This window comes from Lissotriton helveticus, chromosome 9, assembly GCF_964261635.1.
Source record: "Lissotriton helveticus chromosome 9, aLisHel1.1, whole genome shotgun sequence".
Taxonomy (NCBI): Eukaryota; Metazoa; Chordata; class Amphibia; order Caudata; family Salamandridae; genus Lissotriton; species Lissotriton helveticus.
In genome coordinates, this window is record NC_136070.1 from 1166064543 (window position 1) to 1166136631 (window position 72089).

Below are 72089 nucleotides of genomic sequence, written 5' to 3' on the forward strand. Positions count from 1 at the left end.
TCATAAATAATATTGTAAAGTGTAAGAAATGGGGTTATTAGTTGAGAGCAGTGAAAGCCCCACTCAAATAATAAACACAATCCTTGTCAGGGTGAGCCACAAAAGGCAATAAATATATTTGTGAGTATCCCACTGGTAGATTGGCATAAAAGCCACCAGGCTAAACTTGAAAGCAATGTGTAAAATAATTATGCAGCACTTCAGCAGTAATAAAGTGAAACACAATTCCAATTCCAAATCAATTTACAAAATGGAGCAAATTTGAATTAATAAAATGATAAAATCCAATTAGTAGAACCTAAGATGGGTCTAAGGTTCACATGACAAACTCACAGTGAGGACTGGTCTTAAAATTGAGTAGCGTTAAGGCAGGTGCCCAGTTAACTCAATCCCACTATCTGTATATTGAATAGAATGTATATTTGTCCTTAAAATTGTTTCTGATGACAATTTGTGCATAATTTGAGAATTGCTAATTTGGGCTGGTTTTGGGGCTGAAACTGGTCTTATTGGGCTTATTTTGGGCATATATTTGAGCGGCTTGGGACGGGTTTAAAAATCTGCAAAACACTGAGCTCAGTAGGTGTGCAGCTGGCCCGCTTGCACTCTTGTGAAATAAGCACCTCTGGACCAAAGAACACTTCACCACGCCCTACAATCTTGGGCAAATGAAGAAAATCGATACAGGTGCTACCTCAGAGGCATGAAAAGTAGTCACTCAAGTGACACAGTCTGTAAAATACTGATTGCCCCATAACTGCGGCCTGCTTGTTAGGGTTGCCCCTACCCCATTGTGCTATACAAGTATATTACTTGTGAGCTTCTTGCATACACACTACTGTCATGGCGAAATGCAGCGGCCCTCTTGATGTGGCCTACAACCAGGACTTTGATGAAGAATACCTAAACTTATGATGCTTCAGTCAACCACTCCGAGAATAGAGCCCTCGCAGTGGCCCGCCACGTCAGCTACAGAAACACACCTTACACATACCCCTGGCGGTTCCCCCAGTCGAACCTGTCCTAACTCCCAAAAACAAATCAGTAGCAAAGTTGGGTATTTGACCCAACACAGCTACAATGACACGCTTCTCACAGTCTCTGCTCCCTGACCACGTCCACAGTAGACCATTCCACCAGCTACCCCTATAATGCCAAAAGATGACAATACTGACGACTCTGATATTCAACACCCCAAGCGCTGAAAACAGAACTCGCTAGGCTTATCAAGATAAGATTCATCTACGTAATTCTCCTCCTCGGGATCCCACAAAACCCCTTAACTTTGACCCGGACACTATTGCCCATCCTCATTCCTCTGACTGGGCCCGCTGCCAGCCGTTGCTGACTATGTCAATTCCCAAATCCGAAAGAGCTATGACAATATGCACAGCTGTCTCCGCTCCAACATCCCTGACAAAGTGGTGGAAACAATCGAACATGATCCAAACCTGGCTGCCTTCCTCAAATAATCCTCTAAAGACCCTAAAAAAGGGATGTACAGGTCCTGAAAGGCCTGTCAGAACAAAAGTTCTTGACCTGACTGAGTCTCTGTGCAAAATCCTAGAAATGGCGGTACTTGCCAAAGAGACAGGCTTGCAATTAGACCCCAACAGGCACACATATGATGGATATAATGCAAAGCAAATCAAACATTCACCCCCAGTGAAGAGATCTGGGTTAAATCCATCATTCTTTTGCTCACCATGCCACCCCAGTTTAGACTCAGCTATATGCAAATCAGTCTTGACCCTGTTCCTCATGTAAACAGTCCAGCCTGAACTGCCAAGCCAGGTCCTCCCTGGACCGGCAATAAGCATCCTGGGACAGGTTTCGGGCATTACCCCTCATCAGCCAGGCTAGCTTGAATCCAGTGACACATTGAGCTCGGGACCCACGTCTGGGCATATCCGGTGCACGTGAGAAAGCAAAAGACATGCAGATGAATGACAGAATGCAGAGCAAATCAAACATTCACCCCCGTCAAGAGATCTGGGTTAGATCCATTGTTCTTTGGCTCACCATTCCACCCCAGTTTAGACTCAACCATTTGCAAATCAGCCTTGACCCTGTTCCTCATGGGAACAGTCCAGCCCAAACTGCCAAGCCTGGTCCTCTCTAGACCAGAAACAAGCATCCTGGGACCGGTTTTGAGGCATTACCCCATATCAGCAAGGCTAGCTTGAATCCAGTGACAGTGAGCGTGATGGGCCGTAAGAGCATTATGTTTACTAGAGAACTCAAACTGCGCCCTGTCAGTTGAATACAAGAGAAATGTCCTAGCAGGCAGGTCGCTCCCCACGCCACCACAAGGCCACCAGCTGCTTCGTGCCTGTTCTCTGCCGCCCACCTTTTTTCCCGTCGTTCTCGCTCCTCCCGCCGCTGCGTCCCTGCGGCCCCGCCCCCCCTGCTTCCCATTGGCCACCCCGCTCCCGCCTCCCAGCTGCTCCTCCCTCCCTCTTCCCCTCTTAAGGAGGCCGTGCAGTGGTGAAGGAGCGAACTCTGACCCTGCTCGCAGGCAGGTTGCTCCCCACGCCATCACACGGCCGCCAGCTGCTTCGTGCCTGTTCTCTGCTGCCAGCCTTTTTTCCCGCCATTCCCGCTCCTCCTGCCGCTGCGTCCCTGTGGCCCCGCCCCCCTGCTTCCCATTGGCCACCCCGCTCCCGCCTTCCAGCTGCTCCTCCCTCCCTCTCCCCTCTTATGGAGGCTGCGCAGCAGGCGCACCACTGGCGCGCCAATGGCTCACCAAAGGCAAGCCCGTCTGCGCCTGGACTGTGCCAGGCGCCAGAACCCCTGGGCCCTGCGAACGCCACTACACCAGACTCCGCTATGACGCCAGCACCCTCTACGCACTCAACACCGGCTGAAACCACACCTGCTTCCAAGCCGCCCCGAAACAGACACACGGACATTTCTCCTGCCACACCTGCAGCTTCACCTGCGACAGAACCACCAAACCTCCTAGGACTGGACCAACCACCTCTGCTGCATACTCCTCAACACCCGCTCTGCGAGAAAACACGCCGTCGAGCTCTGGGATCTGCTCGACGCCTCCGCCCCAGACGTGGCCTTCCTGACCGAGACCTGGTGGAACGATTCCTTGGCACCCGACATCGCCATAGCCATCCCGGGCGGCTACAAGATCACCCGCAGGGATCGCGCCAACGGAATCGGAGGAGGAATAGCCATCGTCCACAAGTCCACCCTCAAGGTCGCCACCCACGCAGACGACACCCTCAACACCGCCAAACACCTGCACTTCCGGATCCACACCGACCCCAACACCACCCTCAGAGGAACACTCATCTACAGAGCCCCCGGACCCCGTGCTCAGTTCAGCGACTCCATCGCTGACCTCGCCAGCACCCACGCACTCGCCTCCATGGACTACATCCTCCTCGGGGACCTGAATTTCCACCTCGAGAACAACAACGATGCCAACTCCACCACCCTGATCGACAACCTCGCCAACCTCGGCCTCAGACAACTCGTCACCGCACCCACCCACGCCGCCGGCCACACGCTGGGCCCCGTCTTCTTCTCAGGCACCCACGTCGCCTTCAACCACACCACCGAACTCCACTGGACCAACCACCGCTGCATCCATTTCACCTTCAAGAAACCAACCACGCACCACCGCACCCAACAGCTACCTCACCGCTGCTGGAGCAAAGTCACCGAAGACCAGCTGATCACCACCCTCGCCCAAAACCCACCCACTGACCCCACCACCCAGACACCGCAGCCCGCAACCTCAGACAGTGGATCGTCGACTGCGCCAACACCCATGCCCTGCTCAAGAAACCCTCCAACAACCACGCCAGCAAAAGAGCCACCAGGTTCACGGACGAGCTGCAGACCTCCAAAGGCGCATGCCGGAAACGGGAGAAGATATAGTTCCACGAACGCACTCCGGACAACCACGCAGCCCACAAGGACGCCACCCGCAGACATCACCACCTCATCAGATTAGCCAAGAGATCCTCCTTCAAAGACTGCCTGGATAACAATGCACACGACAGCAAAGAGCTCTTCACCATCGTAAAGGAACTCTTCAACCCCAGCGCCAACACCAACGACATACCGCCCTCACAAGAACTGAGCAACTCACTAGCCATCTTCTTCCACCGCAAGATCGATGACATCCATGACAGCTTCAACACCATGACCGCCCCGACTACGCCAGACCCCACCTCCCCTGTGAACACCACCAGCGCGAACCACCTGACCTTCTGGTCCAATGTCAACGACGACGAGACACCCAAGGTCATGAACTCCATCCACTCAAGATCTCCGTCAGACCCGTACCCACACCACATATTCAACAAAGCAGACGCAGCCATCGCACCCCAACTAGGGAAGGTCATCAACATCTCCTTCGAAACAGCAACATTCCCGGAAAGCTGGAAACACGCCAAAATCAACGCCCTCCTCGAGAAGCCCAAGGCGGACCCCAAGGACCTCAAGAACTTCCGGCACATCTCCCTGCTCCCGTTCCCAGCGAAGGTCATCGAGAAAATCGTAAACATGCAACTGGCCCGCCACCTGGAAGACAACAACATCTTGGGCCCATCCCTGTCCGGGTTCAGACGAAACCACAGCACCGAGACAGCCCTCACAGATGCCATCAGGCGCCAACTAGACAACGGCGAAACATTAGCCCTCATCCTCCCGGACCTGTCAGCCGCCTTTGACACGGTCGGCCATCGCACTCTAAAGACACGCCTCCTAGAAGCCGGAATCCAAGAGAAGGCCCTTGACTGGACCACGCCCTTCCTCTCGGGCAGAACCCAGTGCGTCCGCCTCCCGCCCTTCCGATCCAAAGCGACCGACATCTTCTGCGGCGTCCCCCAGGGCTCATCCCTCAGCCCGACGCTGTTCAACGTCTACATGGCTCCCTCGCACAAGTGGCCCGCCAACACGACCTCAACATCATCTCCTACACCGACGACACCCAGCTCATCCTCTCCCTCACCAAGGACCCGCACACCACCAAAACCAACCTCCACGAGGGAATGAAGGCCGTCGCCAACTGAATGAGCAACAGCCGTCTGAAGCTAAACTCGGACAAGATAGAGGTACTCATCCTCGGACCCACCCACTCAGCCTGGGACGACTCCTGGTGGCCGACCACACTGGGAACAGCACCAACACCCACCGACCATGCCCGCAAGCTAGGATTCATCCATGTCTAAACAGGTCAACGCCGTCTCCTCCTCCTGCTACAACACCCTCCGCATGCTCCGCAGGATCTACAAGTGGATCACGACCGAAACAAGAAGAACGGTGACACAGGCCCTCGTCAGCAGCAGACTGAACTACGGCAACGCACTCTACGCAGGAATCCCAGCCAAACACCTACGACGACTACAACGCATCCAAAACGCTTCTGCCCGACTGATCGTCAACGCCCCCGCCGCAGCCACATCACCCCCACCTGAGAGCCCTACACTGGCTACCCGTTGACAAGAGGATCACCTTCAATCTCCTCACCCACGCACACAAAGTGCTCCACAACACCGGACCAGCCTACCTGAACAGCAGACTCAGCTTCTACACCCCCACCCGCCAGCTCCGCTCCACCAGCCTCGCCCTCACCCCTGTCCCCCGCATCCAACGAACAACCTCCGGCGGCAGATCCTTCTCCTACCTCACCGCCAAGACCCGGAACACCCTCCCGACCCACCTACGGCAGACCCAAGACCTACTCGCCTTCAGAAGACTCCTCAAGACCTGGCTCTTCGAGCAGTAGTGGCACCCCCTCCCCTCAGCGCCTTGAGACCCTCACGGGTAAGTAGCGTGCTTTACAAGTACTCTGATTGATCATAAGGACAGACCCTAAACTAGCCGAACTTGCCACCACAAAGCCAGGGCCCATGGCCAACAGACTGGTTTTCGGGAACAACTTTGTGAGGGACTTGGGCAACTACAGGACAACAGATCTTTTTGCCTCTCGCCTGTCCAGTCAGTTAAGAGGTTCTTCTCCTGCAGACGAGATCTGGTGGTCTTAGTTATGGATGCCTTTCTCCAAGAATGGTACGGACCACTGCAGGTACGCTTTTCTCCAGTTCCTACTGATTCACAGAGTATCAGCCCAAACTCGAAACAAGAAAGCAGAATTGATCCTTAACACCCCTTTGTGAAGAGCTCAGCCATGATTCCTGTCCTTCTGGAGATGTCTTGGGACTTTGCAGTCCAGCTTCCTCTGTTCCCAGATCTCCTCTTATACTGAATTGGCCTTCAACATCCCTTGATACTACCAGGCCTACTACACTTCTTGGCTTGGCGCATTTCAGGAGCTAATGTTTCTTGCCAGGCCTTATGGAAAAATATGAATGTTTCGTCTCACATTATTGGTCCAACACCACTTATAATCAATACTCCTCAGCATGGCGGAGATGGTTGGGTTGGCGTGATGAAGGTGTCTGGATCCCTTGATGGCTTGAATTACCTTTGCCATCAACTTCTTGGCCGAATAAGCCTTTAAGGGCCTAACCTATTTTTCGGTCAACAATTACCACTCAGTGATCTCAGCAGGTCATTAATTGGTTGATGGAAAACCAATAGGTGATCATCTTTTGGTCAATAGAGTTATGAGAAGTATTCGCATAGCTAGCCCTCCTCAACTGAAGTACACCTCCCTCTTGGGTGTGCATATCATTCTCAACTTCTTGCAGAGATGGCTGACTAACTAAGATTTATCTAGGAACCAACTTTCTGCAAAGCTAACAATGCCCTTCTGTTTAGTATTCGGCAGGAGACTGCGTTATGTAAAAGCTTTTGACTTAACCAGTAGGGTCCTTTTCCCAAACCAGATATCCTTTACGTTTTTTAGCATAACAAAAATATTTTCAAAATAGATTAAGTACCCCAGTTTCCCTGATATCTCGAAACTTTGTATTGTACAATGTCTGAAGGATTATGAAGACCGCTCAAGATAATTGAGACATTCCAATATCAGTCAACTATTAATCTCCCTTCAGAAACCTTTTAACCCTGTATCATCAGCCACATTAGCATGATGGGTAAAATGGCTGATGGCGGAGACCAGTGTTGACACAAGTAAGTTTGGCGTTCACTCAGTAAGGGGAGCTATGGTCTCCAAATCCTACCTCTGAGGTTCCCAGTTGCATGACATAATGTGAGCAGCAGACTGGTCTACAGAATCCACTTTCAAGAAGTTCTATTACAAACCAATATTAATTTTTGCCTCAGTGGTGTTGGAACAACTTTAAAAAAGCATAATCTGAAGCCTCCAGTCCTGACATAGAATTTTTTTTCTAGCTAACGCATCTAGATTCTTCAATTCTATTAATGAATCGGTGCATGAGTCCTTTTACCCAATCATCAGGGTAGCCTCTGTATGCAGTACAACCGGTGGTGGTACTCCTCTCTGCATCACTTTCATGTTCGTGTACCTTCATCTCTTTCAGCCCTGAACAAAGATTCCACCCTCTTTCCCCCGCTTTTCTCCTTCCTCAGTCAGATACCATGTTACTGTTCGCGTCACTTCTGTCTAGTCTGACATATCCTGTCATGCATAGTTTTAAGATAAAGAATCTCCAATACCTGTGTGACAGAGGAATACAATGACAGAGGGGTTCTGCAGGTACCTCAGCACAATATGATACAGATATTGTGAGAGCCACAATTTTACAGTCATTCAGTGAGTGGAGTAAACGCTTGGCACTAGTTCCTAAAGATTAGGAACTGTTTCCCTCCAAGAGTGTGGAAATAAAAGCTCAAGAGTTGCATTTCGAAGAGCAACGGGTGCGCCAACATAGCACTAAGACCCTAGAATTAGCCACTGAAATAGCCAATGCTTTTGCAGGAGCTCAGAAGGGATGAGGTGGTTTCTTTCAAAAAGAACAATTTCCATCTAAAGGGAAGCCAGAAACGTTTGACCTATCCAGGGGATGTGGGGTGCAGGAATAATCGACCCAGTACTTTGAATGTGGAGAGTGGGAGCAGAATGTCTGATTTTGTCCAAAAAGAAAATAAGAATTCCCTCATGCCCATGCAGATCAACCTTACTAAAAAATATCCATATATTTCTCTGGCAAGGTACCCTTTAGCTCTCCTATCCAGGAGAATGAGAAAAAGACAACAGGCCTGCTCCATAAGAGCTGCCACCAATCTGTAGTTCAAAGTCGCTTTGTGACACCCCTGCAGATTCATTGAAAAGGTAGTGATAAAATGTGTCTATGGAGATAAGAAGACCGATCCTGTAGCTTACATTTATTTACAAAAGAGCCTCTTTGTTAATCAAAAAGCCACATTTATGGTAGTGCCCAGTTTTGGTGCGTTGTCCATGGTGCATGATTAAATAAGTGAAAGGTGAGAGGAATCTAAATATGACCGATATAAGAAGGTGGCAAAGCTTGAGCAGGTCAAGGGTAAAATTATGAACATAGGCATGGGACGAACATAAGGGATATTGTAGGGTGAGACAGGTCTGGTTTGTTGTGAAAGTGATTCAAAATGTAATCCTCTTCATAGATTTGTGTTAGGAAGAACTGTGTGTGGGTCAAAGCAGAGAAGTGTTGGAATTCCAACCATACTACTAACCACAGGCAGGGGCACAATGCGAATATGATGGATCTACAGTATGGTATTAATTTTATTTGTTTTTAAGAAATGTAAAATGTATAAATGTGAATTGGTTTGTTTTTTGTCATTTTAATAAATGTTTTTGTACCTTTTGAAATACACTGTATGCTTCTGTGATTATAGTAACGAATGCTCCATAGCCTGATTGTAGCTAGATCTAGTATATGTTCCAAGGGAATGGTCTCATTTCTTTACACTAACTTGTACAACATAGAGAGGGCTGGGAGTTTTTTGTGAGATAGTTACATGTTTCTCCTTCCTGTGCCAGGATGTGCCTTAGCTTCCGCCTGTTGCCATTAATTGTTGTGTCATGTTCAGTGGGGCACACAAATAGTGGAGGACTCACTAACTTCTGGGGCACAGAATGAGCACAGATTGAAAGCAAGGCACATGGCCTCGGCGAACATGCGCCAACCAACACAATGATATACCTAAGCTGATAAAGTCGTTTGTTCTCATAAATAATACTTGCTGCTGCAGTCCAGTGTCCGTGTTACTTTGGCCCGCAATAAAATGACAACAAGGATCTGCTGTGATTGGTTTGCCCCAGAAGTTGCCTGGTGCTGCCTGGCAGTCATGTATTCATCAGAAGATTCGGTCAGACTTAACAATTACAGTGTGGTCCAGTCATTAGTCTTGGCCTTCCCATAAGGGTGCCTGAAACCTGAAGTAGTAACACTTCACTGCCAGAGTTTGGGGACAACAGGGAAAGGAGTAAAAAGAGAGAGAATTGCCCCATAGTCCTTTACACAAACAAATAATAGTCATTGGGGTTAAGGAAGCAAAACATTTCACATTGATATTTGAATAGGAAAGTATGACAGTTTGGATACAAGCATGTAAATGAAAAAAACAAGTGGGAAAACGGCAAAACAAGGCATAACCACACAGACTAAAACCTACAGCAAAGGAAACTAAAAGGGGACGAAAACAACAAAGATGGGGGAACGAAGATCTGGACGATGAACAGGAGTAAAATGCAAAGAGCATCTGAGGGCACTGAGTGAACTTCCTTTTTCTGCTGACTCTGCTGAGGAAGCGAAACAATCCGGCCCGGATGTCCTGTGGTCTGTGACTCGACAAGCACCACAAACACATTCTCATTCTTCTAGTCTGTTAAACCTAACGGCATTACAGGCGTAATACGGTATGGAGTAGATTGCGTAGGAAATGTATAAGATCTTGTGTTGCTTTAATAGTCGGAGTAACATATGTAAATTAATCTTTCATGCCTCAACCTGAACCTGAGAAGTGACCGTTTCTGAAGTAAGCTTTGATCCTAACCTTGAACATGCATTTTCGAACACCGGTGGTGGTGGCCTTGACTGATGCCATGGTACCGAGTGGGTCCCTATTTCAATATCAGAGACTCTCAGAACCTGGGTACTCGAGGACCTGGTGAATTATATTCTTTGACATATAGGTGACAACATGAGGACTCAGGGATGCAAAGATGGCTCCTGGTGCTCTAAACAGGCCGGAAAAAAAAACTTTTAGCAGTCTTTAGATTTTCTGACTTGACACTTATGAAAGCCTCAAGGACATAACTGTGAAATAATTCCAAGAAAAACATGAACTTAGCGAGTTACTTGTTTCTTGAGTTGTAGATTGGTGTCTTTGTCATACAACTGAAGGCCAGAGTGAAAGACTGATGTTTACAAATGCAATGCCAATGAAGTCCTGAAATCTCAAATCATCTTAGGCTAAGTTTGACATTCAGGAAAAATGTATTGCAAACACCATGGGACCAGTTGACTTTCTCGCTAGCACCTACTAACGTTTAGCGAGTCATCATAAGGACTCAGACTAGCTACAACATCACATCTCATGAAGGATAACTGTGCTGCACAGAAAACGTATGAAAAGGAGTACAAACTTTGTATTTACCAACTGCTGCACACGAGTGATGGTTTGTACCATTGAAGTGATTGCAATGCATGTAGCAAGAGAGATAATTTTCCAAGGGTGTGAAAATCCATTATTGCAATTGAGGCAGGGTGGGTTCTTTCTCACAACTTCCCCAAGCATTCCCAAACTCTAGAGTGCAAACTTGACCGTCCCAGCAAAAGGTACATTAAATTGGTTTTGGAAGAAATTCCTCAAGCAAATCTTGTGAATGTCCTGCTCGCATAATTAAGGAAGGTCCTTATAGGCTTATCTGCAAGTGCCATCACAGAAGATGATGATGTCATGGAACTTGTGCTGGATATTTTTCTGCATGGTGTAAAAATGATGCGTCCTTCGATTTGTTGAGATGCTGATTTTGCTCAGTTATGCAGAGACATCTCTTTGAAAATGGCAAATGTCACAATTTGTGCCTTTGGTTGCTGAAAGCCCTTTACCTAAAATGTCTGTTTCTGTCCATCACTTTCACATGAAGAACGTAATAGTGACTTCCATATTTATGTGGAGGAAACCTCAGAAGACACTGAATGCATGCAGATTTTTTAAACCACAGTGAAGCATGGTCTGCTGCAAATACTCTATCCTCTTTTTATCAGAATAAGTTTTGAAATTGCAGACGTGATAAGTCTCTTCCTGAAGCTTTTCCCAAAGTCTGGTAAAACTATAAAATCGAAAAGTATATCTACACATAGAGGAGGACATCAACCCTATTTTTTGTACAGAAGTCTAATTGTGTCTAGTTCAATTAAGAGAAACAAGTTGAAGCTGACATTTCAAATACTATGCATTAAAACATCATTGCACATGTACCAGGGCCCACCCCTTGGGTTTCCATGATTGATTCAGTCTCCAAGAAGCAGTGTGATAGCCAGATATAGATCTATATGGACATTTGCCAATATAAGCTGTCCAATTAAAACTTCAGACAAGATTCACCTGCTCTCAAAACACTGTAATAATGAAGGCTATCATCAGATCAACCAGGAAGATTTCTAGAGGTCCACATCCAATCACATGGGTTTGTTCACTTATGAAAGACTGAACTTAGGGGTGTTGTCAGCAGCTGAGCGTTTTCTGATGGAGACATTGAAAGTGATCGAGGGCTCAAACTATCTACATAACAGTGGCACTATTGTCTTTAATAAATCTCTTCAGAAACATGACGGGTTGTTTGTAATAATGTAATTGGCCTTGACAGACGGAACCTGACTCAAGATGGACAAGTGTTAATTATCGCGGGTGGCTCTGAAATGATATGGATACATCTTTTCCAAAAAAGCCATGAGACATTATCCAGACAAAGTGTCTGCCCTCACCTTTGTACAGTCCCCAGAAAAATTGCCAGCACTTTGCTCATTTCTTGGTAATGGCATTTTTGGGGCATTCAAAAAGTTATATACAAACCTATGTAGTTCAATTATCCCTACTCCTCTCACCAAAATAGATGATTATCTTAACTCATGCGACCCTACACAAATAGCACCTGGGCGAGGACTTCATACGTCTGGTCAAGGCCCTCTATGCAGACCCAACAGTTAGGTTAGGAGTCAATGGCCACTTATCCCAATTCTTCTCTCTCACCCAAGGTACCCGCCAAGGATGCCTCTCTCTTAACTAATTTCCCTATTGGTCATTGAGCCACCCACTCATTGGCTTCTTTAGGGATAATCTAAAGATTCCAGGCGTCAACTTTGCCTCTGGCAGACAAGTTGTTGCAGCCTACGCGGACGACGCTCTGCTGTTTACTGAAGAGCCACGTGAGCCATTCAAATCATCATGGACGAAATAAAAGATATGCACAGGTTGCAGGCTACTCTCTCAAGACAAAACTGAGGTTTTTCCTCTAAATATCCATTCTGCAGCCATTGGTGAATCAGGCCTGAGAAGGCAACAGACCGATATTAAATACCTTTGCGTGAGGTTCTCCCTGGACCTCAAACACTCTGTGGCATTTAACGTGTAAAAGACACTGATCAAAATTAAAGAACTCCTCTCCACATGGTCCCCGAAAAACATCACCTGGTGGGGTTGAGTGGGTTCAGTGAAGATGATGATAGCTCCCCTGATTAATTTCATATGCAGCATGCTCCTGGTGTCCTTATCCCGTCTCCTTTACATTTGTGGACATCGCCATCTCAGAATTCATATGGGAAGGGAAACAACTGAGGATCTCCATGAAGGTCCTGAAGAGGAATACAACCTCTGAAGGTATAAACATCTTGGAGTACTCACGCTATCAAAATGCTTACTTGATTGCTCAGGATGTGGGGTGGCTGAACCCAAAAGAACCCAACCCTTCTCCATGGCTTAACATTTAGACTTACGTTATCACACCACTTCCCCTTAGCTCTGCCCTTACAGTCCATAACATCTCGAAACTCCCTCATACACTCCAACTAACTCATACTGGACACTGTAAAAGCACTTCTCCTTGGCAAACGATTACAAAACCGAACAGGTGGCTCTACTCTAGACTCCTTATGGTGTAACTGCTCAGTTAAACTAGATGGGAAAATCCTCTTTTGGGACACATTGGCACAAAAGGGGATACATACCATACTCAGCCTCGGACCCCAAGCCAATCCAATCCCCTTCTCCACTCTACTGAAAGACTTCAATTTACATAATATTGACTTCTATAAATTCCTAAGACTCCAAAGCGTGCTCGGTAAACTTAAACCTCCCCATGATCCAGACCTTCCAACTTTGTTAGGCACACTTTAAAAGGCCACACCGCTTCCCACCTCTATGAATTACTCAACCTGCATATTGGACAGGCCCTGAGATTATTTAACAGGAAATGGGAACCTCACTTGCACTTGATGGGCTCTCCCCGTATTGATGAAAATGCCTGGCAAAAAATGTGGAGCTTCCCCTTCAAAGCCAAAATCACCCCCGCCCAGGAACAGTCCAGATTCTGGTCCATCCACAGAATTTACTAGACTCCATCCAGAGTACACAAATTAGGGTTGATGGATTCATCCTTATGCTGGCGTTGTGAGGAAGGACCCGAGGAACTACAACACCTGCGTTACCACTGTAAGAAGTCCTTAACATTATGGATACAAATTCAAGACCTGCTGCACCAAAGTACCAAAACATCAATAGAAATCGATTTCTTAACAGCAGCCTTAGGTCTATATGCCAACACCCAAGCGGGAGATCTTGACCCGCACAGCTCTTCGTTTGTAGACCTCCTCCTCCTCTCCCTAGGCACCAAAATTGTTCTCTCGGACTGGAATTCCAACTCCCTAAGCACCTTTGATAAGTTGTGGAACCTACTTGAATCAACCAGGGGAGCTGATAACATCCTACAATCCAAATTCCATGGCCACTCGAGCCCCCGACGACTATGGGAATCCTTTGACGAGTGCCTACAGAAGAAAAATACACAATAAATCCCGCAATTCTCCCACCTGTATGGTAGCATTCACTCTGAACTTACTCTGCATTGGATATTTCTCTTACACTTAATCCTGCGCTGCTCAGTGTAGCCTAACCCTGCTTCCCTCTCCCCCCTCTTTTCTCTCATTCGTTTCCTTCATGAGCCAAAAGATTTGGTTTGAGGTACACCCCAGGTATACCCCAGTCTACATGTCTCTATTGTGACAGATTCGATCCATTAATACCATATGTAACTCCTTCCAGCGCTGCACACACCGCAAACACAAATGCGTCCACCATGCAGACTTAGTCTGCCATGCCATGACTCTAGTGCATTCAGCTCCATGCACGATCACTCTGCAAACACGCCGCGGATATCTGGGGCACGTTCTCATCCCTCTCCCCGGACGTCATCTTCCTCACCGAGACCTGGCTGAACCTCGCTTCCACGCCAGACATCGCAATCGCCACCCCCTAGTGGTCTCATTAAACCAAGCTGAGGGGTCGTCTAGCACTCTGAGGGGTCGTCTAGCACTCTGGGTCCCTGTCTTGAGGCAGTAGCCAGATGGATGAAACTCTCCTGCCTTAGGCTAAATGGGGAAAAAACAGAAATTATGTTGCTCGGCAATCCATCGCCCAACATTCTCGTCCCCCTATGGCCAACCTGTCTGGGACCTCCCCCAAGACACAGATAAAAAGCCTGGGAATTTGGTTGGACAGTTCCCTCGATTTTACTTTTCAGGCCACTAAAACCTCATCCACCTGGTATGGTCTGATGAGAATGCTCCGGAAGATTCTCCCTTTGCTGCCGTTTCAGGCAAGGAGAATCATGGTCCAGGCCTTGATACTCTCTCGCCTGGACTACGGTAATGCTCTCTATCTGGGAGGCCCCCAGGCTGCAATTAATAAGCTTCAGGTCACCCAGAACTGCGCAGCCCGACTACTCTATCAAATACCTCGCTGGCGGTCTGCCAAACCTGCCCTGAAGAAACTGCATTGGCTTCCTATTGCAGCCAGGATACAGTTTAAAGCCATGTGTCTGACTCAGAAAGCTATATGGAGGACTGGTCCAGCTATATTGCATTCTCTAGTCACTCCCTATTTCCCCCACAGAGCCTTGCACTCCAGCTCATTACACCTGGCCACCTCCAATAAGATAAACAAGGCTCGTTGGGGTGGCCGCCTGTTCTCTTTCAATGCTGCAAAAACCTGGAACTCCCTTCCCCTCACCCTTAGAAAGAATAGTAATCTGTTGGCATTTAGAAAGCTTCTAAAAACTCATCTGTTTGGAATCACCTGCGAGCGCCTGCCCTGTTGCTTCTCTGATTCTAGCCATCAGCGCTGAGAGGCCTGAGGGTAGTTTATGCACTTTATAAATATAATTTTCATTTCATTTCATTTCATTTCACCCCAGAAGGTTTAAAGATAACACACCAAACCAACAAACATGGAGGGGGAATTGCCATCATCTACAAGGACACCATCCCCTGCACGACCTCCCCATACAACTCAACCCCGATAATGGACCATCACAACTTTCAACTACACACAGATGGAAAAAACCTCTATCTGAGGCACCCTCGTCTACGCCCCAGCTTCTGCAACGCTATCCCTGACATCATCGCCCAGATTACCATGGACTCCAAACACTACATACTCCCAGGGGATCTCAACCTCCACCTCTATGACCCTAGCGACACCAACACAACCGACCTCCTGGAAAGCATGAGCAACATCGGCCTCGAGCAACTTGTCACTAACCCTACCCATATTGCAGGACACACGCTCGACCCCATTTTTATGTCCAGCAACAGAGTCAAGTGCAACGACGTCTCACAGCTCATCTGGACGGACCACTACAGCGTCCACTTCACCATCTCAGGACCTACCAACACCGGCACCATGCCCCCCAGCTCCATGTGTAGAAACTGGAAAAAGATATCAGAAGACCAGTAGAACAACGCTTTCAACTCCCACCTCCCAGCCTAAAACAGGCTGAAAAGAACTTCTTCCAATGGATCACAGAATGTTCTGACACAAGTGCCCCTGCCAAGCCAGCCAAATCCAGAGGACCTGCCAGAAGAACCAGCTGGTGTACAGCTGAGCTAAAATCCATCGAATTTCACTGCTGGTGACTTGAAAGGAAGTAGCGCACCAGCAAAGAGACAGGAGACTATACCACCTTCAAGACAGCACTCAACAAAGTACCACCGCCTCCTGAAAGAAACAAAGAGCACCCTAGAAGATGGCATAGAAGCCAGCACAAACCGCAGCAAGGAGAGCTTCACCATCATGAAGGAGTTCTCCAACCCTGCAGCTGCAGAGAATGACATCACCCCCTCCCAAGAACTGCATTACACCCTGGCGGACTTCTTCCAAGACAAGATCTCGGTCATTTACGAAAACTGAAGCCGACAACATCAGCCTGCTCACACCCGCGAACTCTGACCCCCAAAAACCGACTCACCCTTTGAGACCCTCTCACAACTCAAGCCACAATCTCCATCATGAACTCCGTGCACTCTGGAGCACCCACGGACCCCTGTCCCCACCATGTCTTCAACTACGGGAGCAAGACAAATTGTCGACAAGCTCAAGAAAGTCCTGAACACCTCTATCACCTTAGCCTCTTTCCCTGAGGACTGGAAACACGCTGAAGTGAAGCCCCTCCTGAAGAAACCATCCGCCGACCCAGCAGAATCGAAGAACTACTGACCTATCTCCCTGCTCCCCTTTCCAGCAAAGGTTCACAAGAAGGCAATCAACCAGCAACTCACAGAACACCTGGAACACAACAACCTCCAGGGCCCCTCTCAATCTAGATTTTGAGCCAACCACAGCACTGAGACCGCCCTAATCGCAGCCACTGATGACATCGGAGCCCTTCTCAACTGCAGCAAAACAGCAGCCCTAATCCTTCTGGGCCTGCCAGCAGCCTTCGACTCAGTCTCCCATCACATCTTGATCAATAGACTCCACCACATCAGAATCCAGGGAGACACCCTCATACCTCACCGGGAGGACCTAGAGAATCTGTCTCCCACCATTCACCTCAGAACCCAAGACGATCATCTGCAGAGCCCTCCCAAGGAACATCCTTCAGCCTCTCCCTCTTCAACACGTACATGGACCCCTTGGCGAACACCGTCAGATCGCTCTTACTCCAACGACACCCAGCTCATCATCTCACTGTCAGAAGACCCCTCCACCACCAGAGGCAGCTTTCACAGTTGTATGATGAATGTCGACGACTAGATGAAGGATAACTGTCTCAAGCTCAACTCGGAGAAGAATGAAGTCCTCATCTTTGGGAACAACACTTTCCCATGGAATGACGCATGATAGCCTGCTGAACTCGGCCAATCCCCTGCCCCGACAGACCACACCTCCATCCTTGGCATCATCCTACACAGCAAGTTATCTATGAAGAAACAGGTAAACACAGTCTCATCCGCCTGCTTCCACACCGTCCACATGATTTGCAGGTGGCTCCCAGTCACCACCAGAAGGACTGTCACGCAGGCCCTCATCACCAGCAGGCTGGACTACAGGAACACACTGTACGTAGGAATCCCCGCACGCCTCCTGAAGAGACTACAGACAATACAAAACGCAGCTGCAAAGGCTCATCCTCGACCTCCTCAGACAGAACCAGATCACACCCCATCTCAAGAAGCTACACTGGCTCCTGAACCAGATGATATGCCAGTTCAAGATGCTGACTTACGCATACACAGCCCTGCACAATCAAGGACCAGCATACATCAAGAAATGCATGACCTTCAACCAACCGACCAGAAACTTAAGATCCGCCTATCTCTTCCTCACAGATACCCCAACCCCTCGAAGCAAAGGTGGCCAAAGCATTAAACAGCCTTCCCCTGCACCTCAGCACTGTCCCATCGATCTGGCAATTCAGGAAAGGACCCCAGGCTTGGCTGTGCGACTGAACAGATGACCACAAAGCAGCTAACGACTCCAATACCTTGAGACCCTCACAGGTGATTTGCCATGCTTTACAAATCCTTGATTGATTGAACAGTCTGTTCATGCCCTCCCTCAAGAATGGCTGGGCTTTCTCCAAGTGCACTACAAAGCATGCCTAAGGCGTAAGAATTCAGAGTTGGATCTCAAGGGGGAAGAGACGTCTCCGATGGATAGAGACAGAGCTAAGCACACCTAGCTGGAGCAGCCTAACTACTGACCATTGGCAAGTTAGAGAACAATTGAAACCATCTAAGTAACCACAGCACATACTTAAAGTAAAAAATAAGTTAAATCCACTCTGACAGACTCTTGGTCTCATGCTCACTGTCTCCTTAATGTTTCTCTTCTTTACTCCCCCATAAAGATTGGGGAGTCAACAAATTAACAAGCAGTGCCAGAGCCAAGCCAAGAGTCTTTCTTGGCTCTAAGAGCCCATGCGCGAGCCGATGCATGAAAAATATTTGTCATGTAAATTATACAACATAATGTAAAAATATGATAAAGTCTCTTCAAAAAATAAAAAAAGAGTAGTTCTCTAATATGCAGAAGATATTTGCGTTAGAACATACCAAACTATATCACTAAATTGAGAGGTATTCATTAAAAGTGATAGCTTTTCAGCATGAAATTTGATACATTTGTGCCCTCCGTCCTGATGATAATGCCAGTACTGAACAATAAAGTCAGTTGTCATATGCACCCTACATGTGGTATAGAATCTTATTATACATGGAGCACTATATAGGCCTTGATTACGAGTTTGGTGATAAACATCACCAAACTTCAACACATAGTAAATACCGATACCACGAGGTTCACTAAATAACACGTGTTAAATAACAATGTTTATGAGCTGGATTACGAGTAAAGGTGCTATTTACTGCACTTGGTAAATAATGATACCATAGGTTTTGTTATATATCGGGTGCAATAAATAGCACCTACTATAAGTTTCTGGGGAATAACGTGGATTTTGGTGTTTAACGTACCAAAATCTGTATGATACTGTAATTACTGTATGGTTATCCTCTGTTACATTTCGGCAGATTTTAACTGCCCAAATTTAACGAAGGTTGGGTTTTTAACACATTCGATAATTGTGGGATGTGTTAAATAACACTCAACTTCTAATTCTGACCTGTGTGTAAACAGAGGTTCACGCACAGGTCAGAAAAAAAGACTCGTAATCAGTCCAAATGAGTTTTACCATGCACTGTATCAAGCCTGCGTATCCGCTGTATCTCAGCCGGACCCATGTTTATAGGTTCCAGCCTTACTCGTTCAATCCAGGCTTTTATCCATTCTTGCTGCACCATTTGGGGTCACTGATTGGTGGCGTGGTTTTCATCCTCTGGCTGCTTCCATGAAGAAGATGGATTTGGCATAGCATGCTATAGTGGCCTAACAGCGCTACATCCATTTCAGTGGACTGTAGAATGGAAGTGTGAGCTGCTGCAATCAACCAGTGAGAGCTTCACCTGTCCCTGGCTGTTAATGTATGTCTAGCCCTGTGTGCAGGTGAATGTTACATTCATATATTTTCAACTCAAACAGTGCATGTACTGTGTTTTTTGCATTATTGTGTTGTTCTTGATTTTACAGCTTTTCGTTCATTCTTTACACCTTCATGAATTTTTACTACCTGCTTTTGACTGGAGTTATTTTAAGGTGCTATTTTCCGCTGGTTTTTAATGACCTCTCATAATTGTAATCGGGTGTGATTTACCACATGTTATTTCTCACATGTGGCAGATAGCGCATACATTAAATAGCTCATGCATTCAATGTTGCACATGCACTACTGACATGCGGTATTTAGCATATATGCTAAATAATGCATGTTTTTTACCTCGTGATAAAAATATATGTTAAAGTTATATGCTATTTTCCACAGCATGTGGTAATTATCACAGCACCCAACTCATAATCAGCGCCATAGACGTTTATATCAAACACAAAATGTTTTTGTACACCACACATCTTAAACGTATGTACTTTAAGATGCTCTCATATGTGGTGATAAAAAAGGAGGCTTGGCGAAATAACCTTTGTCTAGGATCACACAATGTGGTCAAGGGAGGAAGACATAATTCATATCAGGTTTCCTAATTTCACATTGAGCAATTCAGCCACTAGATGGTTATCTCTTTATCTCATGTTTTACATCTAACTTTACTGTGTTGTTTTCAATTAGTGGAACATGAGGTTAGGGCGTGGTTGCAGGCAAAAGCCTTAAAAACGTAGCTTGTTTGGGCTCCAGGGTCCAAGTGAGCCTTAAGCTGAGCCAGGCATCTGGCTCATGTTTTCAGGAGCACACCCACCTCTACTTGCCCATTCATCTTTTGGGCCGTCAATTCTTTTTATCACCTCCTTCTGTCTCTTGCTTTCTTCCTTTTTCTTTCCTCGTGTCCTCCTATTCCCTGGCATCAAACTCCCTCCTCTTTCTCCAGTTGTGCATTTCTCTGTTTTCACTTTTAATAAAATAAAAACACTTTCTCAAGTTCTCTCGCTGTCCTCTTAAATTATTTCTCACCCCATCCTTCCTCTGTATGCCCCCTTTCTTGTTCAGTGTTTTTTAATTCAATGTCTCGCGCCCTATCTTACAGGAGCAAAGCTGACATAAGTACAGCACTGGATCTCACAGGTGTGAGGGACCACTGCCCTACTGTTTTAGCTGCCTTTTAATATGCTGTAGGCATGGCGGAGCCTTTCTTCGTGCTGGAATTTGGGCCCATGGTAAACTTTCTACACCACTTCAGTCTCACGCTGTTTCACAGCCCTCTAGATCTCACTTGGTCACCTTCGCCAACGGTCCGACTGTCTTTCCTTCCCTTTCTTTGCTCTTTTTTTCTCTTCCCTGTTCTATTCTCTCCCGGTTCCCATCATGTCCCTAGTTTCTTTCTCACCCATTTCTTTTTATCTTTCTCCTTACAGGCCCCACTGTACTACTCAAGCCCTCGGTCTGATTTGAGACCTGGTAACCGCGCTTAGCTTAATTTGGGTAATTGCAATAATGCTGGAGAGGCTTGGCACTGAGGGCATGTACCCAATCCCAACATATTCGAAGAGGGCTTTTATATATGTTCTGTCCACATACAGTAAAGCAGGCAGCAGAATGTTAGCCCATGGGGAAGAATGGATAGTGCACTCCTGCCCCACTTGAAGGTGGTTGTGGCTCTGTACTGTCTGCAGTACTCAAGTCTAACACAGTTCTGCAGTACTCAAGTCTAACACAGTATGTACAGAGAGCCCCATTTGAAAGAATATTCCGGCTCTGCAGTACTCCCTCCTCAGTGCTGTCAGAAGTGTGCATGGTGAGTGGGTGCTCAGGAGTCTCAAATTTGCTGTGACAGTTCCAGTTTTTCACCACTTGACCTTGCAGATTTCAATAAACTCAGCACATATCCCCGTTTTCAAAGAGGATTAACAGAACATTGGGGGAGACAAATTTTCATGTGTTCCATTTTAAGATAAGTTAGCAGCCCTTATCAGAAATCAATGTAATTATAACTGGGATGTCACTGTGTTTAAAAGTTGCATTCAATTACCCTTCGTGCCTCTTTGTATTATATGTGGATGAGCGATCTCAATTAAGTTATTCTGTGCACACAAATGATATAATACTGTAGTCCTGCTTCAATCTTTGTGGAATGCCCCAGGTTTTCATTTTCAAAATTAATCTGGTCACTTGTCACCAAGGAATAGGGGGCATGTGAATATGGGAAATGCAGGATGGATTCTTGCTATACTAATACTTTAAATGGAGTGCCGGTACTCATTAATTAGACTCGGTGAGCCGTTAGGGGCGTTTCTGGAGGCGTGGCTATGAGCCAGGAATTTAACAATAGCCTCATAAGTAAGCTTTAATGCAAATGTTCTGATAGTTATTTAAGCGATACAAAAGGGGATGATGGACGGAGCGTTTGAGCAAATCAAACACTCACCCCCAGTCAACTGATCTGGGTTTAATCCATCACCATTCTTTAGCCCACTCAGCCACCCCATTTCAGACATGGTTATATGCAAATCAGTCTGACCCTGTGCCTCATGGGAACAGTCCAGCCCGAACTGCCAAGCCATGTCTTCCATGGACCGGAAACAAGCATCCTGGGACCGGTTTCGGATTCATAATCCTCATCAGCCAGGCTATCTTGAATCCAGTGGCCAAGTGAGCAAGGGACTCACGTCTGAGCATACCCTGCCACACTTAGGGCGAACAAAGCGATACAAAAGGGGATGATGGACGGAGCATTTGAGCAAATCAAACACTCACCCCCAGTCAACCGATCTGGGTTTAATCCATCACCATTCTTTAGCCCACTCAGCCACCCCATTTCAGACATGGCCATATGCAAATCAGTCTGACCCTGTGCCTCATGGGAACAGTCCAGCCCGAACTGCCAAGCCATGTCTTCCATGGACCGGAAATAAGCATCCTGGGACCGGTTTCGGACTCATAATCCTCATCAGCCAGGCTATCTTGAATCCAGTGGCCAAGTGAGCAAGGAACTCACGTCTGAGCATACCCTGCCACACTTAGGGCGAACAAAGCGATACAAAAGGGGATGATGGACGGAGCATTTGAGCAAATCAAACACTCACCCCCAGTCAACTGATCTGGGTTTAATCCATCACCATTCTTTAGCCCACTCAGCCACCCCATTTCAGACATGGCCATATGCAAATCAGTCTGACCCTGTGCCTCATGGGAACAGTCCAGCCCGAACTGCCAAGCCATGTCTTCCATGGACCGGAAACAAGCATCCTGGGACCGGTTTCGGATTCATAATCCTCATCAGCCAGGCTATCTTGAATCCAGTGGCCAAGTGAGCAAGGGACTCACGTCTGAGCATACCCTGCCACACTTAGGGCGAACAAAGCGATACAAAAGGGGATGATGGACGGAGCGTTTGAGCAAATCAAACACTCACCCCCAGTCAACTGATCTGGGTTTAATCCATCACCCTTCTTTAGCCCACTCAGCCACCCCATTTCAGACATGGCCATATGCAAATCAGTCTGACCCTGTGCCTCATGGGAACAGTCCAGCCCGAACTGCCAAGCCATGTCTTCCATGGACCGGAAACAAGCATCCTGGGACCGGTTTCGGATTCATAATCCTCATCAGCCAGGCTATCTTGAATCCAGTGGCCAAGTGAGCAAGGGACTCACGTCTGAGCATACCCTGCCACACTTAGGGCGAACAAAGCGATTCAAAAGGTGGCTGAGTGAACTAAAGAATGGTGATGGCAGTTCGGGCTGTACTGTCCCCATGAGGCACAGGGTCAGACTGATTTGCATATAGCCATGTCTGAACTGGGGTGGCTGAGTGAACTAAAGAATGGTGATGGATTAAACCCAGATCAGTTGACTGGGGGTGAGTGTTTGATTTGTTCAAACGCTCCGTCCATCATCCCCTTTTGTATCGCTTTGTTCGCCCTAAGTGTGGCAGGGTATGCTCAGACGTGAGTCCCTTGTTCACTTGGCCACTGGATTCAAGATAGCCTGGCTGATGAGGATTATGAATCCGAAACCGGTCCCAGGATGCTTCTTTCCGGTCCAGGGAAGACATGGCTTGGCCGTTCGGGCTGTACTGTTCCCATGAGGCACAGGGTCAGACTGATTTGCATATAGCCATGTCTGAACTGGGGTGGCTGAGTGAACTAAAGAATGGTGATGGATTAAACCCAGATCAGTTGACTGGGGGTGAGTGTTTGATTTGTTCAAACGCTCCGTCCATCATCCCCTTTTGTATCGCTTTGTTCGCCCTAAGTGTGGCAGGGTATGCTCAGACGTGAGTCCCTTGTTCACTTGGCCACTGGATTGAAGATAGCCTGGCTGATGAGGATTATGAATCCGAAACCGGTCCCAGGATGCTTCTTTCCGGTCCAGGGAAGACATGGCTTGGCAGTTCGGGCTGTACTGTTCCCATGAGGCACAGGGTCAGACTGATTTGCATATAGCCATGTCTGAACTGGGGTGGCTGAGTGAACTAAAGAATGGTGATGGATTAAACCCAGATCAGTTGACTGGGGGTGAGTGTTTGATTTGTTCAAACGCTCCGTCCATCATCCCCTTTTGTATCGCTTTGTTCGCCCTAAGTGTGGCAGGGTATGGTCAGATGTGAGTCCCTTGTTCACTTGGCCACTGGATTCAAGATAGCCTGGCTGATGAGGATTATGAATCCGAAACCGGTCCCAGGATGCTTCTTTCCGGTCCAGGGAAGACATGGCTTGGCAGTTCGGGCTGTACTGTTCCCATGAGGCATACGGTCAGACTGATTTGCATATAGCCATGTCTGAACTGGGGTGGCTGAGTGAACTAAAGAATGGTGATGGATTAAATCCAGATCAGTTGACTGGGGGTGAGTGTTTGATTTGTTCAAACGCTCCGTCCATCATCCCCTTTTGTATCGCTCTGATAGTTATTTAAAGCACTTGAATGCTCATGGGCCAAATGTGCGCAATATCAAACTGCCTCTTTACATAGGAGACATGGCAAGCATCAGCTTCTATGTCATAGATGCAGGGCCTAATTTTTGGCAGCTTGAGATTGCGTGAATTTGGGCCATGGGCATTTAAGCACTCTACATGACAGTCGGAACATTTGCATTAAAGCCTACTTCTTTTTTTTAAGCACCATTGCTTAGGTGAGTTGCCCAGAATAACAGGGTGCTGAGCCGACGTTGGGATTCGAACCTGTTTCCCCAGTTCCACTGTCGGCGTTTCTGGTCACATCCTCAATTCCATTCTTCATCTTTATTCGGTCAAAAATATATTCGACCATAAAAGCACACTTGGCAATGACAAGCACATATAGTAATAAAACAGTACATTTTCAATCCAATTTCATTAATATTTCGTTATCAATAAAATGTACACATATAATATTTAAAGGAATGCTAAATAATTAAAAATCATGTATCATATATAGAACCAGTTTATTCTGGCCACCTCCTCCATCTTGTTGCGATGCCAATTAGAACCTATCACTGCAGGAGCACCCCAGCCCAGGAATACACTGCCTGCCAGAGCACACATAAACAAGCTCCATCTGAAAGGGTCATTATCAGTAGTTTTTGCGTTGCACGTACCCATACTCCAGGGCCTGAGCCCTGCTGCTTCTGGGAGTACCGGTACTCTCCTTGCCCAAAACAAGTTCCGGTACTCAGGGAGAGAAAACAGAGAAGTGCCGGTACTCAGTACTGGTGAGTACCGGCTCATTTAAAGCACTGGCTATACTGACACCTCATTCCATCATTGGTGTGTCACTATTTCGCTTGTTCAGGGGTAGAGTTCCTAACAGTGAAATTGTTCCAGATTGGGTAAACAGGAAGCAGAACAAAGTCAATGACAAGGCAGGAGATGCGGAAGTTTGGCGTGAAAGGGAAGAATGTAAGAAATGTCGAGAGAAAGAATTATATGACAGGCGCAAAGCTGTTAAGAAAACTGTAGTAGGTATATAGGATTGGATTAAAATAAAATCTCCAAGAAAAGATGGTGGTAAGTTTTCCAAGTTCAGTCGACCATTCCAGGTTCTAAAAGTATTTAAGAATGCTGTAAAAACTTCTGATCACAAGATCTGGAACTTGAACACAGTAGCCAATTGTACCCCGGTGGAAGTACTTTTTTATGCTCCTATTAGGAAGGATAATAAAATCTACAGTCGGTTCTGTTGGGTAAACCAATTGCTTAGTGCTCAATACTTGATATATTTATTTCTTTATTTAGAATCTTATATAGCGCACAGCTACCCCCAACGGGGCGTCCCAGCGCTGAAAGCAGCAGACATTCGTAAGTGTCACTATGCAACTAAAGGTAGGTAAACAGACAGGTTTTTAAAATGCGTCACAATAAGCATTTCGATTCTGTCAGTGACAGTGGCAGGTTGTTCCAAGCTTGGGTCGAGATAAGAGCAAATGCTCTTCCCCCCACTCTGGAGTGGCGGAAACAGGGAGTACGTAGAAGGAAAAGATGGTTTGATCTAAGGGAGCGAGACGACTGGGCATGCTTCAGTCTGGCTCTAAGGTAGGCCAGCCCCTGACCCTGCAATGCTCTAAATGCTAGTACCAGGGATTTAAACCGAATGAGGCTAGTCACAGGCAGCCAGTGTAATTTTTAGGTCTCGCCTACACAGCGCGCATGCGCTGCTTAGGCAAAAAGACCTTTAGCAATTGCTACCGCTTTTCAGCCAAAAAAGTGCACACGTTCCATTGCCTTCAATGGCAACACCTGCACATTTGGCGATTCACTAGCGGGAGCGCGCGGTGCCATATGATAGCAATTATCACTCTTGGCGCTGCTCGCTCTCAGAAGTGAAATACTTTCACTTTTTTTATTTACTTTTAGCGTGCGCTTCTTTTGCTTCGTGTATGATCTGGTGCTGCCAACTTCAGACTTTGATCTCACTTGTATGTAGTTGTTCCAAATCAAATTTAGGACACCACGTTTGCCAGAGAGTGTTTGGCACCAAGTTGAGACAGATGCTTCGGTTTTTCTTACCAGTCTTTCTGTTTTCTCTTATTTTGTACTTTGAAGTTCCTCCTTGAATGTCTATCGGCCCCTAGTGGCTATTGTAGTGTTAATCCCACCCTTTCCTTTACAAACTCCTACTGCCAGAGGAGTGCATTGGTCAGAATCGGCCTTGTACCTCCCTGTCTGTAGTAGTGCTGGCCTCTTCATGGTAATTCTCCCAAGGGGGGCAGTAAGTACAGAGACCGTTCTGGGTTTGTCTAGGCTCCACTGCCTTGAGGGCATCTTCCTTGAGTGCAAGAAACTAACTTCTGACATCAGTTACATTCCCCACACCAATCTGCCTCGCACTTGCCAAACAGGTCTCTTCTGCTCCTCCCCTGTGGGAGAAGCCACCCAGTTTAAATGTGTGCATCAGCCAATTACTGGTGAGTTCAATGCCCTTGGTCCAGCCTGAATCTGTACATTGTAGAGCTGCTTGCACACGGTGGCAGAACTCCTTTACACAGTGGCTGTGTCATGCCATCAGCTGCTTCATGAGGGTGGTCCCCAGAGAGTTCTAACTGTGAAAAGGAAGTGGAGCAACTTATTAAACAACTGTATAATCTGGAAATCCTAATGGCACGTGGCTTCCCAAAAGACAGTTCATAAAAATGGGCTTATAGTTTTGGAATTTCATGTCTTTAATGAGAGTAGGGATGGATCTGTGGCTGCAAGATCTCAGGAAATCAAGTATCACTATAATTATTTAAACATACAGACGATTTGAGCAACGTTGCTTCTGCCTCCACCCTTCACTACTGAATCTATATGTGCTTGTCCTTTGGGATGGCCGCACCTTTGCACCAGCTGTTAACAAGGAACTACGTAATGTATGTAAAAGTACAAAGTATACTTAAGCCCCAATAGCGATGACCTCACTAGGCGCTGGAAACGCCTTTGGTTTCACAGAAAGGGAAGAAATGTACATTTTTGGACTGTGTCATGATTGGCCACTTATCAAACAAGCATTGGCATAGCCAACAAGTCTTGCTTTTGGGACCTTATAAGTGTTTTGCCATGCAACAGTTGATGGCGTTGCACCAAGGATATTGTGCTGCATAACGAAATACTTTTAAGGTCCCAAAGGCGAGACCTATTGGCTATGCCAATGCTTGTTTTAAGTGAGGTGAAATTGAGTGACGATATGAATTGTTACTGATCATTCTTGCCACCGCATTCTGCACTATCTGCAGATGTTTGATCAGATAGGCAGGTGCTCCGGCATACAGGCTGTTTGCGTAATCCAGATGAGATGTTATGAGGGAGTGGATAATGGTTCGTCGAGCATCCACAGGAAGAATTTTCCGGACTATGCAGAGTTTACCAAATCAAGCAGATGTGACCTTATTTATTTGAGCCTTACAGGATAGTTCATTGTCAAATAAGAATCCCAGATTCTTGGCCGAAGCCACCGGATCAGGAGGGGGATTCAATTCAGGGGGCCACCACAGTAGGGAAGGGGGGGGGGGGGATTTTTTTGATTAAAAAACAACACCTTGGTTTTGTCTGAGTTGAGCTTGAGAGTGTTGAGTAACATCCAGGCTGAGATATTGCTGAGACAGCGGCGGAAGTTCAAAAAAGCTGGCGTCAGAGTGATCTTGAAATGAAAACACTAATTGTGTGTCATCAGCATAAAAGCTCACTCTGACACCACAAGATTCTTCCACTGAAGCCAGTGGTGAGACATAGACATTGAAAAACAGTGGGCTCAGGGCAGAGCCCTGAGGAACACCACAACTAAGCAGTTTCTTCTCCGAGACAAAAGGTTGGAGGAAGACCTGTTGGGTACGATCACTTAAAAAAGATCTAATCCAAGACAGAGGGGTGCCCTGAGTCCCGAGATAGTACAGTCTCTCAATCAGTATATCATGAGAGACCGTATCGAATGCCAGGGACAGGTCGAGCAGCACTAACATTGCTGCCTCACCTGCTTGCACGCATTCGCGAATGGTCTCTGAAGCCTCCAGAAGTGCAGTCTCTGTACTATAGTTGTATCTAAAACCGGACTGTGAATCGTGGAGAAGTTGGCAGGACTCAATGTAGCTGGGGAGTTGTTGTTGCACAACTTTCTCCAGGATTTTGGCTGGTTTAGGCAGGAGGGAAATGGGTCTGTAATTGCTAAATATCGAAGGGTCGGCTTCAGTTTTTTTTAAGATGGGGATAACCAAGGCCTGTTTCCAGGACACGGGGTAATAGCCAGTTTGTAAGGAGGTATTCCAGATCAGGTTCAGCGGAGAAGTGATAAGAGGTGCAAGATTGTTGAACAATTGTGCTGGACAGGGTTCTAGAGGAGAAATACATCATGGGAAACATACCAAAAGTACTTTATTTCAAAAATTCATATTTACTGTTTTCATAGTATATGGCTGTCACACAAACAGTTTCAACAACAAAAAATTAAAGTGACTTACGTGAGTCAAGTGTAATAAAATGACACTGTGATATTGTGAGAGAAATATATACAAAAACAAATGAATGACAAAACAAATCATATGGCTCAATATGGTCTGTCCTTTCACAATTTTTCTCCCACGTTTTCACAAACACCCTAACAAAATTCTTATTTCTAGCTTTGGGGTGTTAAAACTGATGGGCATGAGTTAAAAACAGCATCAACGTTTCGACACAGATGTATGCGCTATTCGACAAGCGTCGCAGCAGGTCTTGCTCAGGACTGAAAACACAGGTGTGGACAGACAGATCCCACTATGGATTGAATTTCCACAACAACTCTTGTAGATAGCGTCAAACAGCAATAATGCCACAAGTATATGTCTGGACTCCACCATCCGGTTGGAATCTTTATGTTGGTAGAAGGGAGTATACAAGAGGAATGCTTTGATTTAACTTTTAGTACATGGGTGTCTTTATGTTGAGGTTGAAACAATAACAACAGCTTGACCAGTACTTAATTAAGTTAAAAACCACCATCTGGTTAGAGCCTTCACTGTGGTACTGCAGTGAGTCCTATAATTGGACTTTGCATTTAATGCAGTGGGGCAGCAAGTAGTTTAATTAATTCTTTACTTAGAATCCACCATCCCAGTTGGAATCTACGGCAAGATCCCGCAGGGAATGCAATGACCGCGAAACGCATCTGAGGGACATAGGTTCACCCCATTATTACTATTGCCCTATTAAGAAGGAGGATGCTATTCTTAGACCACAACGTATGAAGAGACGACCCATGCGTTTGCAAGATTTGGAATGAAGTCATGTAATTGTTGTACACATGTAATGTATGTTTATATTTGTTTAATTACATTAAGTAGAGAAGGTATGTGGTATTCTGTATCTAGGTTTACTGTTACTATAAGCAACAATGGAGTTCTGTTTCCATGTGGTGATAATATGGCTATTGCAAGAGCTATATCATCACTACAATCTTATTGTTGGAATTGTGGGTAGTTAGGATGAAGAAACAGACCATGTGGTCACCGGTTTACCTGTACAAAAATAAATAAGATGGTAATTTCCTCATCTGATGCTGCCTACGCTTAATCATACAACTTAACACAACCATGTGTGAAACTGCTTTTATGGTTTTTTACATGATAAAAACCGAATAAAGAAATAGTTACTTACTTACACAACCCATAGTGATGTGCTCTCTTAGGCGAGACCGAAAAACTAATGGAGCCTAGGGTCATGATGCCTGCTTCTCCTACATTTGAAATCGATGCCTGGCAATTCTAACCTTTTCCTGACTAAGCACTTAGTTGCATTAAAGTAGAGCTATTTTTGCACTCCAGTGTGTAGTTTGCCCCTGACGAATACAATTATTACTATCCAAGTATATGAACTGCCACAACATTTTAAAGGTTAGAGAAACAGTCAAAAAATGTCCCTCAAGACAACACAGACAGATTTCTTTCCCTATAAATCTTGGCAAAAACTCAAATATTTTGCCACTTTTAGAAAAGTTGGTGTTTCTCATTTTCTTAGTAATTTTGTCGACACGAAGTTTGAAAAAAATAATTACAAATAATTTCTATACAGGCAAATTTTAAATAAAGACCTTTTTGGTGGGAAGAAGGGATGTTGCTGCCCTCGTGAATAACTCGTTAGCGGTTCTTGCTTTTAAGTGCATGAAACACTTATACTTCCAAAATGGCTATCTCGTCTGGTAGGTGCAGAATAATGTGCGCCTTCGCATGCCTTTATCGTCCCTTTTCTATATCTATGCTTACTGTACTGAACTGTACAGTACAGCTGCAGCTCCATCCGGGTAATTTTCTTCCCCAGGGCAGCAAACGAAACGGCGGCAGCAGAGGCTACATCCGGGTACTCGCTGGCTACAGGTTAGTGCACCGAGTGGGTCCATGCTGGTGCTTCAGCCCGCGAGACGGTCTTCCGTAGTCACTAGCAGAGGAATGAGCCGCGATGGGCAGGGAAAGGCCGCGACGAAAGGAAGGGGCGCGTGAACGTTCAAATCCTGCCCAGCGGGGCCTCGTCGCTCGTCCCCCGGGGGTGGGAAGACACGGGCGGAAATGACATTCCAGTCAGCGCCGAGAGGCCAACCGCCATTTTCACAGGCAGAGGGGAAGCCATGCGCAAGGCAGGGCGTAGGGGAGGAAGGGTGCTATTAGGCGGGGTAGAGCCCTGTGCAGGCAGAGGAGCGGGGGACTTTACTGCTGGAGGGCGGGCAGCCGCTGTCTCGGCCGGGGAGGGGGGAGGGGGGTGGTAGGAGCTGTGCTCTGTCAGTCAGTATGGAGGGAAGAGGTGCGGCCGCTGACTCACCGGGGAAGATGAAACGCTCTGCCATCGGGTATGGAGAAGAAGCTGCCGCCGAGGGAAAAATCTGCAGTTCAAGTTCAAGGGTTTCGTGCAACACAGACGGATTTTGGGGGGACAGTTCAGAGGGGAATAGTTAGGCATGCTGTCTAATGCATTATATGCTGCCTGCTTTTATAGTTTTCTCCACATTAGATTTTGCCATGTAACCCTTTCAATTTTCTATAGAAAATGTTTCCTCTATCGTGGAAGTCTAAGCCCTCGTAGCTTAAATATATTCATCTTGATCATGACATTGACAATACCTCATCCTCAATGCATGGAAGAATGATTGGCTGTAGACATCAACCCGGTATTTGAATGCATGGGCATTTTTTAGAAAGCATCGTAAAATGAAACATCTCGTGTAGTCATTTCTGTATCCGATAGCCTGAAAACTCGCTCGACAATGGCTGTAGGCATACTAAAATCACCATTTCTTATTTAATGATTCCATCCTCATGATGACAATTTCCTATTGTATTTTGCAATTGTTTCACGCGCTATTCTAAAATTAACGCATTTTCCAAAAACGCACTCCGACTATGCTTCCGACCAGTGGTTGTGAATTAAGATCGGCAGAAACTGAGACGGCACCGGTGGAATTTGGTGAAATTCACATCTTGTGAGCTTCCCTTTACCTAGAGACACATTTTTTTGTTGCCTTACATAGGAGGCCACGGCATTAAATGGCACCCCGATCCACGTCCATGCTAACTTCGTGTACTTCAATTTTAATACAATGGCTGTGCACCATTAACTGTACTTGCTGATTTTGCTACCTGATTCGAGTGAATAGCTAATTATGTTTTATTCCCAGCATGCATCATAACTGTTCTCGCAGGCTCTCGTGTCTGTCATGTTGCCAACTTTCCTGACTCATCCCGTCTCTCTGCCGCTCATTATTTTATTTTTCCATGTTTTGCAATTTATGCAGCTCATACCTCCAGATACCATATATGACGGTGATTTTCCCTTGATCTCCGACTAGTACTCTTATACTTTTCAGTTTTAATTATTGGGCCGCTACCCGTTACTCGACCTGCACCATTTCATTACCTCCTCCCCCATCATAGTACTCGTTGCCCCTGGACATTGGTCTGCTGGTCTCGGTCCGCATGCCGCCCCGCAAAGGTAACGGTTTGTTTCTAAGGTAGCCCGAAAAAAGCGCCGCAGCATTCAGTCACATTTATTCTATTTAGCAACCTCGGCTTTCTCTGAAACATGATTTGCGAAAGCCCCACCCACGCGATGAAAGCCGATAGGGTCCCTTCATATTCTGCTTTTTGCCGAGTGGTTGTTCGGACTGCCAATTACGGGACGACGTCACTTCCTCCATCAGGTTTGCTGGAAGGGGAGACCTTGGCCTTGGGGGTTGGTATGCTGGAGGTGTGTCCCGGCCATCTGAGCCGACTGCGCGCCTCTGCTTTGCCTGTAATAGGCAGTGTGCAGCAGCCGACTGATCGGAAACCACGCGAAGTAGGTAAGAAGCAGCAGATTATCATATTTTTAAAAACCTTATTTAGCTTGTTAAGAACTATAAATAGTCGCGTTGCACGAATGTTAAAAACACAATTTACCCCTTTTTAAAATGTAATCTCTGGGGCGTTCTTGACAATTTTTTTTGTATTCTCAGCAGGAATTCTACTCACGGAGGCAAGCGGGTTTATTGCTGTTGTTGCAATCGTATATTTTACGTTTTTGAGGAAAACAGACTAGGTAAGAGCTCGAGTTGTAATTTCCAAACCATTGCCTAATATACTATACATTAAACTATCGGTGTATTAGTTTCTTTTATGACTTTTTACAGTAGTAACTGCACCGGGACAATATTATAGGCGAAAGGTAAATACAGTCACAGCAAGGTTGGAAAATGTATAAATACATGTATTTGTATGACATATCTGTAAAGTTTAAGGAAAATAGGATTGAGGGACAGGTTTTATTTAGAACAACGACCCCAACAGCACAAATCACTAACGTTTGTTAGTAGTTAAACATTTTTTTATTCTCTCATTGTAAACATGATTTGACATTCTACATGGGCCTGCGTTGCAATCATGTATTAAGTAATTTAAAAATAAATAAATAGTCCTATTTTACTGTCAGCAAATCATCAAGTTAAGCGATTCAGTGACACTTCTCCGAGCCAAATAAGCGCTCCTATTCAATTTTACACATTATAGGCACATGATTATAAAATGTAAGTTCCACTTATTTCATATAAACCCCCCTTTATAGGAAATGTTTGACTTCTACTGACAAAGGCTCAGTTTTTTTGTTTACAGCCCGTACGTCACGTGGGACTTGCAAGAGAATTTGGTAAGAGGCATAAAATAAGAACTCTCAATCATTGGAAGAGTCATCTATGACCGCTTGGTTAAATTTGGCCTCCCCCAAGCTTCAGGTCTGTTTGGTGGCACCGACGGAGAGTGCGGGGCCTCGTATACCTGAGTACGGTCCAGGTGAGGTGAGGTCCAGTCCCCTGTCATTCTGGATCACGTTGAGTATCCAGTGACAAGGAGGATGAGTATATAAATGTAGGTACAGGTTGTATCGTTCCTACAAGTATTATCTATATCCTTTTCACCTATCAGTTAGGTGCTTTATTGTTTTCACACATATATAACAGTAGCAACTAATTAAGAGCAGTGGCCCTGATGAAAGCCAAGGGACGTTTTGCCCGGTAGGCAGAAACATGTTGGCCCTATTTTCGACAGTCATTTGTTCCATACTGTCATTTGCGCTGTTCCTGTTTTTTTATTAGGGGATGTGCCTTGTTCCTATTAAAGAGTCTGTTTAGACACACCACCCTATTTTATATCCACCTCTTTTTTGTATGTTGCACTGTGTTTCTATCACTTTTCACCAACCATCATTAATTGGCCAACAATTGGAGGTTCATATTTCACTGTGGACCGCACCCAGTATTTACGATTTACTGTGTGGCATGGGGTCTAGATGATCTAAGGACCCTCTAGGCCACGGTGTGGAAGGCCAAATGATAGGACGGATCACTTGGTTTGTTTGATGGTTATCCATAAAGTTGGTGTACTGGATTTGGTTGACCAGTTTCTGATTGAGTTTTAGACACCATTTTTCTTGTCTCCTACACACGTGTTTCTCGCTCTTTTCTCTTCACCCTGTAGAATTCATTATATGGTGACTGTAGCACCAACTGACATAGTGAAAGACTTGTCAGTTTGGCCAGTATTATGTTTGGCTTATAGACCTCCTGGGTTCTTGTTTGTGATTCACTTGGTTAAATGGGCAGCTGATAAAGATCTACTCTCCCGCTTTCAATTCGGTTTCCGGCTGAAATTCGGAACTAACGAACAATGTTTTAACCTGGCGCTGACAATTTCTAAATACACTAAGGGAATGCGCTCCCCTATCTACGTAGCATTTATGGTCTTATCCACTGCCTTTGATTCAGTGAACCGAGCCGAAATGTTGCTGGGTCAAGGTATGGACCCCCTTTAGTAAATTTTCTGTATTGTCTACACTCAGACCTTTCAGCTCAAGTCTGTTTAAACTTTCACAGGGAGCTCTTCTGATTTTCCATGGAAGAGTGGAGTGAGGCGGGGGTGCATAATGGCACCTTTATTATTTATTTTATGCATTAATGGTCTAAAAGCTCATTTATCCTCCTCCCATTTAGACTTGCCTAGAATTGCAGGCTCCCCAATCCCTGCCTTACTGTATGCTGACAAAGCGGTGTTACTAGCCCTGACTCCAAACGCACTGCGACATCAGGTGGATTTTTTTGCCTCTTTTATGCACAACCTGAACTTAAAAACAAATTATATTTAGTCGCATATAATTTTTTTTGTTGCGGGCAAACTAAGGTTAAACTAAATTTGTATCAATGGACACGATTTGATAAGTTATGTTATCTAGGATTTACCATTTTGTTCATCAGGGTTAGGGAATCCCCATCTTGCCCTGGTCAGCACTAAACTAAATAAAATTGCTGGCACAGTTTGCAGTCTTATTAGACAAGATATTCGGGGGACTGTGTTCCCTCCACTGAAGGTATATACTTCGCAATGCATTAGCGCAGCCACCTATGGTGCAGGAGTTTGGGGCTCTACTAAATGTTGTTCTTTATAGGTTGAGAAACTATTTTGCGACGGTTGCTGAGCTTACCGCTGTCCACTTCTAGTCTCATTACCCACTTTGAGTTCAACCAGGATTTTATAGAAGACAAGGTTCAGCTAACACAACTTTTGTTATGGGTCAGTATCTGATTGGACCCAACAGCTAAGCTTTGTAATGATATTATATCTGATTGCCTGACGTTGGATAAGGCGTATTCCATACCATGGCTGAGTTATACACAGGACACTTTTGGATCCCTCGGTATATATTCTCTTGGTTTACTGATCCGGTTGTATCCTCAAAACTGCCAAGAAGGAGGTGAATATATTATTTGAGGACTATTGTGCAAACAGACTGGAAAACGAGTTATCTAAACCCTCGGTGTTGCATTATTGTAGTCTTTTACATAAAGACAGGCTACTCCCCCTTATATTTATCTTTGGATTTGTCAAGATGGGAACAGTCACTTCTCTTTCGCTTCAGAGTAGGGTCAATTCATTGGCCCTATTGTAAAAAAAAAAAAAAAAAAAATTTGGATCCAGAGGGAAATATAGTTTGCACTTGTCCTTGCAACAATATCTGCACAATAACTATTGCACTTTAATGATTTTCTGCAATTTGCGCAGCCTAGCACAATAGCACTTTTTTAACACCTTTTTACAGAGGCTAGGTTTCAGACCTTGTTGGCCAGCTCTCCTTTATTTACAATCTTTGAGTTTACCTGAAGTTGTTTTCAGTGTCTCTGCCTTTTTGCAAGCATCCATTAGGGCTAGAAAAACCATGTTGGGTTAATCCGCTAGAATTATGGTTTAATACATGAAGCTTGGATGAGATGTTTTGGCTTAATTTTGGGGGACAGTAGGAGTTCTTCGCGGACCCGTTAAGAGGTTTTTGCTCATCTCCCCGGTTGCACTCATGGAAGACTGAAACATTCTATCTGGAACAGGCACTACAACTACTGTGAAAAGGAAATGAGGACATTCATTTATACAGTAGGATACACTGACTTGAGACTAGAATGGTTTAACTCTTCCACAAGTCTACTGTCATCCTTGGAAACTATACCTCATCCGTAAGCAGCTAAGATGCTGAGTCTTGAAAGCATCATCCATTAGCCTCACAATATATATTATAGATGGATCTTTGGCATTTACATGAAGGTATGATTAAGAGGATGAAGCCATAGGGTTGATTTGAATTGTTTCTTGGTAAGACACTTATTGGTTGGCCCTAGTGCAGATCCTCCTCCTGGCTGCAATGTTATTAATTCCACCAACATTTGTGTGCTTTATGGTTAAAAAAACAAAACCAAAAAACATTCTTTTATAGTGGTAATCTGTTGCAATGATCCCACTTATCACCTTGTAGTGTTTAGTGGTAGAGTCCTCCAGTTTTAATTTGTTCATGCCCTTTTTCATTGTTAATATATGATTGTGAAACAGTGATATTGTTTTTAGCCCTTTTTTCCTAAAATGTGGAGACTGTTTTGGATACTTAGTAGATTGTGTTAAAAACTCGGCATACTGTCTATTTATTCAAGAGGTGGAAAAATAATAAGAGCCCCACGAGGGTCCTTTGGTACGAAACATGTGACATTTTAAATTGCTACCACATTTTTTCATTGACAAGTCTGCAAGATTGATACGTGATTTCACAGAGCCCACATTTTTATTTCTATTTGTTAATTATGGAGTTATTGCCTTCTTTGCTTATTGAAGTCAGTTGTTCCTTCTCTCTATACTTTCATGCTTGTACTCTATGCATTTGGGGTTTTCCTTGACTAGGATATGGTTTGCTTTGAAATTCAATGAGCATGGTTAACAAGTTTCCACTTTTGGTAGGCAAAAGCAAATCGTTTGAAAGACAATGTATCAAACTGTGTGGAGCCTTTAAGATGTCTCCTTCATTAATATTTGGTTGATAAAATCAAATAGGTTAACTAATACATAATTGATACAGAGCATTGTAAATCACAAATAAGATGGATAAAATAACCCAAATAATAGTTCAGAAAATCTTTCTAAATTAAAACCTAATGTTGTTAAAACAGTTAAAATACGTTAGACAACGGACCATTCCTATCTTTAATTGCATTTTGAAGCTCCCCAAGAACCAAAGGGCAAGGTAACTCATCTGAAAGCATATGTAGAAAAATAAATGTATGGTATGTATGTTAATATTTTATTGGTCTTAGCAAGGGTATTAAAATACGTTTGTGAGTATCAGTAAAAAAACGTGTAGAACAATGTTGAACACATGGTTGATTTAGCAAGCAAAATAAAATTGCAGGAACAGGGGGAAGCTCGGGCAGAGCCCAACCCTTAAGATAACACAGTAGAATATGCACAATTGCCAAGGCTAAATCGCTAATGTAAAAATCTATCCTGGGAGTTTGAAAGCCGGCCAAGCTAAATCTCTGGTGGGTGCAGTTTTTGCTAGCACATGGGGTCTGAGGGTTTTAATATTTCTCTCCTTCCTCAAGGCTCTGTACGGTTTTAAAAAGAATACTCCAGTTTTGCAATAAATATTCCAAGTCCCATTTTTTCTGATGTAATATAGAGTAGTTACGAGGAAAGCTCCTGCTACAAGTTTGTAGGGATAATGGCTCCTTTGTTATAAATGGAAGATTGGATAAATCTTCTAGCCCATTATATTTATAGTTAAGGAAAGAACAGTTCAACAATAGAATATATATATATATATATATATATATATATCATCACACTCTCCCTCCAGCAAGAGGGATAAATGGGCGCACTCCCTTAGATTTGCCACAATTTTCGTTTATTCAAGATTAAATTTGGGCAATGGAAAGCATTTGATCAACGCGTTTCGTGACCAAGATGCCTGCGGCATCGAAACGCGTTGATCAAATGCTTTCCATTGCCCAAATTTAATCTTGAATAAACGAAAATTGTGGCAAATCTAAGGGAGTGCGCCCATTTATCCCTCTTGCTGGAGGGAGAGTGTGATGTTATGAAACGGCATGGTTCCGCCGTAGGTGTAAGCACCCGTGATGAGCGCTTAAGGGTCGGGAGCCTGTGAACCAGCGTGTGGATATATATATATATATATATATATATATATATATATATATATATATATATATTCACTTCATTTCCTACAATTACACCATTAGCTGACCTAGAGATAATGATAATCTCTGGAGTGACCATAAAACAATATCTCTTAACATAGACATATCCCCAGTGGACACCTTGCCTTGGAATTTGAAAGAAGATATAGTACACTTTAGTGCAGCTAATACTAGGGTGCATTGGAATGTCTCAAACAAAGAAATTAAAGGAAGGCCTAAAATGCTTTAAAAGATATAACTGAGCAGGAACTCGTTTCACTTGTCTAATTTGAGCAAGACTTGTTGCAATTTGTGGTAAAATGTCCAGTGCCGCAAGGTTTTCTCGGGTAAATAAAAGATCCCTTGCTTAGCTCCATAGAGCATTTAGTTTGAACAAATGGATCAAAAAGTTACAAAGGCGGCAATTCTTACATTTTTCTAAGGAGTGAAAAAAAAGGACTAATTTAAGGCGAACAAGGAGGAAAGCCACAATAAAAAAAAAACTGACTGATACAGCCTCCTCGAGATATATCTAGGTTTTATCTCATAAAGATTTAAGAAACTTCTGGTGAATACTCACATTGACCAATAGAAGCAATGTAATACCTAAAATCAGCAAGCACTATTACAAGTAAAGAATAGTCTTATTACATCCCTAAACTCTGTGCCGCTAATTGTACAAATGTAAGTGAAATCATCCTCCTCTGTCTCTTTTCATACTGAGGGAGGTCTATATTGTCCCTTCATGGCACAGATTAAGGATATTTATTCATTGAGTTGCAGCCTCTGGGGCCAGGAGCTCTGACCAAAATCCTGTTACAATCATAAAGTTTGAAGAAGATCTATGGTCAGCTACTTTGCCCCTCTATTTAAATATTGCTATTTAACCAGAGCAGTCACGACTTTGTGGAATGGTAGTATTATTCTTCTTCCTTTACACAAGAAAGGTTCTATCAAACGGCATTCTAATAGCGCTGCACTGTCAATCCTAGGGGTATCTCTGGAGCGCTGAGGGTGCAAATTGTCTGTCAAATAATATATTACAATGAGCCAACGAGCAAGAAGAATCAAACAATTTCTTCGGTTTACCCTGGTGATGAACTGTCACAAACTTCTGACTAGCATAAATTGAGACAAAAAACTATAATGGCATTTGGGTTAACCTTGTCATCTGCACAAAATATCTCATTCATGTTAGGCATCAGTGATGCCTACTTTATCCTAAGGCCATTTTCTTTGATATATTCTACTCTAGGATATGTGGAAACAGAAGTAACTTTACTCATTGAGAGCAAATGAGACAAAATGTGGGTACGGGTCACTAAAACTATTCTTTAATATAGTAAAACCAATTACCACACTATCCGTGTGTTCTCATGTCATTTTCTTCTCGCATACATGCTTCCATGTGCCAGTGTCCTTCTGTGTCTGTCTAATGGGTTCTGCTCCGTCTCTTCCACTCATTCACATTCGTGGGGAACTCCAGTACATTCCCATCTCTGTCTCTCACTGCCTTTCCAAAGCTCATACCCAGATTTGTGTCTTCATGTCCTTTTCTCCCCAGTGTTCATGTCTCCATATGTCACTATCTGTTTTTTGTGTGCTATATCATGTTTAGCGGAGTTTACTCATTTCTTTGTCTCCTATTTGTTACATTTTCCTGAATTTCTTCCTAGTGTCTTCCCAGATCTCTTCAGTGTTTTTCCATAATATCCTCCTATTTCAACGTTTCTCCATGTCCATATATCTGGTCTCGTTTTTTTTGCCCCCATGAATTTGTGTCTTCAGTGTTGCTGTGTGCCTCTTCAGAGCACCCTTTCCTCCTGATATATTCCTGTGCTTCTTTCCCCAAGTCCTGCTGTTTGCGTTTCCAGAGTCTGTTTCTGCTGGTACCTTTGTGTCTTTGTACCAGTGTTTCTCTATAGGTCACATGTGGGAATGCCAGTTGGTGCTGTTGTCAGTGGGATGAGGTGCATTACAGATGAAATTACAGTGTAGATCAAGTGATACAACATGCAGGACATATCTTCTTGATAAGGAGGCCAAGGTTTTTGTCTTTCCACTCTAAAAGGGATTCAAATCCAGGAGTCCATGTTTACTGCACTATCCAGGTTGCCTCAATTTCTTGGTTGAAGAGGATGTAGTGCTGGTTTGTGTATCACTAGGAGGAGGCTTGGTTGGTGCCTCACGCTTTGCATATCCACAAGCTTCTGTGTGATGGTGCAGCACTAGGGATCGCGTTCTTCCGTGTTCTAAGTAGTCCCAAACAGTTGCCACATACTGTTGCCCTTCGCTCGAATGACCCTTTTGCTGGTACGGCCATTCATGAACTTTAGGTGGGAGATTACGTTATTTATATTGTAGAAGATGTAAATGTAAATATTTTAGCACGTACAATGAATATACATTATATGTGTTAGCAATGTTGAAGGCAACATGAAGATATAAACAGAAATAATATCACCATACCCACATGAATGGATGTGTTAGTGGTCCATTTTGTTTTCATTTAAGGATGAATTGGTTTGAAATTCAGTAATACATTCACAACTTAAGGTCTTTTTTCTTTTATTTGAAATACCAGTGTATGACTTTATAGTGTAGTAAGGATATTGGTTGACATAAACACATAAGCTTAAACCACGTTTCCACATGGACAAAGTTTGATTAAATTGCAAACCTCAATTGATTTCAAATTATTTGAAGTGCAAACTCCCTGGTGACCAGAGTGCCCTAGTATCCCTTCAGATCTGCCTAAGGCAGATGTGTTGCAAGGAATATACAGCTCCGGGTTATCCGAAAAGCCAGGTCTTGAGGCTGTTCCTGAAGGTGTGCAGAGTAGGGGAGCGTCTGATGTTGACTGGGAGCTCGTTCCAGGCCTTGGCAGCGATGTAGGAGAAGGCTCTTCCACCTGCTTTGGTTCTGCGGATGTGCGGAGTTTCTGCCACGGCGAGGTCGGCTGAGCGGAGGTTTCTTTTGGGCACATGGAAAGAGACTCTTTCGTTGATGTATTTGGGTCTGATGTTGTGGAGTCCTCTGTAGGAGTGGGTGCGTGTCTTGAAGGTTGCTCTCTTCTCGACGGGGTGCCAGTGGAGGTCTTGCAGGTGCTGGGTCATGGACGAGTCTGGCCGCGCTGTTATGGATGGTCTGGAGTTTGTGTAGCTGGGGTTTGTTGATTCCAGCGTAGAGGGCGTTTCCGTAGTCCAGTCTGCTGGTTATGAGTGTGTGGGTGACTGTCTTTCTGGCTTCAGGTGGGATCCACTTGAAGGTCTTGCTGAGTATGCAGAGGGAGTTGAAGCAGTAATCTTCGACGACAGAGTAGAAGTCTTATGTCTGGCTTCACAGTACATAAGCATGGATATTGTGGGGAGTGTAAGAATAGTAGAGGTGCACATGCTGGTATACTTAGCATCTTTGCTTACATCTTTTTATAAATAAGGCTTGATGTTTTATCATGTCTGTAGTGACAGCGCAAGCGCTACCATAAGTGCTGCAGTAGCAACTGTTTGGATTCCTCCCATATGGGGAGGAGAAAGGACAGAAGAATTACCACTGCAACTACTATAGAGGATCTACATTGACACCCAGGCAGTGGCCAGACGGCCCAAGAGGACCTCACAGGCATCTCAGTTGAGATTAACAGACAGCTAAGTAAAATGACTGTATTATGGCAATCAAGGCAATAAATGCACAGCCCACATATATGATAGTGAACAGTCTAAGGGGTCCATCCAGAACGTGGTAGAAGCAACCCATCACTATTTTTGAGGCTTGAGAATCCTATAACCGGAATCTGCTTGGATTAATCAGAAAGGGAGATATAGTAGTACTTTTCATGAAGGTGAGGGGTACAGTTTCCCGTCATCAAAAAGCTAAAAGTGACAGCAATATGCCCTTATCCTCCATACTTTACTTGGATGCTCTGGGAGGGTTGGTTAAGAAGGCGTGCTCTGTGTCAACCACTGAAAAAAGGTGGGTGGGACCCTGTAAGTAGTGACATTGATGCAAAACTTAAAACTTTGGGATGGAGGTTTAAGTACTATATGCTAGGAAAGAGGAGAATTAAAACTCTGGTAACTGACTGGAACTTGAAAAGCAAAACTAAGTTCCTGAAAATATTTTAGCTAACGAATAAATGCCCTCTGACACCCACAGTCCACCCAGCAATAGCGGTCCTCTCTGGCCTAGCTTCCTGGCTGGAGGTGGAGACCGCATTGTCCAAGGCAGACCAGGCCTATTCAGGTGCAAGGAGATCTCCTCCCACTACTCTAAATGTAGCCCAGGTCTATTCATCTCAGCCCTGACTCACCCAGGAAAGGCTGGACACACCTCGCCCCTCTCCTGTGGTTGTCTACAGCGAATGCACATCCCCATTCCTTGTCCATCCACAACCCAGCAGAGGCACACTGGCTGAGCAAGAAGTTACCAACTTTCTGAAAGTGGTATTTTCAAACACAGAACATAAAAATACTCTTTCCTAAAAGATGCATTTCTACGTGCTGAGTTCAGGCATACTAAACTCCATTTCTCTATCTTATCCCAATGGGAATATATACTCAGAAGATGTTATAAGTAAACTCCCATGCTTTCCCCTGGGACAGAATAGTATAACAAAATACACTGTATTTCACTATCAGCACATGCCACCCATACAAGTACATGTCCTACCCTTCACATACACTGTACCTTGCCCATAGGGGTGACTTGCATGCAATAAAAGGGAAAATTAGGTCTTAGCAAGTGGGTTAGCTTGCTTGGTAAACATGGCAGTAAAAACTGTGCGCAGACACTGCAGTGGCAGGTCTTCGAACCCTTTGAATGGCTGCTTGTGTGGGTGGCACAATCCGTGCTGCAGGCCCACTAGCAGCATTTGATTTACAGGCCCTGGCGCTCAGTGCACTTTTCTAGGGACTTACCAATAAATCAAATATGCCAACCATGCAAACACCAATCCGTAATCCAATTTACCATAGGAGCACTTGCACTTTAACATTGAACAGCAGTGAGAGTGCGCAGAGACACTAAGCCAACAAAAACAGAGTCAAAACCAGGAGGTCAGAAAGCAAATGGACGTGGGAACCACACCAAAAGATGCCAGGCCTAACAACTATCGAAATGTTTATGCCATACCAGGTATCTTAATTAGAACCTCTCTTTCTGGTACCTTGTATTCCCCCTTTAGATGCAAGTGATCTAACATGTGCTGTTCCTTTTCTCGTTTTACCGAACCTTTTTCAAAGTTACCAAGGTTGAAATATGTAGAATGAACTTCTGATTTTGAAACTGAGGAGGATGTCGCCCATTTGATTGAATCCATTTTGAGAAAGTCCCCAGGGACACTAAATTTCAATTTCTTTTACAAACTGTTTTTATCAACGTAGCATACACTACATATCGATCCTAGACCAGGCTGAATATGAACGAGCCTAACTATCCGAATACTCTATTGGTGTAGATAAAACTGCATTTACGTTAGACTCATTGGTATAAGTTATAGAACTCAGAATTTGTTTATTTAAAAACAAAAAATGTATGCATTCTACATGCCTCGCTTAATCAGTTGCATGCTTAGCTATAAGAGACAAAGTGGAGTTCTGAAGGCAAATACTTATCAGAATAGAGACTTAGAGTGGGCAAATGCTACATTCCTTTGTCAAAATCTGTAATGCTAGGTACGGTGGATGCATGTGCAAATACCCATGCACCCCGCACCCTCCCCTAACCCCCCGATAACATGCAAGAATCTCATTGGTCTGCTAGCCAAGTTAACACATGCACCATTGGATTGGTGAAATGGCATAAACCCTCTGAAACAGAGCATATGGGGTGGGAGTTTGTCAGAGAAGCTAGAATCCATTTATATACATGTTTTTTTTTAGTTACGTTATAATGATTGATGTTCTCAAGAACCTCTAGATGTGGAAGAACATTTTCTGCTGTTTGCATTTGATAGAAACAGTAAAAATTAAATGTTGGTACTATAACATTAATTTAGCCGCAAATGCCCTATATAATTCACCCACTCCCTTCGAAAAGTGAAGTCAAAGCAGAAGTAGTGTACATAGGCATCACCCTCTATTTTGAATGTTGCCAGTCCTTCTATACGGAATCAAAGGCCTCCAGTCGCTCGGAATGTACTACATTATTTGTTGGGGGGAAAGTCCTCTTCATATCTTGGAAAAGCTGTGCCATACTGTCAGTGTTTTTTTTTTTTTTTTTTTTTTTTTTATTCTGATTAGCCCAGTGAACTATGCAATCACAAAAGTCTAGTGGAGGTGCTCTATCTTCACTGTTGTCATCAGAACATCTGAATTCATTGCAGGAAAAAAGTCCTTACAAAAAACAAAGAGATCAGACTAGTTCTAAGAATCATAGAATCATGCCTGGCTAATTCGGAAATTATAGCATTGGCCGCAGAGCCACTGTTTTTTGGAAAGTGTAGAGCCTAGTTCTCGGGAGCTACAAAAATAGTTGCCGTTTATTTCTGCTCCAGAAGGAGCAAGCTCCTTATGTTTTTTTTTTCTTTAGATCCTAATTTAAACTGTTTAGTTACTTACAGGTGATTGTCTCAAACGTGTAGCACTTATTGGACATTAAAGTTATCCAGTGTTTTACGTCTGGCATTGGCCAAGACCCTTTGACTTTACTGTCTGCCTGATTTCTTTCTCTCTTTCTCCTTCTCTCTTTCCTTTGGAGTGCGGGCATTCTTTGCTGGCGCAGCTGCGTCAGATATATATTTATTCAGAGTTTTATCCAGCCCTCTTTATCAGGTTTTTATTATTCACATTGTTTTCCTCTATGATTTTGGTTATTTTACTTGTACATATGGACAACCATATATGTGTTGTTTCAATTGAGATATTTATGTATAAATTGTTCCGGTGGATATACTAAGATTATTTTGTGATTAAGTACCAGAAATTGTCAGGTTGTAATTTTATAAATAAGCATTGCTTTTATATTTTTATACTACTATAATAATAAAATGTTACATTACTACATAGAATTGGGTTCAGTCATTTAGGTTTGCGTGGTAGTGGTATGAATAAGGGTGTGTTTGATGTTTAAGAAAACATGGGGTCATGTGGGGGACACTACCTTGATTCTTAACTACTGCTTGGGGCAGTGAGCCGGTCATTCTACTTTAGTCATAGGCTAGCTTTACTATGACTGAGGGATGGCATTCTGCTCTTTCACAGCTAGCACATCTCGCACATAATAGTTCCCTTCAGTATCAGGCACTCCAATAGCAACGTGTGTATTTTGAGACCAAAAATATGTGTTTAAAAAAACAAACCATTATGTATACATAATGCAATTTAAAAAAAAAAACTAAGAGTGTCAAAGACTAAAGCTGGGAATCGATGCAGACCTATCGCTCAGCCAGTTGTTTTCATTTATCGTGCTGGGTTTCTAACCACTACCACCTCATGGAAGTAAGACTTTGCAGCTCACACTCACTACATGGTAAAAGTAGAAAAAGCCATGAGCCCGGAGGCATTACCTAATTTTATCTTTGCTTTCTCACATCGGTGAGATTAAATCTGGTGGGGTGAAAGCCCTGCTGCTTCCCCTTCTCCCATGTGAGTAACTCCATTATCCCACGAACAAACATCCCACATTAGGGTGCAAATGGTTTTTAGTTTGCAAGTGGACGCTGGCCTGCTTGGGTAGGACTCTGGTATACACCAGGCCAAAAACTGACTGTGGAGTGGAGTCAAAGATCAAGTGTTGTGCGGATGACTGGAAGCGATGCAGAGTAATAGCTGCCTGCATTTACTAGCAGAACTCACTGCCAGCAGCCCCTGAGGTCACAGTGAACTGCATACAGGGTCTCCGACAGAACCTAGAGAGTCGGAGACTGGTTGTGAAGCAGCTAACCATCTGAGGTTACAATTGGTTCAAAGGACTCTGCCAAAGGCATCTTAGCTACATTTCCCAAAATACTCACCCCAGATACGGCCCTGCAAATAATACGTCGGCAAGCCCCTGGAGTTAGATGTTGGTGTCTGCTGTGAAGGCCCTCCTTCCCTCAGCTCCACCGTTCACATGAACAGTAGGCTCTGCCTCCTCCCACTGTCGTTGGGCTTGGGACCGTCCTCACTGTCGTGCTCTGCTCCTGTGGCGTTCAGGATACTATACAGACCGCAACCAGAGATTGAGTGCAGTGGGAGGCCCATGGCCTTAGATCAGAAGTCTCCAACTTGATCTGCAAGAAGAGCTATTTATGTTCAATGAAAATCCGCCTGAGCTACAGATATTAGAGATGTAATAGTAACCACCTCTGACAAGATTACATTGGTCGGCATCATATGCAAGATTAACGGTAGTGATCACGCACTGTTACAATCGTAATGTGAAAAATGCTTTGTCACTCTGAAATTCCTTTACATGGGTAGTAAACTAACAAAACCACTGAAGTTCACCAGTTATAGTTATCTTAAGTAACTGTAACTTGTGCCATAAAGTAACTATAAATCGCACCCTTGCCAAGCTTTGCTAACTATCTCACATATTACATCTCTCATGCATGTTCTATGACCACATTGATAACATCACTGACACCATTGATAAAACTGCATGGCAGGGGCGAGTTAAAGTTACTTTCAGGCACGAGTTAAAGTTAATTGAGAACTACAACTGGTCCGTTTCAATGGTCTTTTTCATTTAAATTTCACTTCATTATAACGTCCCTTTAACCTTTGTTTTTTGTATGTGTGTATATATATATATATATATATATATATATATATATATATATTTGTTGAATGCTTTTGCATTTTTATCAGTGCTTTGCTGAATGGATTATTTTTCTCGTGTTTACAACATTTTAGGGATGAGTGAGTTTAATAGGCTGTTGAAAAATACAATGCAACAGTGTTTTAAAATATGATATATAAACATCCTTTTTGTATCTCCTATTTTCTTTTGAAAACACTTCTTTATTTTGTTATAGGGTGGTGAAGGCAAGGAACTGGCTTTGATCTATATGTGGTATTTGTGGCAAGTATGAAGAATTGAACACAAGCTGTTGATTTCCTACCTTCATGAGGCATCGATTAGGGAACAACCAGCTCAAGTCTTTGTTAAAATCAAAGAGTTTTATGTTGAAATGTGAACTTAAAACACTTTCTCAGAATGATGCACTATCCTACAGTTTTTGTCATTTTCACAGTATGCTTTTTAAGTACTTGTCAAAGTTGGCCAAACGATTTCCTTCATAGTAATTTTGGGCAGACATACATTGTTGCACGTTAAGTCAGAGGTACCGTTTAAGCATCCGTGATGCAAGAAATTCATATTAGCGTAAAAACGTTAACCTTTTTGATTTACAAACACGAAGGCATTTGGTTTGCCGCAATTAAACTGTAACCAATCTTATTTTAGAATAGCCAACAAACTGTCTAATCTTTCTAGAAAGTACTTGAGTGTGTTCACTGATGTTTTGGTTAGTCTTGCTCAAGGCTGTTCTCCTATTGTGAGATAGTGTACTAACATTTTCTGTAAAATAGTCAGTTATGCCTCTATATAAGTATGCATTTCAGTAAAAAAGTTTAACTTAAGTTTATCTAGCAGAAAGTCGACTATTCACTCTGCCTACTCTTCAAATGATTCTGCAAATATTTCAAAATGTTTGCAAAAGACCTTAAATTTTATGAGGGTCCCTTTGTTATTTTTAGTTAAAAGTCACAACGAAACTATGTTCTTTGATTTTTTGTTTTTGTACAGGGTTTTCTACTATTGTTTCTACAGCTGTAGACTTAAAACAACAACTCCTCGTGTTAAAGCTATGAAGAAAGATATTTGTACTGTGGGATGAGGTAGTAGGTTGTATAGTTTTAGGGTCATACCCACCGCTGGGAGATAACTATACAACCTACTGTCTTTCTCAAAGTGGCAGAAAGTCGACAACAAAACTCCAGTGGAGCAATGTTACAGTGTGGTAAAGTCTTTCTTGCCACTGTCAAGGTAAAGGTCAACGCAGAGAAGTGTGGCTAAGTGAATTTTTGTAATACAGTTATTTAATTGTACATGTGTGACTCCAGGTGTTGTAAGTGCTTGTGCCATGAATAAGGCATTAATAAAGACACATTCAAAATTAGAATGTGATCCAAATTATTTGCATATTCCATTTGCTCTTGCGGAGTGAGGTAGTAGATTGTATAGTTGTGAGGTAGTGATTTTACCTTGTTCTGGAGATAACTATACAATCTATTGCCTTCCCTGTAGAGTAGACAATCTTCAGCTTTATAGATGAACATCCTATCCTACAGAATATTACAGTTCTCAGTTGGTTTAGTTACTAGTAATTGTTGCAGTTTTAAAACATCGGTTACCAACCAAGAAAAAGCACAGTGTGACCACTACTGTCTTGAGTTCTCACTTGCATACCAATAGTAAGAAATGTCTAACATTGCTATTTGAACTGACTTCCCAAGTTCAAATCACCTTGTTAATATTCCCTAATAGCTATAGGACTCATGTTGTTGATTTCAGTTTACAAGAATACTGATATGACCTTTGTTTGGTAGTAGTTTTTTAAACTTTAAATTCAGTTTTTGTGTTGAAGTTTTCCATATTTTGCATTCTACACGTTTAAAGTTTTTGTATCAACCTGTTTTTGTTTGTTTGTATTGTAATGATTTGGAAAAAATAAGGTAAACTTTATGTCATTATTCAGCACCTGTTTCGGAGAAGTGATGAAGACACAGTGGGCTCCTAGGAAGAGGTAGTAGGTTGCATAGTTTTAGGGCAGTGATTTTGCCCATAAGGAGGTAACTATACAACCTGCTGCCTTTCCTATGGCTTTATTATGGCAGCCATTTATCTTTAATAATTACAGAAAGAAACCCTTGTATGGTTAATATTTGTATAGAATAACAAAAGTTTGTATTATCCAGTTAATTTACAAAATTAATTAGTCTTTCTGAAATGTTACATTAAAATGTGTGAAGGCTATCACATGTTCATATGACTGAAGTGCGTAACATGTCTCCTCTTCTGAGAGGAGCTGGGCAACTAACCAATGTCAAGAAGCAGAGATTTCTGAGATTATGCTGTACTGTCCAAATACCGTTCAAGTTACATCAATGAATTTTTTTATTTAATTTAACTAATAAAAAGATTTGAATACAAAAAGTTACACAAATTGGATATTACTCCACTGTATATGTGGACACCCTTCCTTTGTTCAAATTCAATTCTGTTTCTACTTTGACTTCTCTGACAGATGGTATTGTTGTGCCATTTCTTCCAGTGTTCTGATTATTTTTGTCCCATTAAATTGTTGCTAAAATAAAAATGTTAGAAATGTGTGTATGTATTAGTGTTTTCCTGCTGAAAGTCTGGTCCCACATTGTCAAAGTAAATTAATGCAACCACATGCATGTAAAAGATGTTTTGAGGTATTTAACCAGTACATTTTGTGGATGCATTAAAATATTGCATTTGAATCTTTGCCTTTTATACACTTTTGTTTAGGAATATCCAGCATATGTCCTTGAGGTTCCAGATCTGTGCACATTTTAAGGATAGCATCATGAGATAAATATAGAATTACTCAATATGTTGTTGTTTGGTTTCCCTGAAAACGTGGCACAAATCTAGCCATCCTAACCCAGCATTGTACACAATTGTCTGATTTGAAAGCCTTCGGGATGAGCCTTAACATCTCTACCATTATTTTAAGAATTTAAGCTCAATGAGACATGCATTAGGTGCTTACATATTTTATTTTGTGGACAGCCAAGCACCAAGGAAATTATATTACATTGTAAAGCTTTCATCTTCTCTGTTTTAGTTGTAACTAATACTGTCCTCTAGTGGTCTGTTTGGGGTTAATAATTAAAGTCTGAAAAATAACCATGTGTGCACCCATTTTAAAAGAGAGTAGACACACTCTTCAAACAATGAGGTATCCTTTAAGTGGCCTTGTGTGGAGCCATCTTATGACATTTATGTGCAGTTTTGGATGTCTCGCTTAAGGATTATTTAGCACAAACCTGTTTGTAAGGTAGACTTAATATTGTATCAAAAATCTTAATCAACCCTTGAAACTTATCTTTTACCTCTGTCATTGTCAGATTTGATAACCGTCCTTATAAAAACAGATTGATAACTTAGCTTGTCCTTCATGGGGTTCTCTCTGATATTAATGAGTTCTAGAATATCTCCTGAAGCATATTTTATATGTAAGTGCTTTCAAATGTGAAAATAATTTAAACAAAACATGCATGGAGGAGAAAACGAGTTTTTAAATGTGATTAACCTCTGATCAGCTGGCCAATAAGTTATAAGAAAATAGTTCACAGAAAACATTTCCTGGCATTGTGTCCTAAAATAAAGATTGGATTGGTGCACCTATACTTGTACATGAGAGAGAAACTGGCCCTCCCACTTTAAAACTCTGAACGCTGCCATATTCCATCATGTGAACTACATAAAAAAAACTAATGAAAGGGTCACACCACATAATTAGTGGCATTCAAAAAATTCTGCAACATGGATCCGACGTGCCTCTAGTCCCGAACACTCCATATATTTCTAAAAAGATAATTTCATTTCACAATAGGATGAAACATGCAGCCAAAGCGTTTCATCCCAATAAGCAGATGGGCTTCTTCAGGGCTAAATGAAACATTCCAAAACCCCATCAGTTCTCATGCCCTCAAATACGCCGAATAGCATTTGACAAACAAAAAGGTCTTTGCGCCATTTTTGGACAACTAGTGCCTACGTTTCATGAAAGGTTGATACAACAGTACCTCTGGATAATAACATCCAACAACATGAGCCCTCAAGAAGGGCTCCAGTGAAGATCTATTAAGGCACTTCCGAAGTAGTAGCTTGCATTTTCATTCCATATGTTTGGAGGCCTCAAAAGCTTACAATCTCTGCAGAGTGGCAGTTCAATAACATCCACTTCTGTAAGAGGACATCTCCCCCTGAATAGTGCATCAACACCGTACCTTATGAAACCATAAATAGAAACCAGCATTGGAATAGCCAATAGGTCTCTCCTTTGGGACCCTTATAAGTGTTGATGTTGTTGCACCAAGGATATTGTGCTGGATTACTAAACACTTATAAGGTCCCAGAGGCGAGACCTATTGACTATGCCGTTTAATTGGGTACCAGTAACTCCCGTTATGGAAAGGGCCCAGACAAGGCTGTCCCGCGAGCGCGAAGAGCTATGCTAGGAGCTGCAGTTTGCAGAGGACACCTTCGTACTCGCACACATATTTCGATGTTTGTTCTTTAGAACTGTGCTCAGGGTGAGTTCTTACAAGCCATTTCTTTTCGGTGCGTATCTGCTCGTGCATAGACAGGACTGTGCAGTGACACTAATAACACATCCTGGATTTTGTTTTTTTACAGTTCTCTGATGAGAGGAGTAGTAGTAGTAGTAGTAGTAATAAGATTAGCAAGAATCGTATTAATTTAAATAACCACAACAGTAAAGGAGAATCTCTGTCTGCCCATGCTGACAAGATCACAATAGCAGCGGGGCCTCTGAAGAGGTCTGTCTGCGTCAGAACAGACCACAATAATGGAGCTCGAACAAGGAAAACGGAGAAGATACAATGAAAATAACCCAACCTCGAGCATGAGAGTAAAACACCCCCAGTTGCCTTCACTGGCCACACACACTTTAGGTGCAGCTGATATTCCGTCAATGCCTGTGATGTGTAGTACTGCCTGACTTCGACCCGGCCCCTCCAATCCGAGACTTCATGCCGGTGACTAACTCTGATGACAAATAGCCCAGGAGCGCCCTGCAGCCCTGCTGGTGTACTGCATGCAGGAGATAGCTGTAGTCGAGGCGCTAGGGCTGATGGAAATCGGTGCATCCGGAGCTCTGGGCCGCTGAGGGTGATGGCACATAGTGCCGCTGCCCGTTGCTCTGGGTAATGGTAGGAAATATTTTGTGTGCATGCACGCACATATTCTGTGACGCTTGACCCACACATCAACTCTGTGATGGAGCTGGCCGGCACACAACGCAGCAGCCTACTGCGCTTCATGTGGTAAGAAACAGAAGTGTGTATCGCGTGTGTGCGTTGCCATACACAACTGGATGTATGTCTGTGCACCCTCTTTGCCGTGATACAGAGCACAGAAACCCTGTACACCAGCAGATTTAACAGTCGGCAGGCAGCTCCTGATGACAAACTGCTGCGTCTGAGCCGACGACGCTGTGCGTAGGAAGAGGTGGAATTAATGAATGAAGTTAATGGGGTGGGTGTGGCGTTACGGCCAGAGCTTCCAAGCCTTCCACGTCCGAAGCGCTGACTTGCTGCATTCATTCTATATACATCGGCGAGTTAAATGCGGGCAGCTGACATCTGAAGTGATCAGCAGGTCACTGCCCTTAGATCAAATGTTGGCAGCTTACAAAAACATGAAGGCTAGTGTTTAGAGATCTACAGGGTCTGTGCAAGGCAGCAGCAATTCACACTACAAACAGCAAACAGATAAAATAGCTTTGAGTTCCAAACCTAGTTGGGGATGCGCCTTCTAATGAAAGCGCCAAGGAAACCTGACACAAAGCTGATGGCCCCTGCGCGCCGATGCTGGCTCCCGAGAGCAAAACGCTCTGGGAGTAAACCTTTGAAAAGAAGCTGGGACATCCACACGCTTTTGGCCAATTGCGTGCTGAAGCCAGACACAAAGGCCAATCGCGTGTGAGCACCACATGCACAAGCTAAGAAAGCTGAAGTGATTCCAAGAGGTCGGCATGCGCTGCGCTAGGCTCGACCTAAAAACCATGGGGGAACATCCCGTGAAAACGCAGTTTGCCAGCAGGGCATGTAAAGGTGAGAAGTAAGAGGATAGAGTGCAGCATTCTCCTTAGCTTCCTTTTCCTTTTCAGCTAGTGAATGCCTTATCTAGATCCACTCAGAGTTTCTAGAAAAGGGAAGGTGGCTTCAGATTTCTATGGATGATTTATAGATTAATCTGTTCCATTAGGCAGCAAGCCCACTTTATTTTTTTTTTTATTGTGTTCGGTGCAAATAAATGGTTGTGTCGGGTGTATGGTTGGTTTCTGTAGCCAAAACATGAATTCACCTATGACAAATCTAAAGTCTATAAGAGATTTGGAGAAAATAGCATGGCAGGGAAAATGGGTTATACTGTTCTAAAATGTACTGCTTTTATTCCCTCTCCCCTTTTTATTTTTTATATTTTATTTTGTGAAACCCTAAAACAAGGAAGGTACACAACAAATAAAGAGAATAGTTTCTCCTCTTTCTAATGTGACCCGTTTTCTAAATGGCTGTTAAATTTGAGCAGTGTCCACATCCTAACCAATCTCAATTAATTTCATAGATTTATTTGTTTCTTTGTACCTCTACCTCCTTCCAACTAGTTAACAGCTCTCTAGCTCCAGAGTTGTTTAGGTATGGTCATAAAAATATGTTGAATCCATCCTCTCTTAGGATATAGACTTTTCTATATCCCGCTTCATTGTCTCCTTCCGCCAATTCATTTATATTGGAAGATTAGAATTTCACTTCATCTTGAGTAATATTCATTTAATTAGAGAAAAAAACATTAAAAAGTTACTCCCTTAGGGGGCATCTCCTATTTCCAGAATTTAGTAGAACATTTTAGAGTTCATTGTTTTCCCCATCCAGGCAAACATCTTAGAGCCCAGCTTACCTGCCACTGTTTCCTTGGCCCTCTAAGTACAGATTTAGCATGCAGTGCTCAGGGAATTGCAGGGCAACCTAGGAGTAGCAGCATATGCGCTTAATTAATGACCGTTTTTCTCCATTAGATTTGGGGTTTGGAATTGTAAGCCCCCTTTATAAGAACGTTAGGCATACCTGGCAGCTCAAATTCTGCTTTAGAAATGTACACTGCGAGTCCCTAAAATATGGATTTAAAGCGCGGGCGAGATAGTAATCACCATCAGATTGATTCTGTGCTTGGCATAGATTAGTTGTATTCTATCTTTCACGTCAGTTTCTACACTGCGGAGGGGTCAGTAGAAACTTTTATCATAAATATTTGATTACATTAGTGATATGTCTTTACATTTAGGGATCATACAGACGTTGCTATACAATTTAGACTACCCCCAGAAATGTCCACCATTCCTCTACATCATTTTTAAATATTCACACTAGAGCACTTCCATAGCAGTTTTATAAATCACATCACTGTGTTGAGTTGAATGTTTCAGTAAATAAGGATTGGCAAAGACAGTTTGCCTTGAATTTGAGTGTTATTTATTGAATTTGTGGATATTCTATTGTATTGCAGCACTTATATTGTGCTTACAGCCCCTGTGTGGGGTGCTGACGGGCTTGCCTGCATGGGTAGCATGCTGCATCATATAGGGTATGTCGTTAGAAGGATGTTGTCTTTTAAAAAAAAAAATTATATCCTCTGTGGGAAGTGTTTCCATGTCATGCGTGAAGACCTCCAAGGAGCGGTTATCCTGCTATGGGACTCGCCGCATGGCAGTGTGCTGGATAGTGAAGTGTGAGGAACAGGTCCCCTTCTACTTTTTCATTCGATTATAGTCTGCTTAGCTGGTTACAATACTGGGTTGTCGAGGCTGAGATTTTGTGTACAGTTGTCCTGAACTGGCATGGTTAAAGGCTGAAAAGTGGAGAGATATGTATCGTTGTAAGTTGTGAAGAAGTTGTCAGAGTATATAGATGTTTGGGACCTGCAGTGATGGGTTTGTGTAGCAGATCTCTTTGGTTATTCTATGACTGTTCATCTGGTGATGTCTTTTTTTAACTGTACCGTACTGGTGATGGACAACCCTTGTAGCTGATTGTATTATTTGCTGTTGTCCACTGCGTATTATGGTCTTAGTATTATTGTGGGCCATAACTGTTATATTTGCAAGTATTCAAGTATATAATTCAATGGCGAACCATAGGTCAGCCCTTCTTAGCTTACTGTCCTATCAGAAGTAATTTGCTGATTAGGTTGATTCCAATTTGTGGGTTGTATGCTGAGTATTACGCTTGACGTTACGACTGTGTTTCTGGGCTCTGTTGGCAGGATGAAGGCTGGTGCAGTTATCTAGGAAATAGCCATGTTTTCAATTGTCTTCAGAAGTGTATATGCTCCTGGGTGCTTCTAAAGCTGGCTGGAAGCGAGTTCCAAGTTCGACAGCTTGTACTGAAAAACAGTGCCCCATATGGGTTTCTTATGGTAAGATAGTATGATGATAAATGGTGCAAGCCTGGAACAGTGTTCTGCTTTGTTTGTCTTGCTTGAATTTAACTTGTAGGTATAGTGGTTGTTGGACCCGTCTGCTTCTGAGAGTCCCCTCACCACTATAATTTCTTTTGTTCCCCTGTACCTCCCAAAATTTGTCGCTTTTCATTTGTCTACCAGGACCTTTTTGTGTGTTGTTTCATGGGGCTAGGTGTTCCTTGACACCCAGTTGCTCACAAGGTTTCTGGCACCTATGTACAAGGCACCTGGAGAAACCTGTGGCCATTAAAACTGAGGTTGGCAACCTGTGTGTGTTTAACCTTAAAATGGTGGACACGTATTTCCCTCATGAGAGTGACTCCCATTGGAGCCTCCTTGAACCCTGACCTTCTGAGGTTTTGGCGCCCTTTTTGGTTGGCGCACTTTCCTGACAGGAATTCTTAAGATTTCTTCAGGTACACAAAATGGCCGCTCCGGAGCCCCAGTACGGTGGCTGTGAGTGACCATAAGACACCTCAGAATGTGTTAACCAATTGACACAGCCAGGGAAGGTTCTAGAACCTTCTGGCTGGTGCCAGTCCCTCAGGGCTCTGGCTATATAAAGCCCAGACCCTGGCGGCCATTTTATTGAAGAGAGAGGGGAGTTGATTAGACTACTACACCTAGATGCTGATAGCTGCTGAAGAGGTGTGACCCCTATTCCTGACTTGACACCAGAGAAGACACCTGCCCTGCTTACCCTTGAGGTGGCTGAGAGAACAGGCAGTAGTGTGGCAAGGGTTGATATTGTGGATACTGACTGGCGTTCCAGTCAGGCGTAATTTTGAACCCTTGCGCCTACAGCGCCTGCCCAGCTAAAACCTCTGTGCCCCAGAAAACTGTGGCCGAGTTTGTGTGCCTCCCCTCTCTTCCCCCCCCACCCCCCGGTGGCGTCAGACTGAGGAAGAAGTCGGGTCGCGAGGCGTGAGCCCGATCGCCGTGACCTCATCCTGTGCCCCCTTCACGTGTAGCGCCAAGCGCGGGGGACTCGGACGTCTCCGAGCCCCACCGGCGTTGCGCGCTTCCTGGTTGGTGCCCATGGTGAGGTGGTGCGCCGAGGCGGGGAGAGGCCGCCCTTTACTGGGCGGGATCTGCGTCCCTGCCCTTTCCGAGACCCGGGAAACTGTTGCCGTGGGCGGGACCAGCCCCCGTGTGAGGAAGTTGGAGGGAGGTCCCGGGAGCCCGTGAATTCCCTGATGCTGGCGTAGGAGAATACTGTGCCCGACTGAATCGCTAATCGATCCAGCCGTTGTGAGGAAATCTGATTCCCCTGTTGGTGTGCCGCGGTAAAGTGGAACTGTGCCCGACATTGAGTTAAGTGAGCGCTGAAGGCAAGAACCCCTGTGTGCGGCCGTTCGTCCGTCCAGCGACGTCAAACTGAGCCGCCTAGGAGCCTGCAGTAGCACTGCAGGCTCGAGTCAACCCCCACCGGCAGCGGACATCCTTCCCCGGTGGCCGCGTAGGGCCGAATGAAGGACTTACTGGGTTTCCTTGTTTTTCCAGTCATACGCGCATAGTTCCCGAGTGAACTAAAAGGAGTCCCCGCTCACCGTGTGACCGCAGGCAATCCTCAGAACTCCACAAGTACTGTAAACAACCATTTACTAAAAGTGTGTTACTTACCAGAGTCAACTGCATGACTTTCTTTAATTGGTGGCAGCGTTGTTAAAATGGAAATGTGGCTTTGAAGACTAAATGAACTAGAAAGTAAAGCGCTATGTACAAGTGGTATTTAATTCATGTAATGGTGACAGTTGAGCCTGCTATTTAATCTATTTATTGAACAGAGCTAATCTCAATATTTATGCAATACCAGTATTTCTGAATTCCTATGTATTGTATTTATTCCCTGTATTTATTCTTAACCTTTTGTGAAAAGTGAAATGTAACTGTGCTTTCCAATTGATCCCTATTCACAAGCAGAGAACTTTTACATAAATGAATCGTATTTTTCTACAGCAGTGGTGTGGTGTCCTTCTTTTTAGTGTCAAAAGCTGTGGAGAGATGGCGGCACTCGTGGTAGAAAATGTTCACAAATGTGGAGAGGTGTAAAATGGGTTATACTTTTTGGGCGCCAGGAAGTGGTCCCTTCCGGCCGGTAGGGACTAGTAATTGTGCTGAACAGTGAGAGAGTTCAGGAACCACCTGCACTGTTTCCGAAGGCACTCCAGTGGGAGAATCAACTCCTGTGTTATATATTCATCGCAGGGTATTAGAGATGTAAAACAAACGTAATCAAAAGTGATCCTTTTTGGAAGTTTGTTTAATCGATAAGTCACATATTACATCATAGTGACTAGGTCGCAAAATGTTGAATTGATTTCACTTGTTAATGACATCCATTGATCAATGCATCATCCCTATGCATTTCGGGCTGGGCCCTTCGTCAGGGGATAGCGAGAGATCTAAAAATAAACATACTGGTATCAGGAAGGAGAGCTCGCACCCACGAGGTGTATAATGAGGTCAGGAGGGTGAAACAAAACAAAGCATGCGCATTCCACTGTGAAAAGGGAAACATAGAGTTAAAGGGTCTCTGGTGAGTTAAGTCTGGGATAGAAAAAATGAATGGTCGATAACGTGAGGGTTAAAAAGCACCCGTTTAGTGCATAATAAAATGTGTGAAGGTCAGGGCAAGCCGGCTAGTGTGATCGATCGTCCGTGTATGGTACCCACCGATTATGTGCACTAAAGAAAAAGCAAGTGAGCACAGGATTAAACAGTGTAAGTGTGACGGTCAAAAAAGTGTCTAAGAGCTTACCGGATAATCAAGTGTAGCGGCACGCGACATGCGAGGCTGCCGAAGGTCGGTGGTCAGTTAGGTGAACGCGGAAGTAAGTACGCGGTTAAAGAAATGAAAAAAGGACTACCGCAAATCTTAGTAACAGTGAAGGTTTACCAATGATAAACCGAGCGTGGAGTAAAAGACAAAAAGCATAACAAAGGCCGTGGCCTAGTGTGGTAATGAGCATTAAAAAGAATAAATGTAATAACCAGACGAAGTGAAACGATGTACATGTATGTACATGAGGACATAAACAGTACTAGCCGATAACGGCGGCCATCTTGAAATGGTCAATCTCAATGTTCACTAAGTGATCACAAACATGAAGGCAATACAAAGTGGTGTACATCGTAGGGGTAAACAAAAAATAGAAGCTGAAAAAAGGTGAGACTAAACAGAATGGAGAGTAAATACGTAAAAGAATACTGAATAAGGAAAAAAATCCAAGGTGAAAATAAAAAGTGATAGAGGAAACTGTCTCACCTTTTTTCAGCTTCTATTTTTTGTTTACCCCTACGATGTACGCCACTTTGTATTGCCTTCATGTTTGTGATCTCTTAGTGAACATTGAGATTGACCATTTCAAGATGGCCGCCGTTATCGGCTAGTACTGTTTATGTCCTCATGTACATCGTTTCACTTCGTCTGGTTATTACATTTATTCTTTTTAATGCTCATTACCACACTAGGCCACGGCCTTTGTTATGCTTTTTGTCTTTTACTCCACGCTCGGTTTATCATTGGTAAACCTTCACTGTTACTAACATTTGCGGTAGTCCTTTTTTCATTTCTTTAACCGCGTACTTACTTCCGCGTTCACCTAACTGACCACCGACCCTCGGCAGCCTCGCATGTCGCGTGCCGCTACACTTGATTATCCGGTAAGCTCTTAGACACTTTTTTGACCGTCACACTTACACTGTTTAATCCTGTGCTCACTTGCTTTTTCTTTAGTGCACATAATCGTTGGGTACCATACACGGACGATCGATCACACTAGCCGGCTTGCCCTGACCTTCACACATTTTATTATGCACTAAACGGGTGCTTTTTAACCCTCACGTTATCGACCATTCATTTTTTCTATCCCAGACTTAACTCACCAGAGACCCTTTAACTCTATGTTTCCCTTTTCACAGTGGAATGCGCATGCTTTGTTTTGTTTCACCCTTCTGACCTCATTATACACCTCGTGGGTGCGAGCTCTCCTTCCTGATACCAGTATGTTTATTTTTAGATCTCTCGCTATCCCCTGACGAAGGGCCCAGCCCGAAATGCATAGGGATGATGCATTGATCAATGGATGTCATTAACAAGTGAAATCAATTTAACATTTTGCGACCTAGTCACTATGATGTAATATGTGACTTATCGATTAAACAAACTTCCAAAAAGGATCACTTTTGATTACGTTTGTTTTACATCTCTAATATCCTGCGATGAATATATAACACAGGAGTTGATTCTCCCACTGGAGTGCCTTCGGAAACCGTGCAGGTGGTTCCTGCACTCTCTCACTGTTCTTCTTTTTAGTGTGACTGTGCAGGGGGTTATTATTGGGTCAGAGCCGGCTTAGCACTACAGCCTTCACTGCCTTGACACTTGAGCCAAGCTACCCCCACTTGAGCCAAGCTACCCCCCCTTTGTGCTGGGCTTGCCCATCGCAGGTCCAACATAAAATTGGTGCTCAGCGGGTGGGATTGCGAGCCGTGCTTGTTCTGTACCCCATAATAATTCAGTGTGCGTCACAGGTACACACCCGGAGTTTTCTCCCAGCGGCCCTCTGATTTAACATTTTGTTTTTTTCAAATTCTCTTCTGGAGGTGGGTGGAGGTGACCCTCAGTCTCATATCCTTATAACCTACTTCGGGGTGGTTGTCCACACTTTTCACTGACAAGATGGAATTCGAAATGTCAGAGCTGGAGACCTATACTGTGGCACAGCTCAAGGATTTCTGTCAGGAAAGGGGAGTGTTCGTTAGGCGAGGGGCCAAAAGAGAGGAGCTCTGTACTAGTCTGCGAGCCTGGGTGGAAGCACATCCGGAGGGAACGGTAGAGGAGGAGGAAGAGTCAGACAGAGGTACTGTCATTGAGGTAACTGCAGAATGTCCCCTGGGGGTGGGTGAGATGTCAATCAGCCCCAAGGTAGCCTCACGGGAGGGCAGCAGTGTATCCTCAAAAGGGTTGTCAGAGACCGAGTTAGCCGACAGGAGAGCGGAGAGACAGTTCAGATGGGAGTTGGCCAAGCTGGAGATGGAGGATAGGAGAGAAGGGAGGAGGATGGAACATGAGCTCAAGCTACGAGAGCTCGACCTCCAAGCCCGTAACATCACTCCGCAGGCCTCATTTACCCAAGGACGTGGTCGCCAGTTATACCACTGGAGATGACATAGCCAAGTGGCTGACAGCCTATGAGGTCTCCTTAAGAGCCCATGGGATCCATGAGAAGCATTGGGGTGGTGGATTGTACCGCTACATGCCTCCGACAGGTAGGGATGCCCTATTGGCCCTAGACCGGGAGGAGCAGGTAGATTACCCCGCCATGAAGGTGGCGCTCATCAGAAAGTTTGGGTTGACCCCAGAGAAATACCGGCAGAGGTTTAGGGGCAGCCACAAACTGAGCTCACAGAATTGGGTTGACTGCCTGGATTATGCCAAGAAAACCCTAGATGGGTGGGTCCAAGGTAGTGAGGTGGAAGACTATAGAGGGTTGTACGACCTAATACCCATGGAAGATCTACTCGAGAAATGTCTTCCCGAGCTGAGGCAACACCTGGTAGACAGCAAACTTACTTGCCCCCGTAAGCTTGCTTAGGAGGCGGACATTTGGACAAGTACCCGAGTGTCCACCAGGGGGCGGGAGGAGATTCTCAGAAGTCCGGACAGGGCGCTCCCCAGAAGAAAGAGGGGGGAGATAATAAGAAAAAGAAGTTCTCCAAAGGCCCCCAAAATAACTTTAAGGGGAAAAGTTCCTTCTCCAACTTTAAGGCTAACCCGCAAAAGCACCCTAATCCTGGCCAGAGTCAGCAGCCAAGGGTTGTCCATTGCTTTGAGTGCGGTGGTGTTGGACATTATAAGGGAGACGTGAAATGCCCAAAGAGACCACCCCCTCCCACTGGAGGAAAGGCCCCGGGAGTTGCTAGTGTAGTGCTCGGGGAAGAGATGCCCTTAGTTAAGGGGAGGGAGTGGGCGGGAGTCACCTTAGTGTCCCTGGGTGATCGGGAGCTGGTTCCAAAGATCCAGGTGCCCTCAAATACTACCAAGTATGGGCAGTGGGTCACCATCAATGTCCATAGAGGGGAAGCTCTGAGAGATACAGGAGCCAGTATGACTATGGTAAGGAGTCATCTGGTGTCCTCAGAGCAGGTAATTCCAGGCGTACTTCATCCAGCCGCGATGGCTGACGGCAGAATGGGCCACTATCCTGTGGCCGAGGTTCCCTTTGAGTGGGGAGGGGTTGCAGGTTCACTTAGAGTTGCCGTAAGCCCCGCCGTGCCAGTTGATTGTCTGCTGGGCAATGATATGGAGCACAATGCTTGGAAGGAGGTAGAATACCGGACTCATTCTGAGATGCTGGGTACACCTGATGGGCCTGTGTGAGTACCAGGTCTGCGGCTGCTCGGGAGGAGAAGTCGCATGGGATGGAGCCTGGAACAATGGCCCGCCCAGCTGCTGATGAGGGAGCATCTCGAGGACAGGAGGAGCCTGCCTCGATGTCCGTGCCCCGTGAGACGGATAGGCCACCTGTGGAGGTGGACCCGGAGTCCGCGGAGGAAGACATGGTTCTGATGGAGGACCTACCTATCCCCGCTGAGTGGCGAGTGGAGGGAGGACCGTCCAGGGAGGAACTAAGCAAGGGACAGAGGGAATGTCCCACCCTCGAGGGTCTAAGGCAACAGGCTGAAGCCCAGGCAGCAGGTAACGAGTCTGGGAACTATCGTGTTTACTGGGAGGAAGGTCTCCTCTACAGTGAACCCGTAGAGTACAGTGCACGGACTGTCACGGGCCCTGGTAGTCCCACAGTGTTACCGAGCCTTCCTATTAGAGTTGGCTCATGAGATTCCCTTGGCAGGACACTTGGGTCAGGACAAGACCTTTGCCCGGCTTGTCCCCCACTTTTATTGGCCTCTAATGAGGGTGGCGTCCGACACATAATGTTGGTCGTGCGTGTCATGCCAAGCCAGTGGGAAAACTGGGATGAAGCTGAAGGCTCCCCTGGAACCACTTCCCGTCGTTGGCACCCCCTTTGAAAGGGTGGGCATCGACATTGCTGGGCCCCTAGATCCACCGACATCATCCGGTCACAGGTTTATCCTGGTACTGGTGGATCACGCCACAAGGTATCCAGAGGCAGTTTCTCTGAGAACCATTACTGCACCGGTAGTGGCGAAGGCCCTGATGGGGATCTTTACCCGAGTGGGATTCCCCAAAGAAGTTGTGTCTGACAGGGGGACCAACTTCATGACAGTGTATATGCGGGCAATGTGGAAGGAGTGTGGAGTGACCTACCGGTTCACCACTCCTTATCACCCACAGGCCAATGGCCTCGTGGAGAGGTTCAACCAAACCTTAAAGGGTATGATCAGAAGTCTACCCGAAAGCCTGCGGAGGAAATGGGACGTCCTCCTACCCTGTTTGCTCTTTTCCTACAGGGAAGTGCCACAGAAGGGAGTGGGCTTCAGCCCCTTCGAGCTTTTGTACGGGCACCCTGTACGTGGACCTCTCAGCCTGGTGAGGGACTCCTGGGAAAAGTCTACCCGGAAAGTTCCCCAGGATGTGGTGAGCTACATGCTGGCCTTCCGGAGCCAAATGGCTAAGTTGTGGAAGCAAGCTTCTGACAATTTGGAAGCCAGTCAAGCAGTCATGAAAGCGTGGTATGACACAATGCTCACCTAGTGGAGTTGGAGCCTGGACAGAAGGTGTGGGTGATGGAGCCGGGGGAGATGAGTGCTCTCCAGGACCGTTGGACAGGCCCCTATGAGGTATTGGAGAAGATGGGCAAGTCTACCTATTTGGTGGACGTAAGGACCCCTCGGCATCCGCATCGGGTGTTACATGCCAATCGCCTCAAGCCCCACTATGAGAGGCCCGAAGTCATGCTGATGATGGTGACGGATCGGAGGAAGAGGACACGGAGCCTCTCCCCGACCTCTTTGCGTCTCAAGAAAAGGATGGGTCAGTGGAGGGAGTAAAACTCTCACCATCCCTGACTCCTGAGCAGCAGGGGGAATGTCGCCAGGTCCTGGGGACATTCGCTCCGCTGTTCTCCCTTGTCCCGGGTAAGACCCATCTGTGTACCCACGACGTGGACACAGGAGACAGCCCATCTGTGAAGTCAAAGTCTTACCGGCTGTCTGACAAGGTGAAGGCCAGTATCCGAAGCGAGGTAGCTAAGATGCTGGAGCTAGGAGTCATTGAACCTTCAAGCAGCCCTTGGTCCAGCCGGTGGTTTTGGTACCCAAAGCTGCCCCACCTGGCACCACACCAGAATTACGATTCTGTGTGGATTACCGAGGACTCAATTCGGTAACGAAAACCGATGCTCATCCGATCCCTCGGGCGGATGAATTGATTGACCGGTTGGGAGCTGCCCAATATCTCAGTACCATTGACCTCACTGCAGGGTACTGGCAGATTCCCATGACTGATGGAGCCAAGGAAAGGTCAGCCTTCTCCACACCTGATGGACACTTCCAGTTCTGCGTTATGCCTTTCGGGCTCAAGAACGCTCCTGCCACTTTCCAGCGGCTGGTGAACACGATCCTCACCAGGATGGAGTCATTCTCTGCTGCTTACTTGGATGACATAGCTGTCTTCAGTAGCAGTTGGGAGGATCACTTGCAGCACTTGCAAGCCGTTCTCCAGGCCCTGGAACGGGCTGGCTTGACGATCAAGGCCAGCAAATGTCAGATTGGACAGGGGTCGGTAGTGTACTTAGGTCACTTGGTGGGACGGGGAACGGTCCAGCCCCTTCAGGCGAAGATTGAGGCAATCATGGCCTGGAAACCCCCCAAGACCCAGACTGAGGTCCGAGCCTTTCTGGGCCTCACAGGTTACTACAGACGGTTCGTGAAGGGGTATTGCACTATCGTGGCACCCCTTACAGAACTCACGGCCAAAAAGCAACCCAGCAGAGTCATCTGGACGGAGGCTTGCCAGCGAGCCTTCGACACTCTGAAACAAGCATTGTGTAAAGCTCCAGTCCTGAAGGCTCCAGATTTTTCGAAAGTTCATTGTCCAGACAGATGCATCCGATATTGGCATTGGGGATGTGCTATCGCAACTCAATGAAGAGGGTCTGGATCAACCCGTGGTCTTTCTGTCACGGAGACTGCTTCCCCGGGAACAGAGGTGGAGTACCATTGAGCGGGAAGCCTTTGCGGTGGTCTGGGCACTGAAGAAGCTGCGACCATACCTGTTTGGTTCGCACTTCCTTGTTCAGACGGACCACCGACCCCTTCGCTGGCTCATGCAGATGAAGGGGGAAATCCCCAAACTGTTGAGGTGGTCTATCTCCCTACAGGGAATGGACTTTCGGGTGGAACATCGGCCCGGAGTTGACCACGCCAATGCAGACGGTCTCTCCAGGTATTTCCGCCTTAGTGTTGAGAACTCCCAAGGGGTTGGGTAGCTCTCCCCACTTTCAGTTGGGGGGGACGCGTGTTGGACCCGTCTGCTTCCGAGAGTCCCCTCACCACTATAATTTCTTTTGTTCACCTGTACCTCCCAAAATTTGTCGCTTTTCATTTGTCTACCAGGACCTTTTTGTGTGTTGTTTCATGGGGCTAGGTGTTCCTTGACACCCAGTTGCTCACAAGGTTTCTGGCACCTATGTACAAGGCGCCTGGAGAAACCTGTGGCCATTAAAACTGTGGTTGGCAACCTGTGTGTGTTTAACCTTAAAATGGTGGACACATTTCCCTCATGAGTGACTCCCATTGGAGCCTCCTTGAACCCTGACCTTCTGAGGTTTTGGCGCCCTTTTTGGTTGGCGCACTTTCCTGACAGAAATTCTTAAGATTTCTTCAGGTACACAAAATGGCCGCTCCAGAGCCCCAGTACGGTGGCTGTGAGTGACCATAAGACACCTCAGAATGTGTCAACCCATTGACACAGCCAGGGAAGGTTCTAGAACCTTCTGGCTGGTGCCAGTCCCTCAGGGCTCTGGCTATATAAAGCCCAGACCCTGGCGGCCATTTTATTGAAGAGAGAGGGGAGTTGATTAGACTACTACACCTAGATGCTGATAGCTGCTGAAGAGGTGTGACCCCTATTCCTGACTTGACACCAGAGAAGACACCTGCCCTGCTTACCCTTGAGGTGGCTGAGAGAACAGGCAGTAGTGTGGCAAGGGTTGATATTGTGGATACTGACTGGCGTTCCAGTCAGGCGTAATTTTGAACCCATGCGCCTACAGCGCCTGCCCAGCTAGCACCTCTGTGCCCCAGAAGACTGTGGCCGAGTTTGTGTGCCTCCCCGCCCCCCCGGTGGCGTCAGACTGAGGAAGAAGTCGGGTCGCGAGGCGTGTGCCCGATCGCCGTGACCTTATCCTGTGCCCCTACACGTGTAGCGCCGAGCGCGGGGGACTCGGACGTCTCCGAGCCCCACCGGCGTTGCACGCTTCCTGGTTGGTGCCCAAAGTGAGAAGGTGAGGTGGTGCGCCGGGGCGGGGAGAGGCCGGCCTTTACTGGGCGGGAACTGCGTCCCTGCCCTTTCCGAGACCCGGGAAACTGTTGCCGTGGGCGGGACCAGCCCCCGTGTGAGGAAGTTGGAGGGAGGTCCCGGGAGCCCGTGAATTCCCTGATGCTGGCGTAGGAGAATACTGTGCCCGACTGAATCGCTAATCGATCCAGCCGTTGTGAGGAAATCTGATTCCCCTGTTGGTGTGCCGCGGTAAAGTGGAACTGTGCCCGACATTGAGTTAAGTGAGCGCTGAAGGCAAGAACCCCTGTGTGCGGCTGTTCGTCCGTCCAGCGACGTCGAACTGAGCCGCCTAGGAGCCCGCAGTAGCACTGCAGGCTCGAGTCAACCCCCACCGGCAGCGGACATCCTTCCTCGGTGGCCGCGAAAGGGCCGAATGAAGGACTTACTGGGTTTCCTTGTTTTTCCAGTCATACGCGCATAGTTCCCGAGTGAACTAAAAGGAGTCCCCGCTCACCGTGTGACCGCAGGCAGTCCTCAGAACTCCACAAGTACTGTAAACAACCATTTACTAAAAGTGTGTTACTTACCAGAGTCAACTGCATGACTTTCTTTAATTGGTGGCAGCGTTATTAAAATGGAAATGTGGCTTTAAAGACTAAATGAACTAGAAAGGGGAAACAACCATTACAACGCAACTTTTACAACGCACTACCATTATAACGAAACTTTTACAACGCAAAAACCATTACAACGCATGTTTTTACAACGCAGGTACTTTTACAACGCATACCATTACAACGTAAGTATTGGTAAGTATATAATTATATTTTAAATTTTATATGTTTGGGTTTTTTAAGGGGTATTTTTAGGGTTCAGGGTCAGTTTTTAGATAAAGGGGCATTTTTAGGGTTCAGGGTCAGTTTTCAGTTTTTGGGTAAAGGGGTATTTTTAGGGTTCAGGGTCAGTTTTCAGTTTTTGGGTAAAGGGGTATTTTTAGGGTTCAGGGTCAGTTTTCAGTTTTTGGGTAAAGGGGCATTTTTAGGGTTCAGGGTCAGTTTTTAGTTTTTGGGTAAAGGGGTATTTGTAGGGTTCAGGGTCAGTTTTCAGTTTTTGGGTAAAGGGGTATTTTTAGGGTTCAGGGTCAGTTTTCAGTTTTTGGGTAAAGGGGTATTTTTAGGGTTCAGGGTCAGTTTTTAGTTTTTGGGTAAAGGGGTATTTTTAGGGTTCAGGGTCAGTTTGGGGTTTTTGGGTAAAGGGGTATTTTTAGGGTTCAGGGTCAGTTTGGGGTTTTTGGGGTACAGGGGTATTTGTAGGGTTCAGGGTCAGTTTTGGGTTTTTGGGTAAAAGGGTATTTTTAGGGTTCAGGGTCAGTTTGGGGTTTTTGGGGTACAGGGGTATAAGGTTAAAATAAAATAAAATTAAATTTAAATTAAATCAATTAAATAAAATTAAATTAAATTATATTATTTTCAATTATTTTTAATTAAAAAAATATATACTTACCAATACTTACGTTGTAATGGTATGCGTTGTAAAGGTACCGGCGTTGTAAAAACATGCGTTGTAAATACATGCGTTGTAAAAGTTTTTGCGTTGTAAAAAATTTGTTGTAATGGCATGCGTTGTAAAAGTATGAGTTGTAACGTCATACATCCACTAGAAAGTAATGCGCTATGTACAAGTGGTATTTAATTCATGTAATGGTGACAGTTGAGCCTGCTATTTAATCTATTTATTGAACAGAGCTAATCTCAATATTTATGAAATACCAGTATTCCTGAATTCCTATGTATTGTATTTATTCTTAACCTGAATCCCAGAGTTTTGTGAAAAGTGAAATGTAACTGTGCTTTCCAATTGATCCCTATTCACAAGCAGAGAACTTTTACATAAATGAATGGTATTTTTCTACAGCAGTGGTGTGGTGTCCTTCTTTTTAGTGTGACTGTGCAGGGGGTTATTATTGGGTCAGAGCCGGCTTAGCACTACAGCCTTCACTGTCTTGACACTTGAGCCAAGCTACCCCCCCTTTGTGCTGGGCTTGTCCATCGCAGGTCCAACAGTGGTCCTTTTCCTTGGGAGTCTCTGTGGACAATACAGTGAGCCCTGAACATTGCCCTTCTAGCTATAGGTAGGCAGATGAGCTATTGCAGCACTGGAGTCATGCTATCTCTTGGGTGAAGGGGTAATGAAAGCCTTGCGGTAGCATCTTGGATGAGTTGTATTTTGCGTATTCTGAATGCGGATGCACAAAGGTAAAGGCTAGGGGACCTAAGGATCCATCCAGAAGATTTAGAGATGCATCCTTCAGGAGTAGGTGTTACTAAGAAATTAATATTGTCCTGCATCAATGTGATATCTGCCAGAAGTAATGCCGCAAAAGGATTGAAGTTCACTAAGCACAAACATTTCTTCCTTTTTAAAAAGTGGATTATTTTGCTGTTAAATTTTTATTGACCCACCTGCTCCCCTGAAACAAGCCTAGTTTTGTACCACCTCTGGTGCTGTTTTCTTCCGTTCTGACACCATAACCTGCACCTGTCCCTCTTTCATTGATGTCAGTCCTGATTAGGGTGACCAACTGGCATGGGTGCAAATTCAGGACAGTGAGTGTAAAAATTCAGGACAAAGGGTCAAAATTCAGGACAGAAGGTCAGAATTCAGGACAAAAATTTTGGACAAAAGGTACATTTTACAGACACATCAAAGGAGGTCGCACAATATTACATAAGTAAACAGACAGCCAACACAAGCACAAGTCAAAATAAGTTTATATTAGGTTGAGAGAACCTTGCACTGCATCTGTAGTGTGCCGGAGTGAAACATAAATACCTGCGTTTGCATATTGGAGGCACCTGGGTAACATTATCCAAAATGAATCCTCCACTCCCCCAGAGCTTGGCCCCTGGTGAGGTGACAGGAGCTTGTGAACTAAAACAGTTTGCCATGCCCTGGGCTCCCCAGCTGCAGTGGCCGCTAGTGATATTTGAAAGTGGTGCCTTTCCAAGAATATTTGAGAAAGCAAGAAGGTTAATTAAGCAATTGTGAAAGTGTAGATATTACATCTAAAAAGAGATTTCATATGATAATGACGTAGGAAACTGCTTATTCAGTATAACCACATAGCTGTTAGTCTGTCTGACATGGCTGTCCATCTCTCTCTGCCCTGGCTCCTCTCGAGCCCCAGCCTCTATCTTCGGACCTGCCAGGCCCTACTGTTTTTTGTGCTTTCCCTTCTCTCCACCTAGTTCCTGGACAGTCAACGCCTTGTGCTGCCTGTGTTCCAGCACATTGTGTGCTAGACTTTCCTGTGCTATCGTTTGACACCTTTGCATTGCTCGTATGCTCCCTCTCCTCCTGATGCTCTCTGTCTCTGGGCCATCTATCTCCTGTGGTATCCTTCGACTCCAATGCTTTAGTCCTGCAATCCCTCCGCCATGTGCTCTCTCCTTCACTGCACCCCTAGCCTCCTGAAATCTCAGGTCCAGAACATTACGGTTAAGTGAATTCTCCAGTTCATTCTTAAATACTCTGTTCACAACAAACGCATACTAACTCTTGTACATGCAAAGAACTATCCAGAGAACTGTCAATCCGACAAACCTACAGAACCATTCCTACAGTGACATCATTGATCCACATTATCCTTAAAATTCTCTGTTCACATCTCCCTTACTCCACACATGCATTCAATGTTGGGATTGGCAGGGTTTGCGATCGCAAAAATGCCTCCTACGTGAGGCCTTTACACATCTTTTGCAAGTGGGATACGCTAGATGCACCGTGGGATAGACTACCGTACATCATTCCTTATGTTAGTCTGTCTTCTTTATGTAGCCACACAAAAGAAGGCAACAGAATGATAGGCAACAACAACATCAAAATATAACGAAGAGTAAAAGCAACATAACTAAGGAAACCGGGCAGTGAGTACTCGGGCTTCTCATTAGGCATGCCAACTTAAGCATTCTATAGTGTTACTTCTATTCGGTAAGATAGCTGAGTACATGCTGCAGTGATTTACATAATAACCTGCAAGTAATATTTCAGACACTTTGTTGGTGCCTTTCAGCGTTTCACCCTTTCATGGATCATAAAATGACGATCAGTGGGGTAATATAAGCTATATTGCGCAAAGCTCATGACACAGTTCCATATGTGGTGCAAGCTATATAACACCAGGGCTCATGTCGGAGGTACATGGCTTCCACCTACTATTTTAACAGGGTGGACTCCATCCCCCCTGCCAAGAAGTTGGGCCCTACAGAAATATGCAGAACTTGTCCAGGGTAATTTTCAGACACCGGGACATGTTCAGCAGCACCAGTACATTGTCTGTTTTATTATGAGCAGCAACGTGCAGGGGGTGAGGGTGCTTTTTTCCACCTCCAGCTGGGCCGAAGTTAAAGGGCCATCAGGCCTCCTTTTTTCTGAATATCCTGACTGGAGGGGGCCTGGAACCTCACACTTAAAAAGTAAATGCCACGGAGGGGAAAGAAAGGCACGCAGCTTGTTCTCTCTTCTCCGGTACTAGTTAAGAGAGGCAGATTTTGCCTTTGTTCAGTCCCTGTATATAACAGATGCATGCACTGTAAGAATGTCAGGTGTGTGGGTCTGTGTCAGTGCTATTGCAATTGTTTGTGTAAATACTATTTTATTTATTTTATATCACTATGCAACCCCATGCAGGGTGTCAGAGCTCTTTATGTAACATGCACATTACATTGACAATAAATCATGCACATGTGTAGATCAATGTAAGAAAGAAGTTACATGAGACAAAGTTACAAGGTGTAGGAGTCACATGTCCTTCATAGTGCTATATTACAAGGATAACTATGTATGAACTTCAGGTAACAAAAGGATCTCTGTGTTAAAAGTAGTAACCCAATGTAGTAACCCAATGTACTATCTACATAAAATAAAAATCAGTCTCCTGCTAGAAAATATGTTTGGACCTTGGAGATTGAGAGGGTAAGGTTACAGTGGAAGGAGCCTCTTCCAGAATTGCATTAGATTGCTCTTTCCATATCTCCTGCTCCTCAGATATTCTACTTTACCTCCGAGGCAGATGTCATCTCTGTCGTTAAGAGTTTCCTTTAATATTTTCAGGCAAAATTCTCAGTCCTCATGGTGCTTGAGTGGCAGACAGATGGCAATACAAAAGTAATTTTCAGTTTTTCTACCGTAGACATGGAATGGCACTTCAAAAATATTGAAGGAATTATGAAGTTACTGTCATGGAATAAGTATCCAAAAGTGGGACAAAAATAATGCTTTGAAATGTTCTAACACGGGATACATTTAGAATACAGGCAAAAACCCTACAGCATTCTGGGAAGCCTTCTCACGCAAGCTGTGACAAAGAACTGAGGTTGTGCAGCAATAACCAATACAGGAGATAATGGCATATGGAAGCTGCTGATCGTTCATTAAAAAGCTAGTCTATGCTGTTCATATTGAAATGATCACTGCATATCTGGCTTCAATTTATTTAATTTTCTTCATGTTTTTGTCCCCCCGCAGTAAAGTTAAAAGTTAACGTTTGTGCTGCAAGGTTGGTTAAGTATTTCTCTTTTTAACTGGAATTTTTATTTTTAAGAGTATCGGTAGATGTAGCCTTCAGGTAGACTAGCCTGTGTAGATTTCCATTTACAAATGTCAAATTGTTACGATCGATTTGGCGCAATAGCAATTACCATGAACAAACAGATAATTTAAACTATTGGGCAAAATAGTTTTGATCACTCACGTTTGAGAACTGAGCATTTAAGTACCGTCGCACATAAAAAGCCTCTGTCAACAAAAGATGATGGGGAAATCTCGGTTTCCAAAGTGAGTGCAAGAGGAGGCCCAGCAAATGCTGTCACTTCCCCATTATCACTCTGTATGTGATAATTAGGCCAACATACAGAATGATAATGGGCCTGATAGCAGCCTGTGCCAGGTTGGGGAGGGGCTGCTGCAGGCCACTGATCATAGCAGGAGCACGAGCTGGCCCCTGCTGTGACATTTACAGGGCTCTCAGACTGCTTGCAGGGGGCAGCTGAAATTACGGACAAAAGGCGTCCGTGAAAGAAGTCTCAAC

At 44.7% G+C, this 72089-nt stretch overlaps 1 long non-coding RNA gene across 1 annotated transcript; it reads left to right on the top strand.

The window, feature by feature from the left end:
- Positions 1-30651: 30651 nt before the first annotated feature.
- Positions 30652-53582, top strand: LOC144782319 (uncharacterized). Its single transcript, XR_013601133.1, has 3 exons — positions 30652-30700; positions 32809-32891; positions 47306-53582. It is a non-coding gene; the product is annotated as an uncharacterized LOC144782319 (long non-coding RNA).
- The last annotated feature ends 18507 nt before the right edge of the window (positions 53583-72089 follow it).